The sequence below is a fragment of the Nicotiana attenuata genome, chromosome 2 (assembly GCF_001879085.1).
Source record: "Nicotiana attenuata strain UT chromosome 2, NIATTr2, whole genome shotgun sequence".
NCBI classification, from domain to species: domain Eukaryota; kingdom Viridiplantae; phylum Streptophyta; class Magnoliopsida; order Solanales; family Solanaceae; genus Nicotiana; species Nicotiana attenuata.
This window is the reverse complement of record NC_031990.1, coordinates 44,915,610-44,972,208: the sequence shown is the minus strand read 5'-3', so window position 1 is coordinate 44,972,208 and position 56,599 is coordinate 44,915,610. Positions and strand designations below refer to the sequence as shown.

At 38.3% G+C, this 56,599-nt stretch overlaps 2 protein-coding genes across 5 annotated transcripts; one reads left to right on the top strand and one right to left on the bottom strand.

Annotated features, from left to right (window-relative positions):
• Positions 43,993–50,542, bottom strand: LOC109208577 (2-succinylbenzoate--CoA ligase, chloroplastic/peroxisomal). 4 transcript variants are annotated; one of them, XR_002065216.1, is made up of 12 exons: positions 50,121–50,542; positions 49,358–49,430; positions 48,517–48,682; positions 48,328–48,426; positions 47,816–47,913; positions 47,512–47,705; positions 47,037–47,164; positions 46,372–46,751; positions 45,941–46,155; positions 45,625–45,802; positions 44,531–44,969; positions 43,993–44,412 (listed from the first exon to the last, which is right to left on the bottom strand). XR_002065216.1 is itself a non-coding variant. In XM_019371706.1 (10 exons), exons 1-10 carry the CDS (start codon positions 50,318–50,320, stop codon positions 45,673–45,675), a joined length of 1,683 nt encoding a protein of 560 aa, XP_019227251.1. In that variant the 5' UTR covers positions 50,321–50,542; the 3' UTR covers positions 43,993–45,672. The 4 variants fall into 4 exon arrangements, 1 of the variants encoding a protein (XP_019227251.1); XR_002065208.1 differs by having other exon boundaries at positions 44,531–45,802; XR_002065217.1 differs by lacking the exon at positions 50,121–50,542 and adding an exon at positions 49,864–50,086 and having other exon boundaries at positions 44,531–45,802.
• LOC109219014 (caffeoylshikimate esterase-like) lies at positions 44,017–44,973 on the top strand. Its single transcript, XM_019383413.1, has one exon. It carries the CDS (start codon positions 44,017–44,019, stop codon positions 44,971–44,973), a length of 957 nt encoding a protein of 318 aa, XP_019238958.1.

Below are 56,599 nucleotides of genomic sequence, written 5' to 3'. Positions count from 1 at the left end.
CCTAAGTTTTAGGTATGTTTCAAAGTTTATTCTTTAGTAAAAGGCTTTTCAGATGTCTGATTCTTTCTTATTCATCGTACGAAATTTTACTCCTTTTTGCTTACCCATTAAGGGCCCGTTTGGTACGAGAGATAAGGAATAAAATTAATGCCAGGATTAAATCTAAGAAGAGTTTATCTCATGTTTGGTTGGAAAAAAATTACGGTATAATTAATTCCAAGATTAGTTATTCCGGAATTGTAGTATTTTTTTATCCCCATACAAAGGTGGAATGACTAATCTCGGGATAACTAATCCTGGAGTAACTTCTTTCCAAACAAACGACCCTTAAATGCATAATATATGCCTCCTATACACAAATCTCTTACACTTAAACATAGTTTATTGACGTGTATTTCCTTCACGATATTAAGCTGTGTGTGTTATGAAACAGTAAAAGAAGAAGAAGAACATAGCAGAGAAAAGTAGAGAGAGAGAGAGAGAGAGAGAGAGAGAGAGAGAGAGAATTCTTATTGCTTTGAGATGAATTATAATGGAATATGACCTCTCTATTTATAGGGAGAAAATGACTTAGCCACCAAGTAAAATCCCTAAAATCTCTCTAAAATATAGACATTCACCTTAAATAAAATTCTATTTATAACACTCCCCTTGAATGTCTATTCAACGGATAATGTGCCTCGTTAAAACCTTAACTAAAATAAAACCACATGGGAAAAAATTCTAGAGAAGGAAAAAGAGTACACTTGTTTAGAAATATGCCACTTGGTTGCCTCGTTAAAAACCTTGCAAGGAAAATCCAGTGGGACAAAACCTTGTAAGGAAAAAAGAGTACAACGTAACTCCGCTGATGAAAGCATCAATTTACATCCTTGAGCCTTCGCATTCCAATCTTATGCTAGCTTCTTGAAGGTTGACTCTGGCAGAGATTTGGTGAATAAATCAACCATATTACTCCAATGAATATGTTGCACCTCGAAAATTCTCGCTATCACATTATCATTCTTATAGTTATAACGAGATACAAATGTGCACAAATTGCACTTAGGATATAGTACTTCATGACCAAGAATTTTATATGCTTTAAGCAATTTAAATCCTTCAGAGATTATTATATAAGTATAGTCATATGAGCCATTTAAATAAACTTTAGATGCATATCAAGTTTTCATGTCATGCTGTTCATGTCATGCTGACATATAAAATACATGAAAGTGATTGCACACACCTATTAACTTTATACTTTCGAGTGTTTGAACTATATGTCCAAAACTACATGTCTTTCATATGAAACCAAATTCTATTCGAATTTTGTCTCTTCCATTTGGCCAATATTTTTATGTCTGTATTCGACAGACTTAAGATCCTCATCTATACTTAGCGCTATAATAGATGTCGTTGACAAATATTTTATATCGGTTACAACCTCCTTATTTTTTATAAAGACATAACATAGAGATCTCTTCATTCATATATTCAGGTACCTGAATCTCTCATGAGATTTTATGAAGTGTTATGTCATGTGATCTTCTAGATTACTTGCATCCTTTATTATGATCATTTTGATCATTTTCTCATCTTCTTTATCAAGAAGTTTTTTGAAACCGATTTGTCTATATGCTTTAAGCGTACCATAGACTTGTCCTTCTAGACCTTAATATGAGCATTTGCAATGAGAATATAGTTACTTTATTTGAGTCAACAAATTAAATGCGTCTGGCATGCTTTGCAATATATTGCAAATGAATTATCTTTTTATGAATTTCAAGTTCATATTATCTTATTCGAGGATCTAGATGTACAAATGTAATAAATCCAATATATTTTTATATACTTATTAATTGTGAGATTAGAGAATTAATTTATTTGTAGCTATTGGAAAAGTGCTAATCTATGGGAAGGTAATTTACTATAATATATAAATTACTATAAGAGAATTAATTTATTTTCCTCGCATACTACAATCTGCTCCTTTAATTAGCTAGAAAATTGTTAGCCAATTAGTGGAAGTAATTGTTAAGTAATGACTGGGGTAATGATTATGTCAATGATGACATAAATAATTTAGTAATATCTATATATGGATGGAATTTAGGAGTTCGTTTGAAAAATCTTGTTCAGTTATTTTTGCTATTTTTAATTAGGAGATATAACTCATTATGCCGTGATAGGAAGCATTCATAAGAAAATAATATTATTAATATTTTGAAGAACTGGAGTATAAGCTAATGTGATGCTTCTGAAGTCACTGTTGTGCCGATTTGCTTTGCACTGTTAAAGTAATTTGTTTAATACTTAATAGTGTATAGATTTTATTTATTGGACTCAGGGTTACCTTTAACGTTGACTCGTTCTAAGATTATGAAAATTATTCACCTAGATTAATTAGGGCGTGTTATTTAATATTTTGGATAGATTGAGGTCATTGGAGGCCGTTTGGTTGGTGTACTAGACGTTGCAAGATTGGGAGAGTCCCAATAGCGAGGTAAGTGAGACTTTAAACTTTGATGCTTGCTTTTCCAAAACCCGTTTTGAAAATATATTTTGTCTGCCTGGTCCATATGTTGGGACAAGCGTGCGCTTGGCAGAATCGGTGGTCGTTGGCCAGCCGCAAATATATATTATTTTGTACAAAGCTAAAGCATTTAAAAAGTGACTTGTGATGTGGTATGGCGTAGCCTCGTGCTATGGCGTTGGGGCGTTAGAAATTATTTCTTCGCTGTCGTTTTATATTTGGGGCATTGTGTATGCCTCCGTGATAGATTTGGGCATTGTGTATGCCGCCGTAATATGTTTGGGGCATTGTGTATGCCGCGTGATAGATTTGGGGCATTGTTATGCTGCCGTGGACTCGTCGGGGTGTTTGGTTAATTTCCTGCACTGCCGTTAATGACAAGTCTTTAGTGTAGATTGTGTTGAGATATATATAGTGTTGTTGTTGAATAATTTCTTGGGCCTTATAGAGTAATTATATGGTGAAAGAATTTCTGTGCATATTATTTCTGTGCTCGTTGTCACACCTCCTTTTACCTACCCCGGAGAGGTATAAGGGAGTTTTTTCCAATTTAAGTGACAATCGAAACGGGATTATTTTATTTTAAAATTCAGAGTCGCCACTTAGGATAATTTATGGTGTCCCAAGTCACCGGTTCAAATCCCGAATCGAGGAAAGATTGACTCTGTTTAAGTCCGCGAGCACAGAAATCCGGGTAAGGAATTCTGTTAACCCGGGAGAAGGTGTTAGGCATTCCCGGGTTCTGTGGTTTTAGCACAGTTGCTTAACTGCTATTATTGGCCTATTTATTTGATTTTAAAACATCTTTGAAACCTATATGCATTTATTCTTTTTAAACCGCTTTTAATAAATTAGTGTTACATATTGCGAATTGTGTCACGGGAACCGTACATGATCGACAACATGTTTATTTTATTAACAAGATTAAATTGTGGCCGGGTCACATAAAAGTACCCCCGAATTTTTAGAAATTAAGCATCACGACTACGTCACGGGAACCGTACCCGTAGCTATGACAATTATTGGATTAACGCGCCTAAAGCAACTACGAAAGTTCGAAGCATTTTCTAGGCTAACTTTGCAAGGGCCATATGTTATGAATTTCATTTGTGTATGGCGCACCTTAAATTATTTTAAAGAGGAAGGTTTGTACATATATTTGAAGGCAGACTAAAGATATTCCTACTTATCTAAAACAAGTACCACAACCACGCCACGGGAACCGTACCCGTAGTTGTAGTAGTTTAATTACGTGCCTAAAGCAAACTACGTGATTTATTTTAAATAACTAGTTATGATAGTTATGAGGGCCATGAGTCTTATGGCACACCTCAAGCCTACTTCTTCGAATGATTTCTTGGTCTAGTCTTATGGGGCCCATAAATTATAGGTTTTTGTGGATATGGCACACCCCAATCTAACTAAAGAGACCTAATTAATTAAAGATTAAGGCAGTTTGAGTTTACGCAAATTAAATTCTATATACATCGCCCTGAATAGCCCAAGCAGAATACTATATCGCCTAACAGTTGGGGGGGAGGGGGAATTCTGGACTTAAAGGAACAATAAGTAATATTTTCAAAGAGAATTGGGCTCAACGGAAGGCCCAAAATCAAAACAGGATCAACAAAGGTATAGCTGGGCTAGCCTCAAAGCCCAGCTGTAAGACTTGCATACAATAGCTGGAAACAAAACGACCACATGAACATCTTGAGTTCAGGTGATGCCTTAAACGAAAATTCACAGAGGAAAATGAATTAACTACACCCAAAACTGAAGGACCTAACTTGAGACTGGGCTGCTCGAATTGGGCCTATGTCAAGCACCATTCAAGGCCCAACAGCCATGTTACCTCATGACAGCCCAAGTCTTTTTGCAGAATTTTAACACAATTTTAATGCCAAATCATAATAATATTCTGAAAATACAGCACTTAACATTATAACAGTCTATCCCCAATTTATTCTATTATCAAACATGATAGAATTCATAGTTCTAACCGAACATCAACATGATTTCAATACACAGCAGTTTACTAGTAATGATTCATTTTTTATCTAATTTTAGCCACCTAAACATAACTATATACTGGATCATAGCAAGCATGCTAAAAGTTCAGTGCCTTAAACTAATGGGGCAGTCTTACAGTCCATAGTTTAACATAGTTATCAAAATTACAACTAGAATGTCTACACAAACTTGAAACCCAAACAGCTGAACTTCAGAGCTTGATACAGAAGAGAGCAAATACCAACTCTTAACCATAATTAAGGAGTAACAATTAACATAAACTAGTAACAGAAAACATATCAAATACTGAAGATAACAAAAGAATGACAAGCAGAAAATCCCTTCTTCATTTTAATCCGTGTAGTGCTTCAGATTTGCCATTTCAAAAAGTAAGAACAGTACCTGGAATAATAAAAGACAAACAGAGAGCTTCAGCAATGAAATAGCAGTAGCAGTAACTCTTAAACAGTAGTGAACAACAAATTTCAACCAGCTACAGCCATCTTTTAAGCCCAGAAGGAGAGTAGTGCATTCAAACTTAAAAAAAATCCTAAAATATGAAGACCAACTACAATGGAACAGTGATTGCAAACTCTTTTTTTGTTTTGTTTTTTCTTTCTAATTCTCAAGCTCTATGAGTGAGGGTATATTCTTCAGCCGTTTTCTCACTTTTTCAAGTTCTGATCACTGCCTTGATAATGAAGGAAACCAACCTTATATAGAAGGACCTTAGGGCAGCAACACTGATTTTAACATTAACCCTTCCCCAACTTTCTTTTTTCAGTTCAGACCCTGCTCTCCTAAACTATTCAGTAATTCACCCTAAAACCCATTTTTCTAGAAGCTTCCTAATTAGTTAGGCAAGATTCCCTCTATAAAAATACCCTAAATACCCTTTAAGCTTCTGTTATTTACCTTCAGAAAGTATCACTAATTGGGCTAGACCCTAGCATACTTGAACCCTTCCCCCTTTCCTTCGGGCTTCTGAACTATGAAGCCCAATTTATGGTCCAAAAACCACAACCCACAAACAATCAAACCAACGGAGTTTCTGAAACTCCGGGCATTAAAATTCTAAAGAAGCAAAACAAAAGGAGAATGGAGCAACAGGCAAGCATGAAATCAGAAGTACTAAAAAGGAACTGTTAACTACATTATTAGGCTAATATCACTATAAACTAGTATGACTTAAATCTAACATGCAAACAGAAATCATTTGAACTAACAAAAGAAGAAGAAAGAAACAGGAAGAAACAAAAAAAATGAGCCACTAATTAACAAGGAGAAGAAGAAAACAAGGCTGACTGACCAACGGAAGCATTAGCTAAAATCGCGGATGAACAATATGGCCATTCGAATTGCTTCATCAAAGCCGAAAACTTACCATAATGAACACCCTTAGTCAGGAGTGCTCTATCAGGGCAAGCTTTGAGCCTTGATGAGTGAAAATCTTTGACAAAAATTAGGTCAAGACCTAAATTCCACATCTGACGCACTCTAGAGATCGCTTGGGAAAAATCATCAAGGGCTTTGGATTCGGGGAAACCCGGGGACTGTAGGATGCTAATTTGGGCGGGTTTGGAGTGAATTAGGGTTTTGGTATTAGTTTTAGATCCAAAATTGGAGAGGGTTGAGAGGGATTTGAGGGACATTGTTTTGGGTTTAGGAAGAGGAAGGCACGGGGATGGTGTGGTGGTAATTTGGGGGCGGATTGAGGTTGTGCCGCCGCCGGAGATGGTGAGGAATTTAGGGCGACGCTAGGGTTTGGGTTCAGTGGGTCTGAGGGTTGTGAAGGGAAGCTGATGAAACTGGGGGGGGGGGTACGGACATATATATTAGGGTAGGGTGAGGAGTTCCGGTCCGTTGGATTTATTTGATCCAACGGTTGAAATGGGAGGGGGTCAAAACGGTGTTGTTTGGTTTGAAGGCAAAGCTGGACCGGGTTGGGCCGTGGTTTGGGCTGGATCCGAAATGGGTTTGGGGGGAAATTATTTGGGCTTTGGCATTGGTTTGGCCCTAATAGCCTTTCTCTAATTTTCAGCCTCTTTTGTTTTTCTTTTCTTTTTCACTTATTTTTCTTTTCCTTTTTTTTAATTAATTAAAAACAAAAATTAACTCTTAAATTAAAATAATTTACAAAATTAAGCTAATTACCCATCATAATATTTATAAAAATTAGTTAACTCCTAAATTAGAAGAAGAACTACAAATTTGAATTAAAAGGTTAAAATGTAAAAGTGAGCCATTTTTGTGATTTTTCATTTTTATAAAACAACTAATTTACTAATTAACCTAACAATGTAAAAATAAACCCCAAATGCAATGCAGAGTATTTTTTTGTATTTTTCATGATTTAAATAAAATAAACATGCACAGACAAATGCAAACAATTAACAAAAATTCTACGAAAATTGCAAATAGTGGGAATTTTTTTTCTTGAATTTATGAGAGTAACTCATATAGGGCAAAAATCACGTGCTCACAGCTGCCCCTCTTTGTTCGGAAACACGAAGAGTTTTCGTGCAAAGATAAAGTGAGCGGATACGAGCGATTTTTGCCCGTTTGAATACTCCGTGGGAAGCATTTTTTGAAAGATTTGACCGCACCCTGCTTCCGAGGTTGCCTACATATCCTTGGCTATAAAGGAATTAGGTCAGTGTAGTTTGGGAAGTTTTGGTAGCTGGGACTACCAGGAAGCTGTGATTTCACTGCTGCTGTTGCTGCTACTGCTTGATGAACTCCTTATTACACCAAAACAAAATAAAAGAAGCTAGATTACGATCTATGAATTACAAGAATCATATCTATATCTTCAAACTTGATTATGCAATTTCTGTTGCTCTGTTGACTTGTACTCTCCAAGTGAAATTCCTTTGGGAATTGTATTCTGAGGTGCTTTCCCTTTGTTCTCCAGGTGGGCGCCGATTGCCAAAACTTTAACTGTATTCCCTTGTTTTCCAGGTGGGCGCCTAATTGCTGAGACTTGAACTGTATTCCCTTATTTTCCAAGTGGGCGCCTGATTACCAAAACTTGAAATGTATTCCCTTGTTCTCTAGGTAGGCGCCTGATTACCAAAACTTGAAATGTATTCCCTTGTTCTCCAGGTGGGTGCCTAATTACCAAAACTGAAAATGTATTCCCTTGTTCTCCAGGTGGGCGCCTGATTACCAAAGCTTGAAATGTACTCCCTTGTTCTCCAAGTGGGCGCCTGATTACCAAAGCTTGTAATGTATTCCCTTGTTCTCCAGGTGGGCGCCTCATTACCAAAACTTGAAATGTATTCCCTTGTTCTCCAGGTGGGCGCCTGATTACCAAAACTTGAAATGTGTTCCCTTGTTCTCCAGGTGGGCGCCTTATTGCCAAAACTCGAACTGTATTCCCTTGTTCTCCAGGTGGGCGCCTGATTGCCGAAACTCGAACTGTATTCCCTTGTTCTCCAGGTGGGCGCCTGATTGTCGAAACTCGAACTGTATTTCCTTGTTCTCCAGGTGGGCGCCTGATTAGAAAAACTTGAAATGTATTCCCTTGTTCTCCAGGTGGGCGCCTGATTACCAAAACTTGAAATGTATTCCCTTGTTCTCCAGGCGGGCGCCTGATTACCAAAACTTGAAATGTATTCCCCTGTTTTCCAGGTGGGCGCCTGATTACCAAAACTTGAAATGTATTCCCTTATTCTCCATGGAACCACGGTTCACCATCAAGTTCTTCCTCAATCACATTACAATAGGCATGCTGATCACGAACTTGAATATGCAGAGGGTCGACATAAGCTTTGTCCGGATAGTGCAACATTGATGCTAAGGTAGCCAAAGCGTCGGCAACCTCATTATGGATTCTTGGAATATGCCTGAACTCTACTGATCGAAACCGTTGACAAAGATCATGCAAAAATTGTTGATACGGTATGAGCTTTAAATCCCGTGTTTCCTATTCTCCTTGAATCTGGTGCACCAGAAGGTCCGAGTCTCCCAAGACCAAGACTTCCTGGACACCCATGTCTATAGCTAACCTTAAAAACCCAAAATGCATGCCTCGTACTCAGCCATGTTGTTGGTACAATAGAAACGAAGCTGAGTCGTAACAGGGTAGTGATGCCCTGTTTCAGAAATAAGCACGGCCCCTATCCCGACGCCTTTCATATTAGCAGCTCCATCAAAGAAAAGTTTCCAACCTGGTTTTTCAACCTGCTCCAACTCGTCAATATGCATAACCTCTTCATCGGGAAAATAAGTTCTCAATGGTTCATACTCTTCATCGACCGGGTTCTCAGCCAAATGATCGGCGAGTGCTTGGGCTTTCATCGCAGTCCGAGTCACATAGATAATGTCAAACTCTGTGAGCAAAATCTGCCACTTCGCAAGTCTCCCTATGGGCATAGGCTTCTGAAAGATATACTTTAAAGGATCCAGCCGAGAGATGAGGTAAGTAGTGTAGGATGACAAATAATGCTTCAACTTCTGTGCTACCCAAGTTAGGGCGCAACATGTCCTTTCAAGGTGAGTGTACTTGACCTCATAAGATGTTAATTTCTTGCTGAGATAATAGATGGCTTGCTCCTTCCTACCAGTGATGTCATGTTGACCCAACACACAGCCAAATGAATAGTCCAAGACTGTCAAATAAAGAATTAAAGGCCTCCCGGGTTCCGGAGGGACCAACACAGGTGGGTTTGACAAGTATCCTTTGATCTTATCGAATGCCTCCTGGCACACATCAATCCATTTGACCGCATCATCCTTCTTCAACAACTTAAAGATGGGCTCACAAGTTGTCCTGAGTTGAGCAATAAACCTGCTGATGTAGTTTAATCGCCCGAGCAAACTCATCACCTCAGTCTTGTTCCTTGGAGGTGGCAATTCTTGAATAGCTTTGATCTTTGATGGGTATAACTCAATGCCTTGATGGCTAACTATGAATCCCAACAGTTTCTCAGATGGAACACCAAATGCGCGTTTTGCTGGGTTGAGCTTAAGATTGTACCTGCGGAGCCTCTGGAAAAACTTTCTCAAGTATTTGACACGGTCAGACTGCTTCCTAGACTTTATGATCACATCGTCCACATAGACCTCAATTTCCTTATGTATCATGTCATGGAATATGGTCATCATCGCCCTCATGTAAGTTGCCCCAGCGTTTTTCAGACCGAATGGTATTACCCGGTAGCAATAAGTTCCCCTTGGTATGATGAATGCTGTCTTTTCTGCATCTTCCTCATCCATTAAAATCTGGTGATACCCCGCATAGCAATCCATAAAAGACCCAATCTCATGCTTGGCACAATTATGAATCAAAATGTGGATATTTGGCAGTGGGAAATTATCCTTTGGACTCGCTTGTTGAGGTCACGGTATCAACACACACTTTGGTTTTACCATCCTTTTCGGCACAGGCACAACATTGGCTAACCACGTGGGATACCGCGTGACTCGAATGACTTTTGCATCAAGCTGCTTTGTGACTTCTTCTTTAATCTTTACACTCATGTCAGTTTTGAACTTTCTCAACTTCTGCTTGACGGGAGGGAATGCTGGGTCAATTGACAATTTGTGGACCACCAAATCGGTACTCAAGCCGGGCATATCATCATACGACCATGCAAAAATATTCTTATACTCAAACAATGCGTTAATTATCTCTTCCCTGATTTGCGGTTCAAGATAGACACTTATCTTAGTTTCTCTGACATTATATGGGTCCCCTAGGTTGATTGCTTCCGTATTATTCAAGTTAGGCTTGGGTTTTTCTTCAAAATGATTTAGTTCCTTACTAATCTCTTCAAAGGCCTCATCCTCATCATATTTTGATTCATCATCACACTCTATTTCTTGAATTATTATTTCAGAATTAGATTGACTTTTAAGACTGGGCCGAAGATTCCTCACGCATGTCATGTCATTGAAACCAGCATAAAAAGAACTGTACAGAAAAGAAAAGAAAACAAAACAAAAAATAAAACTATCAGGAATGATGGAAAAAGGGAAATTGCATTTCATTGTAAATAAAGGATAACAGGGTCTGTACATCAACAAGCGAAAACTAAAAGTCTGGGTCATAACCCTGCAACGACCCATATAAAAAGGAAAACAAAACAAACTGCCAAGACTCCTTCTGGGTAGGGAGAGGAGCAGCCTTCCAATTATTAAGCTTTACATTCGGCCCGGCGAACTGCACATCTGCTTTGCTAGACCCTTCTCCAACTTCCACCACATTCACATCATCAAACAACCTCTGGAACCTTTCAATTAACTCTTCATCCATGTCAACCACAGGACGGGGAACTGCTGTCACTGGGCGTTTTATGGCACCGGGCTTGATAAAGGATCCGGAGAGACGCGGGATAGGCTTCGGAAGTGCCCACGCCTTCTGTTTCAACCTTTTAGCTCTTTTCACATCTGCTGCTATGGGTTTGAATCCAAGACCGAACGTACCCAAATTTTCAGGGAGAGACACCGGCTGTATGATGCCCTGTAAGGATGCACCCAAACCTTTACCTGGCACAAAGCCATTTTTCAGTATTTTAACGGCCACCATGACGGATGCAGAGGCTATCTTTGGAGCTGGAAGAGATTTCCCTTCCGGAACCTTCTCGATCGACACCGTTTCAGAAACTTGGTATACCCATGGCACTTCATCGTCTTTGGCCTCAATAAACGGGACAGGGTCATCACTGTGAGCACACAAATTCTCCTCACCATGTACGACAATTTCTTATATGTCCCATTCAAACTTGACCATCTGGTGCAATGAGGACGGGACTGCTTTGGCGGCATGTATCCAAGCCCGACCGAACAACAAATTGTAGGAGACGGCCACGTCCAATACTCGGAACTCCATGGTGAATTCCACCGGTCCTATTGTCAACTCAAGCACTATATCACCAACTGAATCTTTCCCTCCACCGTCAAATCCTCGGACGCATATGCTGTTCTTGTGAATCCTCTCATCATCAACTTTCAGCTTGTTCAGAGTAGAGAGAGGGCAAATGTTTGCACTGGAACCATTGTCAACTAACACCCTGGTGACCACAGAATCTTCACATTTTACCGTAAGATAGAGGGCTTTGTTGTTTTCAGTTCCTTCCATGGGCAACTCATCATCAGAAAAGGTGATCCTATTCACCTCAAATATTTTATTGGCGATCTTCTCCAAATGGTTTACTGAAATCTTGTCAGGGACATGAGCTTTGTTCAGGATTTTCATCAGGGCCCGATGATGCTCATCTGAATGAATCAACAGTGACAGCAATGAAATCTGAGCAGGAATCTTTCTCAACTGCTCCACGATGGAGTAATCTTGTACTTTCATTTTTCTTAGAAACTCCTCTGCTTCTTCTTCAGTGACTGCTTTCTTTACTAGAACTGGATTATCCTTGAGTGCTTTAACTTTTTTCAACTCTTCCGGGGCAAAGCATCTCCCCGAACGAGTTAACCCTTGGGCCTCATTGACTTCTTCTTTCACTTTTTTCCCCTTGTAAGTCACTGTCACCCGTTCATAGCTCCAAGGGACAACCTTGGTGTTGATTACCGGCAGCTGGGTTACAGGACTGATGATGACAGGGTCCGTGCGGGCACCCTCCACAATTATGATAGGCTTGTTTGCCACTCCTGGCACAATCAATTTTGACTTTGCATCACTTGTGGATCTCTTCTCAACTACCACAGAAGGTTCACCTTTTGTCATGCTTAACTTGTTCACTGCTCCTTCAACCATTGTTTTTGCGACAATTTTTCCTTTGGCTGGCTTGACCTCACTGGACCGAATCATCATAACAAATTGCGATGGCTTCTTGGGCTCCCCACCTTTGTGTACTATCTCGATCATGTTCATTCCCTCGTGGGCTGGCAATGGGTTTTGGTTGATATTGGGTGCCTCTGGGGTTTGGACTTCAATCCGGTTTGTGTCAATGAGCTCCTGGATGGCATTTTTCAAGTGCCAGCACTTCTCCGTATCATGCCTCGGAGTTCCAGAACATTATTCACAGCTCACAGAGTAATCAAGATTCTTGGGAGGAGGGTTTGGCAATTTCGACTCAATTGGCCTCAGCATATCCAATTGCCTCAATCTGTGGAATAAATTGGTATAAGACTCCCCCAATGGGGTGAAAGTTTTCTTTCGCTGGGGCCTCTCATTTTTGAATACTGGATTGGGTCAAAAACCCGGACCGGCAGGGTTTCAGTAGGATCGGGAGGGGGGAGGGGGTAAGCATTTTGTGGAGCTGGGTAGGTGTTTTGTGGGACTAGGGGATGCCATTGTGAGTAGGGAAGAGGTTGGGTATATGACTGGGCATGGTGGACAGAAATCTGAGGGTCTGGTGATGGGTAGTAATACTGGGGTGGATTATAGGGGTTTTGGGTGTAGGCTCTATGATGGGGTTGCGTCTGGGTATAATGGTGTGACGGTCCCCTCGGTCCAAACCATGATCCTGAATCAACTGTTGCCACATCTTCTTTCTTTTTCTTTCCAATCACTCCTCCGGTACCGTTTTGGGTGGTCTGGGTGGTTGCTTTGATGGCCGAGTAGCTCATGATTTTGCTTGACTTAAGACCTTCTTCCACCATGCCACCGATCTTCACTACATCGTTGAATGGCTTGCCTATGGCCGATATCAGATGGCCAAAGTAAGTGGGCTCTAAAGCTTGTAGAAAATACTCCATCACTTCGTTCTCCTCCATCGGAGAGTTGACTCTTGCCGCTTGTTCTCTCCAGCGAAAACCATATTCTCTGAAACTTTCTCCTGGCTTCTTTTCTATTTTAGTTAGAGACAATCGATCTGGAACAATCTCGATGTTGTACTGGAAATGATGGGCGAAAGCTTGGGCCAGATCATCCCAAGTATACCATCTGTTATGATCTTGACGTGTATACCACTCTAACGCCGCGCCACTGAAACTCTGGCTGAAGTATGCCATTAGCAACTCATCTCTTCCACCCGCTCCTCTCATCTTACTGAAGAATCCCCTCAAGTGGGCCACCGGGTCCCCGTGCCCGTCATATAGGTCGAATTTAGGTATCTTGAAGCCCACAGGCAACTGAACATCAGGAAATAAAAACAAATCTTTGTAGGCCACGCTCACCTGGCCTCCAAATACCTGCATGCTTCTGAGCGATTGTTCCAGGCTTTTTACCTTCCTGAACATCTCCTCTTGCTATGGGTTTTTAGGTGGTTTTTCAGTCTCAATTGGGAGCTCGAAACGAGGAGTATAAGAGTGATGATATGGGGCCCTGAAAGTAGGCTCTGGGGGTAGTAGTGATTGTCTTGGGTCTGGAACAATGGCTCACTGGAGGATCGATGGAGTGTAGCTGGCGGGGGTGACACGAAAACAGGAGTAGTTGGTGGAGGGGGGTACGAGATTGTTTTGAATGGTGGTGCTTGGGTGGTTTGGGAAGTGGTGCCTTGATAATGGTGGTAATGGGTGAAGCCTGGTGCGTTTTGTGGGGATAAATCAGCAGTGGGAGGTTCTTGGGACTGAGCCAATGGTGGTATGAAGGCGGGGTTGGAAGGGTATGATGGTGGGGGATGCCCTTTCGCCCAGGCTTGGTACATTTCGGCTATCTGATGTTTCAACTTGTACAGTTCCTCTTTCAGATTAACCTCAGACTCTTCCCCTTCTCTAGACGGATCAATAACACTTGCATCCAATTCTTGGCCAGCCATGATCAACCTGTTCTTAGACCCGGTGTTGTACGGGTGGGTTGCCAGAGTGCCTATCAAACTAACCACCTGCCTGATTATGAGGACAACAAGCAAACTTGTTAGCGATTAAGAGCTTAAGATAGGCAACCGCATGTTTGGGATGCAATGCACCTAAACAGTTAACCCTTTCTATCATGCATTTGAATGGCTGCTTGCTTCATCCTGGCTTTCACTAATTCTTTTCATTTTGGATTTTCTTTCTCTCTTTTCATTCCCGTCTTTCTTGTTGACTCTCTTTTCTTTCTTTTATTCTCGCCATTTCTTCCCTCTCTTGTTTTGCCATTATTTCTCCTTTGGCTCTTTTCCACTTTTTTTTTCTTTATCAGTTTATGGTTATGATCGAATCCTATGGGGATTGCCTACATATTATGACGTCGCATGAATCAGACCAAGCGCAGTTCTGGAATATAAGTGCAAACTAAAAGAAAGATACATTTTTTGGGTTTTCAATAAAATAAAAGCAAACATCCTGGTTACAACGAATTCTACTACAGATTTTAGTCATAAAAACTAACAGACTCGGAAAGGTAGACTAACAGACTCTCACTGAAAATACAAACTTGAAAATGGACTAACAGACTCCAAAGAAAACGAAAATACATACTCGAATAAAAATCATGAATATATAAGTGCCTCAATTACTCCTCGGGCCCGCGGGACATCAGTCGGTCTCGCCGCGGGCCTATGCGCCATATCTTCTTGAAGGCGAAATAGGTCATCCATGATCTGTCGGACAAAAATCATAATGGAGGTGAAGAACATGGACCTGGTCATGTCCTCACACTCATTGCATTTCATCACTATGTAGTCCGCAATGCTCCTAACCCTTTCTCTGATAATACCCTTCTCTTGAAGCAACCGACCAATCTACTGAGATCTGGCCCCCAAAACGTGTTCAGCTGTATGATTCTGCTCTTGAAGCTGCTGCAGGTTTTTTTCTAGATGCGACATCAGGGCATAGCAATGTTCTCTTTCTGCTTTGAAATCTTTTGCCTGCTTGGTCATTTTGTTCTCAAGGACGGTGATCTTTTTCTTCAACCCCACGACTTCATTGTCATATTTCTCTTTTAATTGTTGAACCAAGCGCGCTCGTTCCTCCGCATTCTTAGCCAATTTTATTCGAGCCCTTGCCAGTTCGCCCTCGGCCTTGTTCAGATCAAAACCATACTCACCCACTTTCTGCCTAAGGTTATTTATAATCTTTTCATCTTTTGCGCTTCTGGCGGGGTTTTCGGCTGCTATCTTCGTTTCCTGAATTTGGGCCCGGAGGGTGTCATTTTCTTTTGCCAGCCTTTTCTTCTCACCCTCGTCCGCGGAGGCTTGCAAACCATTCTCAAATTGAAGAACCTTGACTCGCTTTTCCAGCTTGCTTATGATGGCCCTATACTCATTTTCTTTGGCTAACCAATCCCATTGTCCCTGTGATGCCTCGACAAAATCTTGAAGATGGGGTCTTTTTGCTGGTCTTCCAAACTCAACACTTCTTTTATACCAGGAGAGGTAACCGGGCGAGACTTCACCTTTGGATAGATCACGCACTCGGGTGTTTGCTGTCAAGTCTTGGCACTCACTCCAAATCTGGCGAACTGCTGCTTCATGAAATTGACCATCAGAACCGATCTCGACTGTCTGAGTACTAAGGTCTTCATCTTTTGGAACTATTTGGCATCTCCCCAGCTGTCTTAAAACCCGGTACGGGGCATAAGGTTGTATACTCCTGAGACCCATCAAAAGAAAGTGAGGACCGGTGGCAGGAATGTACATGATTTCATCAACAGGAAGCCAGCCCAACTTCCATTCTATGTGATTGATTTGCAGTGACGGAGCGGAGGCGAGATATCCATTCTGCGACCCCTTCTGGCATGTTAAACCCGTCGACCCTTGTATAAAACTCCTTTATGCAGCTTTCCCCCGTCGACCCATAGTTCATATAGTGAGGACGATGACATAGATGTTCAATCATCCACATTTGCAGCAACAAGTTGCATCCTTCGAAAAAGTCTACTCCGGCTTTGCAGGCTGTGAGAGCTAGGAATATTTCAGACACTATCATGGGTACGAGGGTGCTTTTGGTCTGGGTAAGCAAAGTGTTGACGACCCCGGCTACCCGTACATCGATATTCTCGTCCTTTCTGGGAAACACTAAAAGGCCAAAAAATACCACCATGAAGGCGAAGCATCTATGCTCTTCCCATTTCAGTCGATTCCCTTTGCTGCAAATTTTTCTTTCTGGATTGTTGAACCCCCCTATGTGCCCGTATCGCTGGTATATGAACTGTGGAGTGGAAAACCCGGCTGCCAAATCTGGGTATTGGACCTCCCTGCTTATCTTTAGCAAATCTAGAAACTTGTGCGGAGTGACTGCTCTTGGAGCGACCAAATATTTGTGTCTCAGAGCTTAAGTACTCCCAATATACCCGGCCATCTCTTCCAGAGTGGGTGTGTGTTCAAAGTCGGAGAAGTGAAACACGTTGTGGGCTGGATCCCAAAATGTAACCAATGCTTTTATTATGTCTCCTCTAATCCTGATCTTCAATAACCCGGTGAGACCCCCCAAGTACTGGTTGACCACATCTCGTCCTGATTTTCCTAGATCTTCCCACCACATGTACAGTTCCAAAGGAATCTTGGTCATGACTTTCATTGGCAAGTTTTAACTCGTGCTCATTCTGCACATTTAGATTAGGGTGATTGGTTTACACACAAAGTGAATCTTATTTGAAAAACTGACAAAAAGGGTTATTTTTGCAAAAATCAAGAAATCGGAGCTACTCTTGCGAATACGGCCCTTCAGCACTTTGAAAGGGAAGTTTTTAAGGCTGTGCTCGCTAGATGGCCAAAAATTCAACAAAAACACAGTCAGCGGCTATTCTTGCAAAAATAGCCCTCCGGCGTCCTGTCGGGACATTCGGCTATTTAGATAAGAACGGCATCACTCACTTTATTTACGACAAGATGAAGACGCTTCATATTTTTTCAAAAATTTTCAAAAGCGGGGATGGACCCGATGAGGGTTGCCTACGTATCCCACATCCGGTGAGAATCAAACCCGCATAGTTCGGCCAATTTTGACACAACTGAAAAACAAAACACTTTGAAATGATTTTCCTACTCTTTTTCTCTCTCTTTTTTTTTCAAAAAAAATTTCGGCAGAGTTTCGGGCTGTTTTGGATACCGGGTTTTGGGCAACGGATGAAATTTTCTCTCATTCTCCGCATTTGTTTTTTTTCTTTTTCTCTAACAGATTTTTGGTTTTTCTCACTTAAACTAGAAGCCGGTCAACATGCAGTCCGAAATAAATTAAATGCACAGGTAGCAGATAAAAATGCATCAGGTTGGTCTTTTATTTTCGGATACGCCTGTCCCAGATGGACACTGGACCATGTCGTTGGCGGGGCTCAGCAACATCTTTTCTATCAATTAAAGAACTGAACCGAGCAACTAGTTCATTCCATCTGAACCAAAATTCCCTAAAACTTTCCTTGGGTTTCTTCTCCATCAGATATAGGGAGGAGCGGTCTGGGACAATGTCTATATTGTACTGAAAGTGTCGCACAAAATCTTGAGCCATGTCATCCCATGTATGCCACTTACTGACATCTTGACGAGTATGCCATTCCAAAGCTGCCCCAGTCAGGCTCTCACTGAAATACGTCATCAGTAACTCATCTTTCTCGCCAACACTTCTCATTTCACTGCCGTAACCTCTCTGATGGGCTACTGAATCTCCATGCTCATCATACAAATTAAACTTTGGCATCTTAAACCCTTTCAGCTTTCTGGATATCTCATCTTGCCCCACTGTCTTAGCAGGCTTTTCAGTTTCACCGGGAGGATCAAAATGAGGAGCGTGAGAGTATGGAACCGCGACCTTGAAAGTGTGTTCTGGAGCATAGTGTTGGGCATCGGGGATTTTGAACACAGTCTCGCTAGAGGAGCCAGGAAAGGTAGCAGGTGGATGAGCTACAAAAACATGAGTGGTCAACGGAGCGGGATATGAGGTGGTTCTGGAGGGTGGAGTGTGAAAGGTTGTGGGGAGATATCCTGGACTTGTGACAGTGGCGGAATGGTGACAAGGCTTTCAGTGTAGTTAGTGGGAACTGATGGTGGAGGACGCCCACTAATCCAGGCTTGGTATATTTCGCATCTGTCCTTTCAACCTTAAGACCTCTTCTCTCAACTCAGATTCTGATTCAACAATCCCCTTAGACGGATCAGTAACACCAGTATCCAACTCTTTGCCAGCCACGACTACCTTGCTCTTCGACCTTGTGTTGTATAGATGAGTTACCTTAAGAACCAAAAACCAACCACCCTTCTGCTCAATGAAGATAACAAAAGGGAACAAAATGGGGTCATCCTGTTAGCATTAGGGCATTTGACAGCTAAAAATATCACATTGTGTGCAATGCACCTAGCAACAATTAACAGTTCTAGAATGACTTCGAGGGTCACCAGGTCACTTGGCATCATCCTAATTTTTTCATTTCAATCTTCTCTTTTCTTTCTTTTCTAGCACTTGCTTGCTCATTTTCCTCCCTCTTTTTTGTTCTTCTAATTATCACTCTTTTCTTTCCTCTTATTCCTCACATCCCATAATTTCACCCCTTTTTTTCTTTTTTTTTTCTTTTCCTTCTTTTTTTTCTCTTTTTTTCTTTTAATAATAAAAAAAATGATTCGATCGAACTCTATGTAGGTTGCCTACGTATCATGACGCCGCATGAATCATATCTTTGCATAGTTCGGGAAGATCGGGAATAAAGTAAACAAACCAACGTTCTCTTTTTCTTTTCCTTTCTTTTTTTTTTTCTTTTACCTTGATGACATTCCACATCTGACGCACTCTAGAGCTTGCTTGGGAAAAAGCTTCAAGGGCTTTGGATTCGAGGAAACCTGGGGATTGTAGGATGCTAATTTGGGCGGGTTTGGAGTGAATTAGGGTTTTGGTATTAGTTTTAGATCCAAAATTGGAGAGGGTTGAGAGGGATTCGAGGGACATTGTTTTAGGATTAGGAAGCATAAGGCACGGGGATGGTGTGGTGGTAATTTGGGGGCGGATTGAGGTTGCGCCGCCGCCGGAGATGGTGAGGAATTTAGGGCGGCGCTAGGGTTTGGGTTCAATGGGTCTGAGGGTTGTGAAGGGAAGCCGATGGAACTGGGGGGAGTAGGGTCTTGTTCGGACATATATATTAGGGTAGGGTGAGGAGTTCCGGTCCGTTGGATCTAATTGATCCAACGGTTGAAATGGGATGGGGTCAAAACGGTGTCGTTTTGTTTGAAGGCAAAGCTGGACCGAGTTGGGGCGTGGTTTGAGCTGGATCCGAAACGGGTTTGGGGGGAAATTATTTGGGCTTTGGCATTGGTTTGGCCCTAATAGCCTTTCTCTAATTTTCAGCCTCTTTTGTTTTTCTTTTCTTTTTCGCTTGTTTTTCTTTTCCTTTTTTACATTAATTAAAAACAAAAATTAACTCTTAAATTAAAATAATTTACAAAATTAAGCTAATTACCCATCATAATAATTACAAAAATTAGTTAACTCCTAAATTAGAAGAAGAACTACAAATTTGAATTAAAAGGTTAAAATGCAAAAGTGATCCATTTTTGTGATTTTTCATTTTTATGAAACAACTAATTAACCTAACAATGTAAAGATAAACCCTAAATGCAATGCAGAGTATTTTTTTGTATTTTTCATGATTTAAATAAAATAAACATGCATAGACAAATGCAAACAATTAACAAAAATCCTACGAAAAATCTACAAAAATTGCAAATAGTGGGAAAAATTTATTTTCTTGAATTTATGAGAGTAACTCATATAGGACAAAAATCACGTGCTCACACTCGTTGTGTGTTTGTATTTTCTAACACTTGTTTAAGAGGTATTCAGAGTGGCGGGTCAAGGATCTTACTGGGTTATATTTACATATAACTCACTCCTTACCTGCATATCTATGCATATACTGTTGCTGAGGACGAGGCTAGTGGCTAACGAGTTCGTTGAGTGGATTATGTTGCTGAGGTGAGCCGCCGCATTGTTCGTGGAGGCCGCTATTTCAGCTCTACCTATCTTATGTTTATTATTTCTTTCGGGTTTGCATTCCCGTCAGTCAAACTTCTATTACTCTGTTAGATGCTCTGTGGTCTTAGTATGAAATTTCGGTTAGAGATTCATTGTTTGAGTGCTCGTTAGAATTTATAAATAAATTATGGTTTTAGTTGGATAATTACTTCGTATTTAGTGATATTTAATGCATTTGGACTTGTACACGTTTCTCTCAGTGCTTATATAAAAGGTTAAGAGTACATGAATTTGCTCGCCTGGCGAGTGGTGTTAGCTGGGTGCCAGTCACGTCTAGGGGGTAGTTTGGGACGTGACAAAGTTGGTATCAGACCCTAGGCTTTAAGTCCCGGGTCATGGAGCAGTGTTTAGTAATTGTTAAGTAATTACTGGGGTAATGATTATGTCAATGATGACATAAATAATTTAGTACTAATATCTATATATGGATGGAATTTAGGAGTTCGTTTGAAAAATCTTGTTCAGTTACTTTTGCTATTTTTAATTAGGAGATATAACTCATTATGCCGTGATAGGAAGCATTCATAAGAAAATAATATTATTAATATTTTGAAGAACTGGAGTATAAGCTAACGTGATGCTTCTGAAGTCACTGTTGTGCCGATTTGCTTTGCACTGTTAAAGTAATTTGTTTAATACTTAATAGTGTATAGATTTTATTTATTGGACTCGGGGTTACCTTTAACGTTGACTCGTTCTAAGATTATGAAAATTATTCACCTAGACTAATTAGGGCGTGTTATTTAATATTTTGGATAGATTGAGGTCATTGGAGGCCGTTTGGTTGGTGTACTAGACGTTGCAAGGTTGGGAGAGTCCCAATAGCGAGGTAAGTGAGACTTTAAGCTTTGATGCTTGCTTTTCCAAAATCCGTTTTGAAAATATATTTTGTCTGCCTGGTCCATATGTTGGGACAAGCGTGCGCTTGGCAGAATCGGTGGTCGTTGGCCAGCCGCAAATATATATTATTTTGTACAAAGCTAAAGCATTTAAAAAGTGATTTGTGATGTGGTGTGGCGTAGCCTCGTGCTATGGCGTTGGGGCGTTAGAAATTCTTCGCTGCCGTTATATATTTGGGGCATGTATGCCGCCGTGATAGATTTGGGGCATTGTGCATGCCGGCGTAATATGTTTGGGGCATTGTGTATGTCGCCATGATAGATTTGGGGCATTGTTATGCTGTCGTGGACTCGTCGGGGTGTTTGGTTAATTTCCTACACTGCCGTTAATGACAAGTCCTTAGTGTAGATTGTGTTGAGATATATATATATATAGTGTTGTTGTTGAATAATTGCCTGGGCCTTATAGAGTAATTATATGGTGAAAGAATTTCTATGCATTTTATTACTTTGATGAGAAAAGAGAAATAAAAGAAACAAACCCCTTTTTTTGAATTTTCTAGACTTAATGTTCTATTACCTATTCTAAACTCAAGCTTAACGAGCCTATATTTTTTCTCCTTTTTTTTTTTTGAAACAAATACTCTATGAGAAATTATTAAAAAAAAACCCTAGAAGAGAAAAAAAATATTTTTTGATTCTTTTTTTAGGAAGGAAATCTAAAGAATAAACCAAAGAAAAATATTTTAAATTTTCGTTTGATATCCCTGAAAAAGATTTCAAAACGAGAAATGAACAAAATAAAAAAAATATTTTTAGATTTCAGTTTTTGTTACCTAAGGAAGAAACTCTAAAGATAAACAACATATAAAGTATGTTTTTTCTTCTTCTATGTACAATATCCTAAAGTTCTAGTGAAAATAAAAATAATATTTTTTTTATTCATTTTTCATTAATTTTCCAATGAAGAACCTCAAAAGAAAATCTTTTTGAATTTTTGGAATTAATATCTTAAAGGAAACATTTAAAGAGGTACTAAAAGAAAATTCTTTTTTTTTTTTAATTTTTAGTGTTAATGTACTAAAAGGAAATATAACAACAATTTTTTATTTTAAGTTCTAGATATTAATCAATAAAGAAAAACCACTTCAAATGATTTTGTATTCCTAGAATTAGTATTCTAAATAAAATTCTAACGGAAATATAAAAACGCAAAATTTCTTTTTTTTTTTGATTTATAACACATTTTCCAAATGCAAAAAGAAAATATAATAACAAAAGACTCTGCGAACTTAACTAGACTATTACAAACTCTAACATCACCTAAAAGACTCGACATTACTGTAGAAAACTAGAAGGTAAAAGATGACATAAAAGAAAAACAGACTCAAAACATTATAAATAAAAAAAATCTCCTTAAGCAACTCCTGAATTAGCGACCTGACTGGATGGTCCTAGGGCGTCTGTCACGCTCAAACTCCGATAAGCAGATCCACACCTGTATGAGAAAAAAAAGACCAAATAAGTTAAAGACCTAGAACGCTATGTGAGACAATAACCCTTCCTATTGGACACATGCAAGACATGTTTGTGACTATTTTCGTAAAATTAACTTATGTGGCTAAAAGTGGCTAAACATGCAAGATTTGGCTACGACCCCGCGAAGCCAAGAACCTAAGACTCACTAGGAAGACCGGACCCTATGTGGGTTGCCTACGTATCACGCCCCAAAAGACGAGAATCAGGTATGCGTAGTTCGGGCAGATTGGATACGGGCGAGAAATAAAAAAAAATAACTAATTTAGAGAAAATATATTTTTTGTCTTTTTTTTAAAAAAATGATGAAACATGTAAACTCTTTTGGATTTTTCTTTTCTTTTTCCTCTGTTTTTTGATTCTCTGATTTTTGGAAAATGATGAATAAGTGCAAAATCTTTTTTTTTGAATTTTCAAGCTCTTTTTTTCTTAACAGAAATGTGACAGAAAACATAATTGGGCCATACTCGCTTTATCCTCACACTTCACCCTCTCTTTTTCTTTTTTTTTCCTTTTCATTCGCCCTCAATTATCATTGGTCCGCCAAATGACCCTTTTCACCTTGAAGATTGCAACACGTAGCACATAGGATGCATCAGGATGGTCTTTTATTTTGGGTACACCTGTCCTAGACGGACCCAACCCCTGTGTTGAGTCCCCTAAGTCAAATGCACGTGATGCAACAAACGTTCCTATTAGGGATCCGGCATGAGGCTGAATTATTCTAAGTTCAAAACCTAGGTATGTTGTTTTGACTTGTGTACCCGAGCGGACAACTCGAGCCGAGGGAGCTACGTACCGGGAACCAAAAGGTCATCCGGCTTTGTAACTTGTCCGAGCCTCTTTCTAAATTATGGTATGACACTAACAGAAAAGAAGTCACGCTAGCGTGCACTTCCCCGAAGATGAGAAGAGAAGGGTTTCGCAGCAGTTTATATACAGTTCAAATAATATCAAAGCGGAAAAAAGCGGCATTTAGCACATTAGGCCCAAGCATGTAATAAAATTAGATAATAAAAGCCAAATATAACAATTATTCTAAGCTCGAATTCTTGAACCCTGAACCAGAGATTCTGGGTTCTTGTCCCCAGCGGAGCCGCCAGAGCTGTCACACCTCCTTTTTACTACCCCCGGAAGGATATAAGGGAGTCTTTTCCAATTTAAGTGACAATCGAAACGGGATTATTTTATTTTAAAATTCAAAGCCGCCACTTGGGATAATTTATGGTGTCCCAAGTCACCGGTTCAAATCCCGAATCGAGGAAAGATTGACTCTGTTTAAGTCCGCGAACACAGAAATCCGGGTAAGGAATTCTGTTAACCCGGAAGAAGGTGTTAGGCATTTTCGTGTTCCGTAGTTTTAGCACGGTCGCTTAACTGTTATTATTGGCCTATTTATTTGATTTTAAAACATCTTTGAAACCTATATGCATTTATTCTTTTTAAACCGCTTTTAATAAATTAGTGTTACATATTGCGAATTGTGTCACGGGAACCATACCCACGATCTACAACATGTTTATTTTATTAACAAGATTAAATTGTCGCCGGGTCACATAAATGTAACCCCGGATTTTTAGAAATTAAGCATCACGACTACGTCACCGTACCCGTACCCGTAGCTATGGTAATTATTGGATTAACACGCCTAAAGCAACTACGAAAGTTCGAAGCATTTTCTAGGATAACTTTGCGAGGGCCATATGTTATAAATTTCATTTGTGTATGGCGCACCTCAAATTATTTTAAAGAGGAAGGTTTTTATATATATTTGAAGGCAGACTAAAGATATTCCTACTTATCTAAAACAAGTACCACAACCACGCCACGGGAACCGTACCCGTAGTTGTAGTAGTTTAATTACGTGCCTAAAGCAAACTACGCAATTTATTTTAAATAACTAGTTATGATAGTTATGAGGGCCATCGGTGATTTAATTGCTTATGGCACACCTCAAGCCTATTTCTTCGAATGATTTCTTGGTCTAGTCTTATGGGGGCCATAAATTATAGGTTTTGTGGATATGGCACACCCCAATCTAACTAAAGAGTCCTAATTAATTAAAGATTAAGGCAGTTTGAGTTTACCCAAATTAAATTCTACATACATTGCCATGAATAGCCCAAGCAGAATACTATATCGCCTAATATCGGGGGGGGGGGGGGGGTAATTCTGGACTTAAAGGAACAATAAGCAATATTTTCAAAGGGAACTGGGCTCAACGGAAGGCACAAAATCAAAACAGGATCAACAAAGGTATAGTTGGGCCAGCCTCAAAGCCCGGCTGTAAGACTTGCATACAATAGCTGGAAACAAAACGACCACATGAACATCTTGAGTTCAGGTGATGCCTTAAACAAAAATTCACAGAGGAAAATGAATCAATTACACCCAAAACTGAAGGACCTAACTTGAGACTGGGCTGCTCGAATTGGGCCTATGTCAAGCACCATTCAAGGCCCAACAGCCATGTTACCTCATGACAGCCCAAGTCTTTTTGAAGAATTTTAACACAATTTTGATGCCAAATCATAATATTATTCTGAAAATACAGCACTTAACATTATAACAATCTATCCCCAATTTATTCTATTATCAAACATGATAGAATTTATAGCTCTAACTGAACATCAACATGATTTCAATACACAGCAGTTTACTAGTAATGATTCATTTTTTATCTAATTTTAGCTACCTAAACATAACTATATACTGGATCACAGCAAGCATGCTAAAAGTTCAGTGCCTTAAACTAATAGGGCAGTCTCACAGTCCATAGTTTAACATAGTTATCAAAATTACAACTAGAATGTCTATACAAACTTGAAACCCAAACAGCTGAACTTCAGAGCTTGATATAGAAGAGAGAAAATACCAACTCTTAACCATAATTAAGGAGTAACAATTAACATAAACTAGTAACAGAAAACATATTAAATACTGAAGATAACAAAAGAATGACAAGTAGAAAATACCTTCTTCATTTTAATCCGTGTAGTGCTTCAGATTTGCCATTTCAAAAAGTAAGAACAGCACCTGGAATAATAAAAGACAAACAGAGAGCTTCAGCAATGAAATAGCAGTAGCAGTAACTCTTAAACAATAGTGAACAACAAATTTCAACCAGCTACAGCCATCTTTTAAGCCCAGAAGGAGAGTAGTGCATTCAAACTTTAAAAAAATCCTAAAATATGAAGACCAACTACAATGGAACAGTGATTGCAAACTCTTCTTTTTTTGTTTTTTCTTTCTAATTCTCAAGCTCTATGAGTGAGGGTATATTCTTCAGCCGTTTTCTCACTTTTTCAAGTTCTGATCTCTGCCTTGATAATGAAGGAAACCAATCTTATATAGAAGGACCTTAGGGCAGCAACACTGATTTTAACATTACCCCTTCCCCAACTTTCTTTTTTCATTTCAGACCCTGCTCTCCTAAACTATTCAGTAATTCACCCTAAACCCCACCTTTCTAGAAGCTTCCTAATTAGTTAGGCAAGATTCCCTCTATAAAAATACCCTAAATACCCTTTAAGCTTCTGTTATTTACCTTCAGAAAGTACCACTAATTGGGCTAGACCCTAGCATACTTGAACCCTTCCCCCTTTCCTTCGAGCTTCTGAACTATGAAGCCCAATTTATGGTCCAAAAACCACAACCCACAAACAATCAAACCAATGGAGTTTCTGAGACTCCGGGCATTAAAATTCTAAAGAAGCAAAACAAAAGGAGAATGGAGCAACAGGCAAGCATGAAATCAAAAGTACTTAAAAGGAACTGTTAACTACATTATTAGGCTAATATCACTATAAACTAATATGACTTAAATCTAACATGCAAATAGAAATCGATTTGAACTAACAAAAGAAGAAGAAAGAAACCAAAAAAATGAGCCACTAATTAACAAGGAGAAGGAGAAGACAAGGTTGACTAACCAACGGAAGCATTAGCCAAAAATCGCGGATGAACAATATGGCCACTCGAATTGCTTCATCAAAGGCGGAAACTTACCATAATGAAGACCCTTAGTTAGGAGTGCTCTATCAGGGCAAACTTCGAGCCTTGATGAGTGGAAATCTTTGACAGAAATTAGGTCAAGACCTAGCTCGTTGTGTGTTTGTATTTTCTAACACTTGTTCCAGAGGTATTCAGAGTGGCGGGTCAAGGATCTTACTGGTTTATATTTACGTATAACTCACTCCTTACCTGCATGTCTATGCAGATACTGTTGGTGAGGACGAGGCTAGTGGCTAACGAGTTCGTTGAGTGGATTCTGTTGCTGAGGTGAGCCGCCGCATTGTTCGTGGAGGCCGCTATTTCAACTCTACCTATCTTATGTTTATTATTTCTTTCGGGTTTGCATGCCCGTCAGTCAAACTTCTATTACTCTGTTAGATGCTCCGAGGTCTTATATGAAATTTGGGTTAGAGATTCATTGTTTGAGTGCTCGTTAGAATTTACAAATAAATTATGGTTTTAGTTGGATAATTACTTCGTATTTAGTGATATTTAATGCATTTGGACTTGTACGTGTTTCTCTCGGTGCTTATATAAAAGGTTAAGAGTACATGAATTGGTTTGCCTGGCGAGTGGTGTTAGCTGGGTGCCAGTCACGTCTAGGGGGTAGTTTGGGACGTGACAACAAATGACAATTCATTCCACGTAACTTTTTTCTCAACTGTTTATCATGTCTCCCCCTCATGTTAGAAAAACTAACTTTCTTCCTCAATTTTGGAAACTCACCTATGTGTGTTATGGTGTTAATCAAAATATACACCGCACATCAATAATAATAATAAGATGAAATTATTTGGTACCTGACACTGAACCACTTGTGAGGGGAGTATGTAATATATTTTCGTATATAACCTATATCAAACTGATATAGATAACTTCGTTCTCATAAGCAATAGTTTAGCTATTAAGTGGAGGCACTTAATAAATCATTTTGATAAACCAACTGCGATGTAAGCCAACTTATCAAGAAGAACTTCTTGAATAGAAAATCTGGAAATTATGCTCGAAATTAAATTATTGAGCAAGTTACCTCGCAAAACACCATGTTGCAGGTTATTAATAATCGCACATGTAACCATCTCATAGATGCATCTTATGTGGTATACATGGCAGGTGAATGGGCCCATATTCACCTTTGATATTTCCAGCATTCATGGGATTCAATCCCAATTTTAATTGGTATATTAATTAATGAGAACAGGCAACATAATAGAATTCGTAAAGAACTTTCTAGTTCTTTAATATTTACCCATGTGAATTCTCTTTTATTTTTGCACATCATACTTAAATTGATATGGGTAAACCAATTATGCTAACTGAATAAATTATCAATATTGATAAACTTCAGATTTACACCATGACGTGTGCAATTATCAATAAACTCCAAGTTTATTATGATATGGGTTTTTATATCAATAAACTTCCTTTTATTGTGGCATTCTTTTGTTTGTGTAGTACAAACTGGAGAATAAAGCGGGTAGCTTTTCACATACATATTACCCCCGCTCCCAAGTTGTAGTAATAGAAGATATTAAATCTTTCCTTTATTTATAGTCTCAATATAATCNATTATTTCGTTCCTGACCCTGAACCACTTGTGAGGGGAGTATGTAATATATTTTCGTATATAACCTATATCAAACTGATATAGATAACTTCGTTCTCATAAGCAATAGTTTAGCTATTAAGTGGAGGCACTTAATAAATCATTTTGATAAACCAACTATGATATAACCAACTTATCAAGATGAACTGTCTTGAATAGAAAATCTGGAAATTATGCTTGAAATTAAATTATTGAGCAAGTTACCTCGCAAACACCATGTTGCGGGTTAATAATAATCGCACATGTAACCATCTCATAGATGCATCTTATGGCCCATATGCACCTTTGATATTTCCAGCATTCATGGGATTCAATCCCAATTTTAGTTGATATTTTAATTAATGAGAACAAGTAACATAAGAGAAATCTGTGATAATAGGCTACATAGACGATATTTACACCCTAATTATACCATGCTTTATTGTTGTTTTATAGGCTAAATGGTAACAAAATGCTCTAATTGGTGTTCTTTTGCTTCGCATGGAATAATCCAAGTTAGGAAGAACTATGGAGTATTTTGGAGTCATTATTGTGAAGAAAACGCCAAATCAAGAAGCACCCGAGCGGAAAGGAGCAAAAAGTGGACTGGGCTGAAATCCACCGCGACCGCGGTGGACCGCGGTTGGACCGCGGCAGGCCAAAGACGCGAGGCAGAAGGGTTTTCTTTCACCGCGGCCGCGGTGAACTGTGCAGTTGCCCAGAACCTTTGGGGCCAAAGTGTAACTCGGGGAAAACTTATTCCAAACCCTTATAAACTCAAGAAGCTCGCCCAAGAAAGTATCAAGCTTATTTTTAGACTACTTTGGAGGTAAGAACAAGTGTGAGAAGAACGACCAAACATTAGAGTTTTTCTATCTTCTCTTTATTATTGCAATTACACATTATGAATAATTTAGTAGTTTTATCTTGCTTTGTTATGAGTAGCTAAACATTTGATCTAGGGTTGATGGAACCAATTGTTGGGTGAAGTTTTGACTCAACTTTGTTATAATCGAGCCGGGTTTATTATATGATTGTTCAACTACGTTTCGTATGGTGATTAATTGAATGGGCCCTTGATTAATCGTGTCTAATTGCCTTGTGTTTCTTGAGAAAGAATACTAGGTTAGACTGCTGTTGAACAACACCACTTTTGGGTAATTGAAGAGATTCATTACTTGAACTTAAAAGTGGGGTTAGAGATAACGAAACTTTGGTGGGATAAGTCAGAGCTGCACAAATTGTCAGCTAGAGTAGTTCGAGAGAATGCTCTAGTAAATTATCGTAGTTGATCGAGAGATAATTACGATAACCCATAGCTCATAATCCTCATAGAGTATTACGGCGAGATTATAGCAAAATAGTTAAGACTTAAACTAGCAATTGGGGAAATCAATGCCCTAGACCTTTTTACCATTGAATTATCTTTGATTTAGCATATTGTTATTTTTAATATCATTTGAAGTAGTTAAACAAAAACACAATCTTTATTGATAAAAATCTTGCATCTGGAAATTGTTTGAGTTGATAATAGCATTGCCAAGAGTTGTAATAGATAGGTTAGTTCCCTGAGGATTCGACTCCGGACTTAAAATCGGATTATATTTGCAACGACCGCTTTGTCTTTTAGAAGACATAGTTGGGCGTGATTAAATTTTGGCGCCGTTGCCGGGGATTTAACGGTGTTATTTATTATAACTTAGAAGTAGTGCTACAATTATTAGTTTAGATCAATTTTTTAAGGTGTTAAACAATTTTTTTCATTGAAATTCTTACGTTTGAACTCTTGTGGGATTCAGGTGTATGCCTAGAAATGACGGCGAACTGCTTGAAGGACTCTCAGACCCCGAGAAAACATTCAGGGCATTGAACCGTGCCAATAAGAAGAACAAACAATCACAACAAACACACCAACTTGAAATTGACATGGGAGACGTAGATAACGTCAATGGAAACATCAGGGAAGAGCCAGCTGACCCAAACGTCAGAGTAGTGGCACCTCTTGTGCCAGAAGTTGCACTCTATGATTGGGCACAACCAACAGCTGACAACCTGGCCACTGCCATTGCTGTGCCCCCAATACAAGCGGAGACATTCCAGATCACCAACAACATGCTGCATCTTCTGCAAAATAAGGGATTGTTCGCCGAGTCACACATTGAAGACCCTCAACAACACTTGAAAAATTTTCCGTCAATTTGTGCGACCCAAAGGCAGCCAAATGTGACCCCAGAAGCTATCAAGCTGTTACTGTTCCCGTTCTCTGTGACTGGGGAAGCTCAGACTTGGCTGAATTCGCTCCCAATAAATTCCATTGTCACCTAGGAGGAATTAGTCAAGCAGTTCCTTAATAAGTTTTACTTGCCCAACAAGACTGCAAGACAGATTGATGAGATACTGCAATACAAGCAGCAGCCTACTGAGACCTTGCAGGAAACTTGGGAAAGATTCAAAGGGATGCTAGTGAAGTGTCCCCACCATGGTATTCCGGACCAGATGCTCGGCCAGAGATTCTACATGGGGTTAGCTGACAATCTAAAGGCCAATGTAGATGCTTCAGCTGGGGGTGCATTTTTGAGTAAGACATTCACCGAGTGCAAAATCCTTCTTGACAAGATGTCCCAGAATTCAGGGTGGATGACGAGAGGTACAACACTGGCACCAATAGTGCATTCAGTTCCTCTTGACCCAAATAATTTGCATGCAGAGAACATAGCCACACTCATGACTCAGATGAGTATATTGACAAAGAAGATTGATGAGATGGGTACAAAGCAAGTGCATATTGTTGACACAACAAATGGAGGACTGTGTACACCCTGCATTAATCAGTCTTATGTGTGTTCATGGAGTGCAGAAGGTGACAACCAAGGGTTAAGAGAGGATATGAATTATGTCAACAACTTTGGGGGTCAGAGACAAGGAGGACAACAGTGGAGACCGGCACCAAATCAGCAGTATAGACCAAACATGCCACAACCTGGAGGTATGCAGCCCCAAGGCCAAATGGTGCCATATCAGAGACAACAGGGCTATCCACAGCAGAACCAACAACAATTGGCATATCAGCCACCTCCTCAGCAACAAGATAACAACATGGTAGAGATCAGGGGTATGCTTCAACAACTCATTGGAACAAATGGTAAGATGCACGAAAAGTTGGCAGTGCATGACTCAGCGATAAAGAACATTGAAACTCAGTTGGGGCAGCTGTCTATGGCCTTAAACAACCGCCCCCAGGGAACATTGCCAGTAGACATGAACATTAACCCCAAGGAGCAAAACCCGAATCAGCTGATGGCAGTAAGTCTCCGGAATGGGAGAGATTTAGACAGGGAGCAAGAAGTTGCACAATCCAGCAAAGAGACTACGCCAGCCACTCCAGTTCCATTGGAGGTAGATGAATCAGCAGAACTTACTGAAGTGGTGGTTGAACAGGTTCAGGATGATAAGGGTAAAGCTAAAGAGAGTGAACAAGCTGCAGAACAGGTGGTACCTCTTGTGCCACAGAACCCCAACAGAGAGAAGCCAGCAAGCAGTGCACAAAGGGTGATACCTGCACCATTCCCTCAGAGACTGGCAAAATAAAAGAAGGAATATCAATACAGGAAATTCATGGAGATGCTACGTCAAATTCAATTGAATATTCCTCTGATGGATGCTTTGAGGGAGATGCCAGGCTATGCAAAGATGATGAAGGACCTAATGTCACGAAAGTTTGATTTTCAGGACCTATCCACAGTAACTCTGACACAGACATGCAGTGCAGTAGTGACAAGACCCATGGCTCAAAAGATGTCTGACCCAGGTAGTTTTACTATTCCGTGCACTATTGAGAGTTATGCCTTTGCAAAGGCATTATGTGACTTAGGAGCTAGCATAAACTTGATGCCTCTAGCCATATATACCAAACTGGGCTTTGGCAGAGCTAGACCGACTTTGATGCTTTTGCAACTGGCTGACCGCACGGTTAAAAGGCCGACAGGGATTCTTGATGATGTGTTGGTACAAGTGGGGAAGTTTGTATTCCCTGCAGACTTTGTTATTCTGGATTGCTAGGTAGATGAAGAGATACCTATCATTTTAGGGAGGCCATTCTTAGCCACTGGGAGAGCACTGATCGATTGTGAAACTGGGGAATTAAAAATGAGGTTGAACGATGAAGAAGTCATATTCAATGTTCAGCAATCTATGAGGAGACCCAGTGAATATGCTAATTGCTCCCTAGTGGAGGCAGTGGATGTGATCCTGCATGAAGATGATGTGACCTTGACTGCTAAAGATCCATTGGAGGCTTGCCTGACAAATTTAGAGGAGATGGATGGTGAAGGGTTGGCAGAGTGGGTCATGGCACTCGAAGGCCAAGGATTCTGGAAGAGGGAACCTCAGTTCGAGTCCCTTGAGTTAGAAAAGAGGGCTACACCACCAGCAAAACCATCAGTAGAGGAACCACCCAAATGGAGCTGAAACCGCTCCCAGCTCACCTCAGGTACGTTTTCTTAGGGCCTGATTCTACTTTGCCTGTTATTATATCATCCGGTTTGCTAGATGTGCAGGTAGAGCAACTCCTACAGGTGCTACAGGAATGTAAGACTGCCATTGGTTGGACCATGGCGGACATAAAGGGTATCAGCCCAGCTTTTTGTATGCACAAGATTCTCTTGGAAGAAGGGCACAAACCTTCCAGGGAACATCAACGAAGGCTGAACCCATATATGAAAGAGGTGGTGAAGAAGGAAGTAATCAAATGGTTAGATGCGGGTATCATCTTCCCCATCTCTGACAGCAATTGGGTCAGCCCTGTTCAGTGTGTGCCGAAAAAGGGAGGAATGACGGTCGTACAAAATGAGAATAACGAGTTGATCTCGACTCGTACAGTCATGGGATGGCGGATTTGCATGGATTACCGGAAATTGAACACAGCCACCCGGAAGGACCATTTTCCCTTGCCATTCATTGACCAAATGTTGGACAGGTTGGCTGGACGATCTCATTTCTGTTTCTTGGATGGATATTCGGGGTATAATCAGATCTCAATAGCCCCCGAAGACAGAGAGAAAACATCATTCACCTGTCTGTATGGCATCTTTGCCTTTCGGAGAATGCCTTTTGGGCTTTGTAATGCACCGACGACATTTCAACGGTGCATGTTAGCCATTTTCACAGACATGGTGGAGGACATTATGGAGGTATTTATGGATGATTTCTCCGTGGTGGGGGATTCATTAGAGGACTATCTTCACAACTTAAGAAGAGTGCTCAGGAGATGTGTGGAGACAAATTTGGTGTTGAACTGGGAAAATGCCATTTTATGGTACAAGAAGGGATAGTCTTGGGGCATCGAGTGTCCAGTAAGGGATCGAGGTTGACCATGCTAAGGTTGACATGATTGAGAAGTTGACACCGCCTACTTCAGTCAAGGCAGTGAGAAGTTTCCTTGGGCACACCGGGTTCTACAGGCGATTCATAAAAGATTTCTCTAAGATTGCTAACCCTTTATGCAAACTCCTTGAAAAGGATCAGCCTTTTGTGTTTTCTAATGATTGCAGGTTGGCATTTGAAGAGCTGAAGAAGAGATTGGTGACTGCACCCATCATTGTTGCACCCAACTGAGAACAATCGTTCGAGCTCATGTGCGACGCAAGTGACTATGCTATAGGAGCAGTTTTGGGGCAGCGAAAGGATAAACTGATGCACCCGATTTACTATGCAAGCAGAATGCTAAGCGGTGCACAACTCAATTACACCGTGACGGAAAATGAGATGTTGGTTGTCGTTTTTGCATTCGACAAATTCAGGTCATACTTGATTGGCTCAAAAGTTATTGTTTACACTGACCATGCGGCAATTAGGTACCTGATAGAAAAGAAGGAGTCAAAGCCATGCTTGATTCGTTGGGTTTTTTTGCTACAAGAATTCGATCTGGAGATCCGTGACAGAAAAGGGATAGAGAACCAAGTAGCTGACCACCTCTCAAGGTTGGAAGGAGCTGAAAAGAAGGTAGAGGTTGAGGATATAACAGAGACATTCCCGGATGAACAGTTACTAGCAATGACAATGGAGGAGGCACCGTGGTATGCTGATATTGCTAATTATTTAGCAAGTGGTATTGTACCTTATGAACTCTCCTCAATTCAAAAGAAAAAGTTCTTTCGTGATTGTCGGTCTTATTATTGGGATGAACCTCTACTATTTAAAATATGTGTAGATAACATGATCTGGAGGTGTATCCCCGAGAAAGATCAACATTCTGTTTTGCAGGCTTGCTATGCTTCACCATATGGTGGACACTTTGGAGGAATTCAGACAGCAGCTAAGGTGTTGGAGTCGGGCTTGTATTGGCCAACTCTGTTCAAGGATGCCCATGCTTGGGTCAAAAGTTGCGATGAATGCCATAGGACAGGCAACATATCTCGCCGACACGAGATGCCAATAACCACAATTCAAGAGGTGGAGGTTTTTGACATGTGGGGGATCGACTTCATGGGGCCATTTGTCAGCTCGTATGGTAACAAGTACATATTGGAGCAGTTGACTACGTCTCCAAGTGGGTCGAAGCAGTGGCTCTCCCAACCAATGATGCTAAAGGGGTAACGGTCTTTCTAAAGAAGAACATTTTCACACGTTTTGGCACCCCGAGAGCTATACTCAGTGATGGCGGAACCCATTTCTGCAATAGAGCGTTCGCACAGCTATTGGAAAAGTATAGAGTTCGTCATAAAGTGACCACCCCGTACCACCCACAGTCGGGCGGGCAAGTTGAAGTGTCCAACAGGGAGATTAAAAGTGTCCTTACAAAAACAGTGAATGCAACAAGGACCGATTGGGCGAGGAAGCTGGATGATACATTGTAGGCGTACCGCACAGCCTTCAAAACTCCAATTGGTATGTCACTGTACAAGTTGGTGTTTGGAAAGGCATGCCACCTTCCGGTAGAGCTCGAGCATAAAGCACTTTGGCATTGTGGCAGTTGAACTTGGACATGGAGACAGCAGGCACCAACAGAGTCACTGGGTTACATGAGCTAGAGGAATTCAGGTTCCAGGCATTCGAGAGTGTTAGATTATACAAAGAACGGATGAAACTAATGCATGATAAGCACATCGTGGACCGAAACTTCAAATCCGGAGAGCTAGTGTTGTTATACAACTTAAGATTGAGATTGTTTTCGGGTAAGTTGAAGTCTCGATGGTCAGGACCCTTCAGAGTGGTGCAAATGTTCTCAAGTGGAGCTGTTGAGATTGAATCGGAAGATGGGACGAATAAGTTTGCAGTGAATGGGCAAAGGTTGAAACATTACCTTGGAATGGCAGAAGAGAAAGGGGATGGAGAGATAAAAACATTGAACGAGCCCCAGTACGCGAATGAGGAGTGATGATCCGAGCCTGCATCGTGCCGCGACGTTAAATCAGGCGCTGCGTGGAAGGCAACCCACGAATGTTGTTGTTTTTGTTTTCTTCTGTAACTTCCTATATAAAAAAAAAATCCTCGCACCGCGACCGCGGTGAAATGCAAGTGTTCTGCCTCGCAGTCGCTCAACCCACCGCGACCGCGGTACAACCGCGGTGAAATGCAAGTGTTCTGCCTCGCAGTCGCTCAACCCACCGCGACCGCGGTACAACCGCGGTGAAACGCAAGTGTTCTACCTCAAAGCATTTAACCCACCGCGGCCGACTGCGGCAGTTCACTAATTTGCGTCGCCAAGTAAGTAAATTTCAATTTTTTTATTTTTTTTCTTTTTCTCTTCTTTTTCTAATTTTTCCCCCCTCTTTAATTCTCTAACCCACCGCCCACCCCCCTCACTTTCCCAATTACTTTCTCTCTCTAACCCTAAACCAACGCTCCCCTCTTCTTCTTCTTCTTCTTCTTCTTCTTCTTCTTCTTCTTCTTCTTCTTCTTCAATTCTCTCACATTCACTGCCATCTCTCATTCTCACTCAACCCCATTCCTCTCAGTCTCTACTCCTCCCAGGTATGGCATGCTTTTATCTCTCTTTTCTTGTATTTTGTTTTAGTTTTTATGGTAGTTTAATGTTTTAAGTGTGTAGTGTTTTTCATAGATTTTTTTTCTTTCTTTTGATTTTCGTTTTTATTGTTGCTTGCTCATGGGTTATGTGCACTATTTTGTAGTGAAGTGGTTGACCAATGTTGTAGAGATGGGTGTGCGTGTGTGTGTAAGACTAGTGTTGTGGGTGGAATGGTGAAGTGCGAATTGTTGATTTGGGGGAAGAATTGTTGTATCCATGTGGACTAAATGTGTTAGGGTCGTGTCTTGCTCACAAGGTGTTTGTGGAATTGCCCCAATGGAGTTCAAAGGGCTAATGTGACCATGGTTGTTGTGGTGAAGTCTGAGTAACCACCCATGGTTCACACAACTCATACCCTCACTGATAGGAGATTCTTTGTTTGACAGGTAAAATGCATCCATCTAGGAAGAGATGCAATACAGGGCCATCCGCTAGTGGACCGGGCAGTTCCTCGAGAGCTCGGGGTCAAGCTAGTGCAACACAGTTTGACCGCACTAGGTTTGTCTCCAAACCGGCGGAGGGCAGGTACAATGCAAAGGCGTCAAAGAAATTATTACCGGAGATATATATAAACCGGGAAGCTTTGCAAGGGGAATGCCCGAATATCTTTGCTGAATTGAGGAGGTGTCAGCTGGACATCTTCTTTGAGGAATCGGAGGAGGCAAACGTACAGGTAGTGAGGGAATTTTATGCTAACTGCCCGGAACATGAGAATGGGGTTGTCACAGTACGCAATACCCGGGAAAATGCGTCCCTCGAGGCCATCCGCAGGGTGTATCGGCTGCCAGTTTTCATGGGGGAAGCCGATAATTATCGTGCTTATCGCCAACCAAGTGTTTATTGGGCAAGGATTCTTGAGACAATATGTGTGCCAGACAGAGAGTACATTTGGATAAAGCACCGGATCACACTTAGCTCCCAGTCTCTCAATTGGTAGACTAAGTGTTGGCTCACAATTATCAATAGTCGGCTGCTGCCCTCCAGCAATACTACTGATGTCAATCAACCACGAGCAGCAGCTATCTACTGTTTCATGACCCACCAGGATTTTGATGTTGCCCAACTCATTCATGATGAGATGTTCATCCGCTCACCTGAGATACTCAAAGGTTTTTACTTCCCTTCTTTGGTCACCAAGTTGTGCCGCGCTGCTAGAATCCCTGAAAACCTCAGAGTTGATGGGAAATTGCCATTGAAAGCCCCGTTCCGAGCGAGCAAAATCACAATTGGGAGAGAGCCGGTGGTAATGGTTGAGGATGATGATGAAGCTGACGAGGTGGCTGAGATTGCTGCTGTTCCACCACCTCCAAGAACTGATGAGGCGGGCCCATCACAGCCCCGCCGAAGTACCCGCCTGACAGCCCTGGAGCAGGAAATGGCTGGTCTCCGCACTTCTGTCACTGACCTGGGTACCAGAGTTGACACTCTGGCCACTCAACAGGCCAAGTCGGAGAAAAAGATTATGGGATGGCTTCGAGCGCTAGGACGAGCATGTCACCTCGATCCTGGCACCGTCTCTGATCAGGATTGAGCTTCAGGGAAGTCCCCTTACCTTACTCTGCTTATTATTTGCTGACATGGGGACATGCCAAATTTTTAAGTGTGGGGTGGGGGATGGTTGTTGTTGTAAAAAGATGGTATAACTGTGTATGATGTTGCTTTATTTTTTGTTGATTGTGTGGTAATTTAGGGTCATGTTAGTTAACTTCGACTTGGCCCGAAGACGGACACCTTTCGACAGGTCTCTTGAGGGACATTAGTCGAACAACAAAAAAAAAAAGAAAAAAAATGGAATATAAGGACTCTTCCTGATGACGGATATTTGAGATAGTTTCTTGAGGGAAGTTAGTCTAGAGAAAACACCAAAAAGTTTTTTTTAGGTAGTGTAGTAACTCCCCCTTGATTTTTCTTTGGGCCACGGTTCTTTTCCAAGGGTTTAGCTTGAACCGGGTGTAGGTAGTTTTTGTTTACTTTGTTTTTAGTTTTTAGTTAGTATTGATGGGCTACGAGCTGAAATAGAAAGAGAAACCCTAGGCGTTAATACACCTGAACACAGTTGACACTAGAGTGCAACGCCTAGTCTCAGTGGTTGACTCTTGCTAAAGTGCCTTAAATTTGTATGTTTGTGACTGACTTGAACACTCAAAAGAGAGTGTCTTAATAAACCAATCTGGAGTGAGTCATGTGCTATGTGTGTGTGAGCTGTACTGTATTCTATGCTTTACATTTGATGCCTAGAACATGCCCTATGTGTTTGCAAAGCGAAATAGTAGCTTCATTCAGTCTTAGAAGTGATATAGGCATTTATTTGTTAAGCCAGATATATAAAGTAAACCCACCTAAATGTAATACATCGTAGTTAACCCCGTTGAGCCTATAAGTCTGTTTCTTTGGCAACCACATTGCGAACCTTACCCAATTGTTTGAATAGCCATCTGTTTGAACCCCTTTTACCTCCCATGAGCACTTGAATGGACTTGACATATGCAAAAGTTAAAGTGTGGGGTGGTAGTTTGATTTTTGAGTGGAACCAATGAAATAGAGGAAAGGTGCAGTTTTTGGAAGAGTAAAAGAAGAAGCACCACGAAAAAAATGAATAAATGCAGTAGTTGATAAGTGGTAGCTTGATACAAATGCACCTAAAGGAATGGGATGTTATAAATAAAAGTGTGGTAGAACGCCTGGTTGACATAAGTATGATTTTGAAGGTTAATGTGATTGTATTAAAAGTGCTTAGGGAGGTTAGTCACTATATCCAAATATATCCTACCCATCCCTTAGCCTATATTACAACCAAGTGAAGTCCTAATTGATCTTAGACTGAATAGGCTCGATTAGTAGAGTAGTAATACGGGCAAGCCTATGGTGCATCTTTGTGGCATGTGAATGTTCTTTTTGAGAGTGAGCGAATTTTTTCCATCTGAGTTCCTAATAGTTCTTAATAATATTTATTGTGGAACTACTCTCTTGTGTGATGTGAGGGAATGTGATTCGCGAAGGAAAGGTAAGTCTTGACCTCTATATAGAGTAGTTTGAGTAAGTATGAATATTGCACAGCGCGTGAGATTCGACTTTTGAGGCAAAGGTTGTTCACTACTCGGTACAGCTTTGGTGAATTGTTCTTGGTGTGATACGTTGAGGGAAAAGCTTGGGGAAGGAATTTTGATAGAGTGTGGTGGATTGCTCGAGGACTAGCAATGATTTAAGTGTGGGATGTTGATAATAGGCTACATAGACGATATTTATACCCTAATTATACCATGCTTTATTGTTGTTTTATAGGCTAAATGGTAACAAAATGCTCTAATTGGTGTTCTTTTGCTTCGCAGGGAATAATCCAAGTTAGGAAGAACTATAGAGTGTTTTGGAGTCATTATTGTGAAGAAAATGCCAAATCAAGAAGCACCCGAGCGGAAAGGAGAAAAAAGTGGACTGGGCTAAAATCCACCGCGACCGCGGTGGACCGCGGCAGGCCAAAGACGCGAGGCAGAAAGGTTGTCTTTCACCGCGGTCGCGCCGTGGTCTGCCGCGGCCGCGGTGGACTGTGCAGTTGCCCAGAACTTTTGGGGCCAAAGTGTAACTCGGAGAAAACTTATTCCAAATCCTTATAAACTCACGAAGCTCGCCCAAGAAAGTATCAAACTTGTTTTTAGACTACTTTGGAGGCAAGAACAAGTGTGAGAAGAACGACCAAACATTAGAGTTTTTCTATCTTCTCTTTATTATTGCATTACATTATGAATAATTTAGCAGTTTTATCTTGCTTTGTTATGAGTAGCTAAACATTTGATCTAGGGTTGATGGAACCAATTGTTGGATGGAGTTTTGACTCAACTTTGTTATAATCGAGCCGGGTTTATTATATGATTGTTCAACTACGTTTCGTATGGTGATTAATTGAATGGGCCCTTGATTAATCGTGTCTAATTGCCTTGTGTTGCTTGAGAAAGAATACTAGGTTAGACTGTTGTTGAACAACACCACTTTTGGGTAATTGAAGAGATTCATTACTTGAACTTAAAAGTGAGGTTAGAGATAACGAAACTTTGGTGGGATAAGTCAGAGCTGCACAAATTGTCAGCTATAGTAGTTCGAGAGAATGCTCTAGTAAATTATCGTAGTTGATCGAGAGATAATTACGATAACCCATAGCTCATAATCCTCATAGAGTATTACGGCGAGATTATAGCAAAAGAGTTAAGACTTAAACTAGCAATTGGGAAATCAATTCCCTAGACCTTTTTACCATTGAATTATCTTTGATTTAGCATATTGTTATTTTTAATATCATTTGAAGTAGTTAAACAAAAACACAATCTTTATTGATAAAAATCTTGCATCTGGAAATTATTTGAGTTGATAATAGCATTGCCAAGAGTTGTAATAGATAGGTTAGTTCCCTGAGGATTCGACTCCGGACTTAAAGCTGGATTATATTTGCAATGACCGCTTTGTCTTTTAGAAGACATAGTTGGGCGTGATCAATCTGTAAAGAACTTTTTAGTTCTTTAATATTTACCCATGTGAATTCTCTTTTATTTTTGCACATCATACTTAAATTAACATGGCTAAACCAATTATGCCAACTGAATAAATTATCAATATTGATAAACTTCAGATTTACACCATGACGTGTGCAATTATCAATAAACTCCAAGTTTATTATGATATGAGTTTTTTTATATCAATAAACATTCACTTTATTGTGGTATTATTTTATTTGTGTAGTACAAACTGGAGAATAAAGCGGGTAGCTTTTCACATACATATTACCCCGCTACAAGTTGTAGTAATAGAAGTTATTAAATCTTTTCTTTATTTATAGTCTCATTATGACCAACCGCTTTCGCAAATACTTTAGAAACTCAATTAAGTTTCTTTGAGACTTACTATTACACAATGCCTCATTGATAATCAATTTTATTCCTCCAAAATAGTAATAATTGGCTCTTTCAGAGCTCTCAATTAGTTTGGTACTACCACATATTCATCAAAATCCATATGGGGTATATCTCTTTTAAAAAGAAAGTTATACCATTATGGTTATGGTCAAAATTATATGCAAGATATGTTTCTTGCATTACCGTTGTCTTTTAATAATTACAATACCAAAATATTTTGGCGTACAATAGGTATGTGACCAAATCATTCATGCCATAATAATGACATTATTTTTCTATTTCCTCTCAAACCTCCTTCTAGAGGTGAGTGTGGTATATACCACTAGCACACTCATATTCTTCCAAAAATGAATATGTATTCATATATTAGATGTTGTCACATTCACATCATAAATGAACCATAATCATCTATATGTGTTTTATAAAATCTCATGTCAAATCGATGACAAATATTACTTTCACAGAGTGAAGGATTATTTTGAGAATCCTTATTATTCTCATTATCACAGTGATGACGATTATAATTTCGTCTATTGCCACGTCCACATCCATTGATACCTTCACGGTAATAATTTTGTCTTCTTTCAAACTTATTACATATTGCTACCACATTCTCTTAAGGGAATGAGAATGAATCAAATTCAATGGGACGGGTTTTCACTTCTTGTGCTCACGATCATACATGACTTTGATCATGGCAAGACATAGAAATTTTACCACGTCGGGTGGTTATAATTTCTCACAAACTCCATTAGAGTTGTAATCAAAATTTATTATTTTTGCTTGTATTTAAAATCAAATTATAGAAGTTAAGAATTTAAAAGAGAAAAATAAAGTAAAATACTTACCTTAAATCCAAAATTTAATCATGAAGAAAGTTCATGGAACAATTGACAAACGTCAATCCCAAAGCTTCTAGTCAATTTAGAGTCTCGTGCTGATAACGTGTTATGAAACAATAAAAGAAGAACAAGAACATTGCAGAGAAAAGTAGAGAGAGAGAGAGAAAAAATTCTTATTGCTTTGAGATGAATTACAATGGAATATGACCTCTCTATTTATTGGGAGAAAATGACTTAGCCACCAAGTAAAATCCCAAAAATCTCTCTAAAATATATACATTCACCCTAAATAAAACTCTATTTATAACAGTTTAGTCATAGAATTTGGCTTTATTTTTTCAAATTTTTTTGAAACATTGTTTGTTTATGAACTATGATTGTGTTTTGGGAAAGAAAAAATCAAAAATTTCCAAGTTCCCCAAAACTGGTTTAAGGCAGTTTTTGGGTGAAAGATTTTCTTTCACTCACAAAACTTCAACTTTTCTTCAAACAAAATGCATGTCCAAACATAACTTTAATTTTCAAAATTATTTTCAACACAACTTCAAAAACTCTTTTTTCAAGATTCAATCAAATCTATGTCCAAACACTAGCTAAATAAAATGTAAGATAATAAGAATATTAATACTTATACATAAATTTGTATACATCGTGTAAATATAGATCTCCACCTATGATTCATAAAAATGTGAGACTGAAAAGATAACAGATTTCAAACATTTGAATAAAAATACTTCAAAATTCTTAGCCAGAAGTCATGATCTTCGAAAAAATAGAAAACAAATTTAGCACATCCCAGCTTCTGACAAAACCCTGATGTCTCCATTGAGGCCATTTGCTTAAAAGAAGTAGCTTGCTTCGCATTTAAGATCTTTTTTTCTTTTTCTTGTAACGATAATATTACATTACTTCTGGAAGATATCTTCTTTTTTTTTTTGAATACTAGAGTTTGAGTTGATTTTAGGCATAATAATTTCCATTGCCCATTCAAGGATGTTTGGGGTGACCCCTCCCTTGTCTTGGTGTTGTGTAATCTGAACTAAAAATTGCATTGTAATAATGCTGCTGCTGCCTCATCTGTTTGCTGGCAATGTTGTTGAGATTTGTGGTTTAATAGCCTGTTTGGCCAATCTTTTCCAATCCTAAATTTTATTTTTTTTTGTGTTTGGCCAAGAAACCAGTTTTGGAGAAACATAAAAAAAAATAATTTCTCTTCAAAAGCACTTTTTTGAAAAAGCACTTTTGAGAAAAATACAAAATTTTAAAAAGCTTGGCCAAACACTAATTGCTGCTCAGAAGTGCTTTTCAAATTAATTAGCCAAACACAAACTGCTTCTCACGAAAAGCACTTTTGAAAAAAAATACTTCTCAAAATAAGCGTATTTTTGCAGCTTGGCTAAACAGGCTATAAATGTGCCAAGTCTGGGGTAATGAGGTACTATGCCTTAAATTTAATAAGTTCCGGTTTTAATGCATAAGTTGGACAATATGCAGAAATGCCCTAAGGACATAGCTAATTGCCCCTTAATCTTATCAATCCTTAGAAGAACATGTAGGATAACTATGAAAGAAATCACCAGCCTCTTAATTACTACATTAAAGATGGTTGCCAATTCAACAATGCAAAAAAGAAAAAAGAAAAAAAATGCAATAGGAAACACAAATTTATTCCTCAACTTCATAGAAGCCAAATTTGGTACGGAAAGAAAATCATATCTAATTATATAATTGATTGATTCATGTCTCTTATTTCCATTTATTGCCCCAGCATGAAACAGTTGGGAGGCTAAACTCCCAACTGATCTGTACTCTTGAGCAACATAGACATATCATAATATCATATGTGTATATATATATATATGTACTCAAAGCAGTCACATTCAATACCTTCACAATCCCAAACAAGACTATTGTACCCCCACCAAAAAAGTAGGAGCTAAACACACAAACAGACAAACTCATTAGTACACTATGTCTCATCCAATTTTCCAAGCTAACGAGAACAGCCCATACGGAGACCTTACAAGAGAAGAGTTTTACAAGCAACAGAAAATCATGCATAAAGAAAGCTTCATGTTAAACAAACAAAACATGAAGATATTCACACAATCTTGGCAGTCTGAAAGTATTCAGTCAAGAGGTCTTGTGGGCATGATTCATGGTTATACATCCGAAAGCAGCTGGCTTTTTGAGCTAAATGCAGTAGCAATGGCGAAAGCCGGATTTTTCGTTTGTGCTCTTGACCTACAAGGTCACGGTTACTCAGAAGGCTCACCTGGCTACATTCCGAGTATTCAACCCTTAGTCGAAGACTGCATACAGTACTTCGACTCTGCTCGTGCCAATCACCCGAAGCTCCCAGCTTTCCTGTATGGTGAGTCATTAGGTGGTGCAATTGCTACACTCATATGTCTAAGGCAAAAGACTGTATGGAAAGGTTTAGTTTTAAGTGGACCAATGTGTGGAGTGTCAAAGAAATACAAACCTGTTTGGCCACTGGAGAAGCTACTACCGTTGGCCGCCTTCGTAGCACCATCTTGGAGGATTGTGATCACCAAACCACCTGGATCAAAATCATACAAGGAGGGATGGAAGAGAAAAATAGTCTCAAAAAGTCCAAATTGCGTGGCTTCCCAAAAGCCACCAGCTGCCACTGCATTAGAGCTTCTCAAAGTCTGTAAATATATACAGAGGAACTCTCATGAACTAGAAGTCCCTTTGCTGATTCTTCAAGGTGGGGATGATAAGGTATGTGATCCTGAAGCTGCTACACTTGTGTATGAATCAGCAGGAAGTAAAGATAAGACTATGAAGATTTTCCCAGGAATGTGGCACCAATTGATAGGTGAACCAAATGAAAGCGTGGAGCTTGTTTTCAATACTATGTTGTCATGGCTTGACGTGAGAGCCGACTTGGCAAAAATCTAATAGATATGATCTTGAGTTATTCAGATGTTTATACACATCGTCAGAAACTCTCTTTCATGTACACATAACCTACGGCGAATAACTTGTAAAAGCTACTGGCAATTACTGATATTGCCAGAGCCGTTTCTGGCCTACTAAGGTAGTATGCATTTCATAATGCCGCTCCATATGCTTAAATGATGGAACTTCTTAGCAAGATGATAATTGCTTTGGCACCGTTAATTTTCAAAAGTAACTACTACTCAGAATCAGTTATTTCATTTGACTTCCTGCAATAATGATGAGCTTCTACAATGACTAGCAAAGACTAATAAACAAGAAATAACAGAAATTGGGGAAAGAAGTGCACTACGATATTCAACTTCATGATCATTCAGATTCAATGAATCAGGATGTTATTTAGCTTGATGGTACATAGAATAAAGAAGAATTTGTATGGGTATATATGAGTAACGAAATAAAAGTATCTCGTCGATTACAACTTAATGGGGAAATAACTAATACACATTTATTAACCTGAGATGGAGAATTAAATGGATAATTTATGTGAGGAACAGCTGAATATTATTTTTGATTGTTGAGGAACAGCCGCATAGTTTCCGAGCACCATGTCAAATAATTCCCAGTATTTGTTTCTATGTATTCTCTTACCATGTCGTTAGTTGCTCAAAACAAATGCAAGAGGAGAATTTGGCGGAGTCATAGTCTGCTGGGCTGTAGCTGCCTATAAGACATAAGTTCTGCTCTGACTTGATCTCTTCTTAATTTCCCTGTTGTTGTCACTGGAAATTGATTTTTCCACAATACAAAGTTCATGGGTATTTTGAACCTGCAAAATATTACAGCACATGTCATCAATATGAATCAGATCACGCGAGGCATCAATAGAGGGGTGAGATTGGAGTGGAGTATGAGATAGCCTTGCTGCAATCGAATTCCCTTGACTAACATAGAAAAAGAAGAATACCCCGTCAAATCTTTCGCTCTACAGAAGTTCTGGAGGAGAGTGCTGGACAGACAATTCTCCTTCTTGTTAACCGGATGATTAGAACTCGAATCAGTCCACTGCCAATTGTCTTTGAGCCTAATACAGGCAACAACCATCTCGGTCAAGCGAGAGTCAGGAAGCCCAATAACAACATTAGCAGATATCCCTGGATGTTGGGATAAGACAGCTTCCACCTGAGCCACAAACAAACTTACTAAATGCATTTATAGGCAATTACGTTCATATAGAAACAATTCAAAAAGAGTTCATGGTGTTCCATTACCAAAAATTAGTTATAATATATCCATCATTTGGTGATCAAGTAATAAGATTTCAAGTAGGTGGTTCTCTTTGTGATTGATAGCTCAATGGAAACGAAGAAACGAAGGAATTAAAGTCTGGATGCTTACCTCTTCCGGATAAACATTTTCACCCCCACTCTTTATTCGACCCATCAAACGCCCAATGAGCCAGACGTTTCCACAATCATCTATATGCCCTATATCACCAGTGTCAAGCCAACATTCATCAGTTGGAGAAGAATTCTTGCTTGGCATTTGACCCCAGTATCCAAGCATTACATGGGGTCCTCGTGTCAAAATCCTCCCTATACAAGAGGAATCATCCCCAGCAATCCTTATTTCAATATGTGGAGCAGGCTTTCCAACACAGATACTATCTGGTTTATGTGTCAAATTGGAGCTATTGGCACAAGAGTTCTGGACACAGCTCTCTTTCGTCGGGTCATAAAGAGTCATGAAAGTTAGAGAAGAACATGCCTCGGTCATTCCTAAAGAACATTTAAAGAATGCTTATCAGGAGAGCACGACTGACACAGAATGCTTTGTTTATCGAAGGGTAGATATTCGTGAAGCTAACTATACAAAATACGCCAAGAAGGTTTAAGGTTAGGATTTGTGCCACTATAAATTTGTAAAGCATAATGTCTAGTGGATGATATGTATCATACATCAGGAACACTACTTTAAAACTTACGATCTCCAGCTATCAACAGAATATTTTGTTCAGAAAGGATAATTTTGGAGAAGATGGGGAATATAAGCAGTCACCATACCATAGGCTGAAAGAAGTTTAGCCCTCGGGAAAATCTCAATCGCATTTTTGATAAGATCAGATGAAAGACCCCCAGCTCCATTAAGAACCTTCTTCACAGATTTGGACCCTACATATATGTGCTTTGTCCTACAACAAGTGAAAGTAGAATCAAATATTTGCACTTATCATGAACTCAGTGGATGTGCTAAGATGTCCATGGAGAGAAACCTAGAAAAGAATCAAGCACCGCTCGAAGCTGGGCAAAAAGAGATCAAAAATTCTTTTAATCTTCATCAGGACATCACAAAAGTATTCCTTGTAAAATCTAAAGGAGATAATGTCACAAATTGATATTGGTAGTAACTTCCAAGGAAAAAGCCCGATTAACCAATCATATGGATGCCCATACAGTTATTATTCACTTCAACTTTGTTCAAAAGATAAATCCTATTGAAATTCGTCTTTGCATCGTGTAGGACAGCTGAGTGCTTTACCTATAAAAAGAGATTAGATCAGACATCATAGCTGGAACTGTGATAAAAGAAGTAACATTATGCTGCTCTATGGATTCAATAGCCAATTTAGCTTCAAACTTTGGCAGTAGAATATGACAACCCCCTGCCATTAACATGGCCAAGGCTGATGATATACCACCAATGTGGCACAGTGGTGCAGTGTGTAAATAGACCTGCAAGAAACCATAACACGAATCATCTTGGCATGTGTTTCAAACATTTGGGGTACTATATCAAGGTTTGAGACATTCATATCATGTTTTATCATAGTAGATAAGCATACATCATCCTCACCGTAACCAACAATTGCAATTTTTGCAAGAGATTGAACCACCAAAGCTGAATGGCTTATGGTAACTCCCTTTGGCCTCCCGGTGGTTCCTATTGTCATTAGGAAACAGAAAAAAAAGATAAAACAAGTCAAAGGACTTACGAATACTCCTTGTACCAGAACAGCAGTTCTATGATTCAACCCACACCACATATTTCTCAGCGGAGCAAATGGTTAGTATGACATACAAAATGACCATTTCCTTGCTCATGGATTTTGCTAATAGCCAAATAACTTTACTGAGACTACAAAACAAGATATTTGTCTAATCTGACCCAGATAATATTTTGAGGGAGAAAGTACGTTCCTTAGTTTAAAAAGAGGTTTCCACTACTAGATTTCTCTTAGAACTTCATTTTGTCAATCTCCTTCGATGTGAGAGGATTTGAAGATCAGTTTCTGGATTAGGGGAAAAGAAAAGGAACAACAAGAAATAAGCATGTAGAAAGATAGTTAGCATATACCTGAGGTAAAGCATATTATAGCAGCTTCCTGAGGTGCCCACAGGTAGTCTGCTACTAAATGCCTTTTGAAACTTCTTTTAAGCTGTTTAGTAGTTAGTCCTGGCGGATGTATAAATGATAAATTAATAAACAGAAGAATACAATCTTTTAATCTATATCAATTCTGGTCATGAATGCTTTAACACATACCAATCTTAGTGCTATTAACTACACTAGGATTATCCATTAGGACTTGCCACCTCAGAGAAGGCACAGAATCATCATAGGACCCGAACTTCCAGAAATTACAGGTTGCATCGTGGACCAACATTGTTGGCTTTGCTACCTGAAGAGCTGTTCTTGCTTCTTCCAAGCTCTGCATGCTGAGAACAGTTACTAGGAGAACATGCCGGAACAGTTTCTTCAATCTTATATTATACAGATATTGATGCTTTGCTGTGATAGAAAGTACTTAACCATGATAATCATTTTCAGTTTCCTCAAAGTCAAGTTTACGTACGTTTAAACTGTTTACAAGCAAGAGCTATGGAACATGGTTTTTTCATATTGAGTAAAACTAAACCATGCAACAGGTATGATATTGGTACTATGTGCGAATCCTTAAATAAGAAACTACTTAAAGTTGAAAATTCCAGGTGCATGCGTAGCAGAATAGGATAGTGATACTTCTAGGCAACTCCACTTAACACAGAGCAAGAAAGAAATTAAATAACTGTTACTGATATTGAAATTCACCCATTAATCAAGGAGAGTGAACGCTTAAACTTCAAAAGCCGGAAAAAAAAAAACCTTAAAAAAATTGTGTTTTCAAGGGTCATCCTAGAGAAAATTAATGATGACAGTAGTTGGATATGTGTGCCTTTTTAAATGCAAATATCCAGCTACAATCAGCACTAACTTTCTGTAGAATGATTTCACATCCTCATTATCTTGAATTAGATTAGAGAAAATAAGAAACTACAAAAAATAGTTTTCCAGTTATGTCAGCAGCAAATGGAAGATAAGAGACATAGGTGCTTTGCTTATTTACCCAACGGTAATTGAAAGGTGCAGTAATTCCTCCTACATACGCCACTGCGAGTAACCATTCCAAGTACAGATCACTGCAACAAAAATTGGATGATGAAAAAGAATTCCTAACAATTCAAGAGTAGTTCACTGGCAAGTATGATGCAGTCAAATTTGAGTACCTTATGACTATTTCCAGGTTTAAATTCATTTTTCATGACTCCTCTTTTTAATTAAATGCTCAAGGTTCGTTATTTAAGAAGAAAGCTAATATCATAAAATAAGATGATAACATTAAGCAAATTGTATTGATTAATATGTAAAATAACAGTTCCTCGCAAACAAATGATTAACTAGCACTAGGATCATGCATAATGCACCAATAACTTTGAATTTGAAGCTTCCATATACTTTATTATCTTTCTCTAACAAAATATACCATCGAAATGCTAAAATTTATTTTTGAAATACCGAATATGTTAACAACTATAGTTTATTATGTAATTTTAACCATCAAAATCAACCTACAAAGAAATAATGTTCAAAGGAGCGAAAGGTATTCCAACATAATATGTTGGAAGTGGCGAGAGTTCCATAATTCAACATATTAAATAGTGGTTATTTTTAAACAACTTTACAAACACCGGCTATTTTTCCCATAACCATCCCAAAAATGGCCCATGTGGTACTGGGGACTGGGAAGGGTAAAAGGTACAACCACCTAATGCAATGAAAGTTGTACATTAGCAGCTAGAACTAAAATGGCAGCAGATAATAATAAGAACCTGTTAAGAGCAGAAATGGCAACTACGTCACCGGGCTTAAGGCCCAGTTGAAGAAGCCCATGGGCCAGGCCCAAAACTCCTTCAACAAATTCCATGCCGGTCTTCCTCCTTTCTCCCATTATCATCACCGTTGAGTTCCGGCGAACCGTCAGCAACCGGCTCAAACACTGGCAAACGTGAGCCTTTGAGTAATTAGCCATTTCTTTTGAGGATAAATTCGGAATTTCGTTATTTTCCTTAGCGTTTGAGCAAACAAAACAGCAAATTTTTTTAGCTCAGTATTCAGTTTTGCATGTCTCGTTTTTGAGAATGAGCGATAAGAGTTTCATTTGGAGTTGACTATCGTTTAGTTGTCTTCAAACTAATTGGATAACAATATTCTTTGAGGGTGAAAATACATTGTGTCCATAGCATAATATTGACCATTCAAAAAATTGGCCATTTATAGTTTGGAGAGTCAATTTGGTTAACATTTTGAAAACAATATTAAGAAATTAGACAATACTTTATTTCTTGATTTTTCTAAGTGAATTGTTCAAACAATGAAGAAAATATTTATTTTTTAAATAATTCATATCGTCAAGTTCCATAATCCCTCAATCATCACCCACTACTGTCAATATGTCTCGTGATAACAAAAAGAAAGAATTAACCCAAAAAGTATCCCAACTAATCTGTTAAACTAAAAATAGCCTACAATATCTAATATTTATATATTTTATGTATAATACATGTATAACCGTGTATAATTAATGTATAATCTATGTAAAAATCGCCTACCTAATATGAAAAAAGAGCACATCTTAAAAATTGCAGGTAGAAATTTAGTACATAGACACATGAATAAGTGTAAATTTGGCAGATGGAGTCGTTTAGTTGGGAAACAAATTATCCCATGATTAGTTATCTCGGAATTAGTTATACCATCCATCCATGAGAATAAAAAAACATTAATCCCATAATTAATTATATCACAATTTTATCCCAACCAAATTCGGAATAAACCCGTCTCAATTTAATTTCGAAATTGATTATACTACTAGTACTTTATCAAGGAATGCACAGAAAAAATTGAAGGAAATTTGCGTGAGAAAATGCCCAAGGAGAGACGTTGAAACTGGATGGTTGGTTTATGAGGAGTTGCGGTGTGGAGTACACTGGCTCTGGTTTCGGCTCCGGCTCCTATCCCTATCTTATCCTTTACAAATTACTAGTAGTCGTACCCGCGCGATGCGCGGTCAGTATTAAAAAATATTAATTAAATTAAATTAAATTAAATTAAATTATGATAGGGCTTGTTTGATCTTATTAGATTGTATTGCTTTAATAAAATTCAATTGTCATCTTACTTGTCAATACGATATACCCAATAATGAAATCTCTATTAAATCAAAGGTACTTATATAGTTAGTGAATAACTTTTTTGTTCTATATATTTTTTTATTATATTAACCAATATTTAATATTCACTTTCTTTTTGTCATATATGAGAAGATTTATAATTTATTATTGTTGAAATTTTTTTTTATTTTAAATTTTATTCTATTGTTCTTAATAATATTATCTAAATTTTAATGAACAAAATCTCTATTAAACTAACGGGACTTATACAGGGAGCGCATTGAATAATTTTTTTGCTATGTATTTTTCTTTATTATATCATCTAATATTTAATATTATTACATTGTTAATAGAAAGTTTTATTAGCATATTACTTTATTAAATATTTTTCTCTGAAAGTTTTTTATTTCTTTATTTTCGTTTTATTTATTTCAAAATAATTTTAAAACTCCAACTTGAAACTAATCCCCAATTTGAATTGTTAATTTATTATGTATTTAATTTCGTTTTATATTTTAAAATTATTTTAAAACTCCAACTTGAAACTACATCCCGATTTGAATGGGTAGTTATTATTTTATATATTTATTTTCGTTTTTTAATTATATTTAATTATAAGATATCTATATTTATTAATTCAAATAAAGTAACCAATGAATATATATATCTATATATATGTTAGTTTTTATTTTATTTTATTATTTTCATTTTTTATATATATTTAAATTCAAAAATAATAACCAATAACTAATTATAAACTAAATAACTAATTATGCCATGTGGCATTTTTTTAGGTTGCCACTTGGCTTAAGGAGAGGGCTTTTTCCTCTCCTTTTAATAATATATAGATATAGATATAGAAGATATAGATTTTAAAACTCCAACTTGAAACTACTTCCCGATTAGAATGGNATCAAAGTAGGAAAGCTGTGGTTAATCCTAATTATCACATTGCTTAATAAATTATCTAATAACTGAAATATCACATATTGATCCAAATATATTATTCTTGTTTCAATGACACAAGTACAGAGCAAATGAGCTTTCATACACAAGATTATTACACACACGACACCTATATCGCGATTTCTATGTAGTGAATAATTTCATGTCTTCAAACCAACATTTATTATGAACCTAAAACAGAAACAAAGGAAAAGAAAGATTGAAAGTTACGGACCTTTTGCAGGGCAGTGAACTAAGGCGGGGTCTTAGATGCACTATTGAACTCCGACCATGAAATCACTACCTTATACGATCGCCAGTCGCCGTTATAAGCAAATAACCTTTGTAATGGCTAAAAATCCAGCATAGGCAGAGACACCAAGAGAACGAAAGGAGCTCGATTTTTAATTAGAGGAAAAGAAATACTAAAGTAAGTTTCGAGAGAATAGAGGCGGTTGAAAACTCTCGAATTTGGGGTGAAAGTAAGCCGCTCCAAAACTTCTGGGTTTTTGAGTGAAAGGGCGGCTTAACAACCATCAATTTCCTGGGTAAATGGGCGGCTGAACTATCAGTTTTTGGGGTAAAGGGGCGGCTCTGAGCTTAAGGTTAAAGGAGGGGGCTGAAGCTTGTCCGAAATAGCATCCAAACGCCGGTATTTATAGGTGTAAAATTAGGGTTCTTGACTTGGGCGGGATTTTGAAATTCAGATCTTTAATTTCGATCAATATATCCGTTTGAATTTGGACGTTGGGGATTTGGATCTTCACGTGATCTCAAAGAGACAAAAGTTGGAAAGTCAAAGCTCTGCCATGGCTTATGCAGATGTTGAGCTTTCACCAAAATAGGAAGAAATAGGAAGATGTGCATCTGATGGAGTAGGGTTAGAGATATTTTAGATACACTAATTCCTAAAAGGCTCATAGGGCTGATCTTTGTTGGGCCGATTTTGGTTCATTTTGTGGAGGATTTGGGCCAATGTACACAAATTGGAATTGGGCAGAATATTTAGGTTGTAATTTGGGCCTTTTTCCATTCTTCAAATTAATTCTTTTGAGCTTCTATTTAGATAAAATATTTTAATAATCATATTATATAATACTAGATAATATTAACATGTGAAAATATCCCTTATACTAATATAAGTATAAAACTATAATACTCTTGGAACAAATATTTATAAAACATAGCATTGAAGAAACATTACTATTTTACTAAATAAAGAAGAATAATATGTTTTGTCACAAAAGGCGATAAGCATGAATGAACGAGTGAATAATAATAATAATAATAATAATAATAATAATAATAGTAATAATAATAATAACAATAATAGTAATAATAATAATAATAATAGTAATAACATTAAGTACTAGTAATAGTGATATTAAGTAAATAATAATAATAATAATTTGGTCTAGTTTGTGCTAAAAATGGTAAAATAATTATTCTTGCATTATTAGTGCTATTAGAAGCTTAAAGAAATAGTTTGGAAGAAAGGAGGGGACAAAATTGGATGTCAACACCAAATATTCTGAAAATGTCGCTACATTGAAGCCTCAAACACTGTAATTTTTCGTTCCATTAATATGCTTAACATTTCTTTCCTAATCGTCCTTCTCAGATTCCATGCAAGGGGAGTTCTGATGATGGTGGGTATATTTTAGGGCTTCTTTTAAATACAGCAGTTTGGTGAAGATTCTGGTCTAAGCAGTTCCCTTCTTTCTACAACAGTTTATTTCGGTTAGTTACAGTTTTAAAATTTCTGTAAATACTGGACACAAGTGAACGTGGGTTCATGGATTGTGTATGGCTATCATATTTATCTTTTTATTTTAAATTTTAGTATTACGAAAAGGTTAGAAAAAAATAGCATAAATACTAACCGTTAAATATTGTTGAAAATATCCTAAATTGTTTAAATTTTGTCTTAAAGATGTGTCAAGTGGCAATATATTAAGCTTCTACTTCGTTAAAAATAAATACTTGTCATGTAATGGTAATAATACTTGGCATCATGGCATTATTTTGCCTCTTTTTTAATTTATTTTTAATATAGATAGATTCTTCGTGAAATACTTTGTAAAATAAAATTGCAATTGTAAGTCTGTAAGATTATATAAATAAAATTTTAAAAACGGTTAATTCCAAATGTGGGAGAAAGTAATTAATTTTTTGGAATTGTCAGGTTTAATAAATAAATAAAAAGCAAATAAATTTTGAATTGACAGTTTTTTATTTTTGTAATTTTAGTTTATTATTTTAAAACTCCAACTTGAAACTACTCCCACCCAACGTGAATGTGTAGTTATTTTTTATATATTTATATTTTCAATTTTTTTATCATAACTAATTATGAGATATCTGTATTTATTAATTAAAATAAAGTAACCAGTATATATATATATATATATATATATATGTATATATAGTAGTTTTTTATTTTTTATTATTTTCGTTTGTAGGTATTTAAATTCAAATATAATAAGTAATAACTAATTATTAATTAAAAAACTAATTATGCCATGTTGCTTTTTTTTATGCTGCCACTTGGCTTAAGAAGAGGGCTTTATCCTCTCCTTTTAATAATATACAGATATAAATAGGACGATTGTGAAACAGAGGAAATCAAGAAGAATGGAAGAGAAAATGATCAAAACGGTCCTTAATATACTGGGGTTGGACTATTTTAGTCCTTGATATTTATCACATAACAGATATGATCCTTGATGTATACAAAAAGTATATGCTTTCGGTCTTCAAATCTAGTAGTAGGTGTTTGGACATAAAGTTTGTATTTTTTGAAAAAATGTAGTTTTTGGAGTTAAGTTAAAAAATAATATTTGAACATGCATTCAGTTAAAAAAAATACTGCAGTTTTGTGAAAATTTTGAAGAAATGGTCAAAATTACTTTTTGGTTTTTGAAAAACTCATTTTTGAAATTTTTTTTAAAAACTTGCAAAATTTTTATGGACAAATACATTTTTTTTTTAAAATTCAAAAACAAAAATGTTATGGACAAACTGGTCCCTGAAACTAACGATAAAAAAAAAAAAAAAAAAAAAAAAAAAAAAAAAAAAAAAGAACTCAGCTAAGAAGAAGGCTGATCCATAAGTTTTCAGGACTTTTTCGAAATGGATTGCAGAATGTTATATTAGTTAGTGTTTTGATGAGAGTATTTGAGAAGATGTTACTTTGTCCCTCATCGGAAAAAGAAAGAAAGGAAGAAGTGTTTAAAAGTACTTCTTTAATTTGTCTTACATGATTTGAATATTTTAAAGATGTTTGGAGGGAATCTAGAATTTGGCTATATTATTAATAGTCAAGATTGGGCACTTGGGCCAATTAAATAGCCCGAAATTTATTTCTTTTAGTCACCTATTAATTTTGTTAATTAATAAAAAACATTTTAATTATTAAAACGTCTTAACAGTTATTAATTTTGAAAAAGTGATTTTTGATTTTTAAAAGGTGCCTATTGGCAAAGGTTGAGTCTGTTAATCCTAACAGACACCTAAAGGGTTTATAAATACCCAATTCCTCTCCAAAACGAAAACCATCGTAAAAGCAATAGTTTTCCATCTTATACTCTTTCTGCTATCTTCAATTCACAAAGTTTGTTCAAGTGGAAATTCGAGTTAATTGCTGGTACTCGAATTTCAGAGGTTTTGTAAAATCCTGAAGAAATTCTACCATAATCCCTGCAGCAACAAAATTCAGAGGCTTAAATTCCTTAAGAACAGTAACTACACTATTAAGGCCTAATTATTCGCCTCCATATTCTGTTATTTTTTCTAACTCACAATAGTCAAATAGGCTATTTCAACTCATGCACCAAAAGAAGAAAAAATGAAAATAAAAATAAAATAAAATAAAATTAGAAAGAAGATACAAAATGATGAGTCGCAACGACTAACTTAAGAGTTTCCCGTGACTAGTTAAATTAATTCTTTTTTTTTTCTTCATTTCTGCAACTTTTGTGTGTTATTTCATAATTTTATTTAGTTTTTTTTTTACTTTTAATTTTGATTTCTTATATTTAAATTTTAAAAATAAAAAATTCTTGAGGTTTTTGCAGCCACGTGTCTTAAAACTTACGCCTCGCTGCATGATGCTATGATATTGTCCGGCACATTTTTAAGGTAACTAGTCTTACGGTACGCGCTTTGCGCGTGTACTCTATAATCATGAATAT

Coding starts and splice junctions, on each gene's coding strand:
- LOC109219014 (XM_019383413.1), top strand. CDS start 44,017: ATGTCTCATCCAATTTTCCAAGCTAACGAGAACAGCCCATACGGAGAC.
- LOC109208577 (XM_019371706.1), bottom strand. CDS start 50,320: ATGGCTAATTACTCAAAGGCTCACGTTTGCCAGTGTTTGAGCCGGTTG. Junction 49,431..50,120: donor GCCATTTCTGCTCTTAACAG/GTTCTTATTATT, acceptor TTTTTGTTGCAG/TGATCTGTACTTGGAATGGT. Junction 48,427..48,516: donor AGTTAATAGCACTAAGATTG/GTATGTGTTAAA, acceptor TACATCCGCCAG/GACTAACTACTAAACAGCTT.